Source organism: Molossus molossus, unplaced genomic scaffold (genome assembly GCF_014108415.1).
Source record: "Molossus molossus isolate mMolMol1 unplaced genomic scaffold, mMolMol1.p scaffold_m16_p_10, whole genome shotgun sequence".
NCBI classification, from domain to species: domain Eukaryota; kingdom Metazoa; phylum Chordata; class Mammalia; order Chiroptera; family Molossidae; genus Molossus; species Molossus molossus.
In genome coordinates this window covers 21,751,930-21,824,018 of record NW_023425345.1, presented here as the reverse complement: position 1 = coordinate 21,824,018, position 72,089 = coordinate 21,751,930, and the positions used below count along the sequence as shown (strand labels likewise).

The window sequence follows — 72,089 nt, the reverse complement described above, 5'->3', positions numbered from 1 at the left end:
TTGCATGTAGCTGTCCAATTTTCTCAACACCATTTATTAAAGAAGCTGTCTTTACTCCACTGTATGCGTCTTGCCACCTTTGTCAAATATTGATTGAGCATATTGCTTTGGGTCCATTTTTGGGTTCTCTATTCTGTTCCACTGGTCTATATACCTTTTCTTGTGCCAGTACCAGGCTGTTTTGATTGCAGTGGCTTTGTAGTATAACCTGAAATGTGGTATTGTGATCCCTCCAACTTTGTTCTTCCTTTTCAAGATTGCTGTGGCTATTCAAGGCCTTTTCTGGTTCCATATGAACTTTTGAAGTAATTGTTCTAATTCTGTGAAGTATGCCGCTTGTATTTTGATGGGGATTGCGTTGAATCTATATACTGCTTTGGGTAATATGGACATTTTAATGATGTTAATTCTCCCAATCCATGAACAGGGTATGTGCTTCCACGTTTTTATATCTTGTCTATTTCTTTTTTCAATGACCTGTAGTTTTCTGCGAATAGGTCCTTTATTTCTTTGGTTAAGTTTATTCCTAGGTATCTTAATTTTTTTTGCCACAATGGTAAATGGGATTGTTTGCTTAGTTTCTCTTTATGTGAGTTCATCATTGGTGTATAAGAATGCCATCGATTTCTTGACGTTAATTTTGTATCCTGCTACTTTGCCAAATTCATTTATTAAATCTAGTAAACTTTTGGTGGAGTCTTTGGGGTTTTCTATGTACAGTATCATGTCATCTGTGAATAATGGCAATTTCACTTCCTCCTTTCCAATTTGGATCCCTTTTATTTTTTCTTCCTGTCTGACTGCTGTGGCTAAGATTTCCAGTACTATGTTAAATAGGAGTGGTGAAAGTGGGCATCCTTGCCTTGTTCCGGTTCTTAAGGGAAATGCTTTTAGTTTTTGCCCATTGAGTATGATGTTGGCTATAGGTCTTTCATATATGGCCTTTATTATGTCTAGATATGATCCCTCTATTCCCACACTGCTGAGCGTTTTTATCAGAAATGGATGCTGGATTTTGTCAAAGGCTTTTTCAGCATCTATTGATATGATCATGTGGTTTTTATTTTTCATTTTATTTATGTGGTGTATCACATTTATGGATTTGCGAATATTGTACCAGCCTTGCATCCCTGGGATGAATCCCACTTGGTCATGGTGGATAATTTTTTTGGTGTATTGCTGGATTCGATATGCTAGTATTTTGTTCAGGATTTTGGCATCTATGTTCATCAGGGATATTGGCCTGTAGTTTTCTTTCTTTGTTGTATCTTTTTCTGGTTTTTGAATTAGAATTATGCTGGCTTCATAAAATGAGTTTGGAAGTCTTCCTTCTTCTTGAATTTTTTGAAATAGTTTGAGGAGAATGGGTGTTAGTTCTTCTTTGAATGTTCGGTAAAACTCCCCCGTGAAGCCATCCGGGCCTGGGCTTTTGTTTGCTGGGAGAGTCTTGATTACATCTTCAATTTCTTCTGTTGTTATTGGTTTGTTCAAGTTTTCTATCTCTTCCTGATCCAGTTTTGGGAGACTATGTGTTTCTAGAAATTTGTCCATTTCGCTTAGATTGTCGAATTTGTTGCCATATAATTGTTCATAGTAGTTGTTAACAATCTTTTGTATTTCTGTGGTGTCAGTTGTTATCTCTCCTCTTTCATTTGTGATTATATGTATTTGGGTTCTCTCTCTTTGTTTCTTGGTGAGTCTAGCTAAGGGTCTATCAATCTTGTTTATCTTTTCAAAAAACCAGCTCTTTGTTTTATTGATCCTCTGAATTGTTTTTTTGGTCTCTATGTCATTTATTTCTGCTCTGATCCTTATTATTTCCTTCCTTCTACTTGCTCTGGGGTTTTCTTTTTATTTGCTCTCTAGTTCTTTAAGTTGTGAGGTTAGATAGTCTATTAGAGATTTTTCTTCTTTTTTGAGGTAGGCCTGTAGTGCTATGAACTTCCCTCTCTGAACTGCTTTCGCTGCATCCCATAGATTTTGTGTTGTTGTGTCTTCATTTTCTTTGTTTTCCAGGAAGTTTTTGATTTCTTCCTTGATCTCCTCAGTGACCCATTCATTTTTAATAACATGCTATTTAGCTTCCATGTGTTCAAATGTCTTTGTATGTTCTTCTTGGAATTGATTTTTAGTTTCATGCCATTGTGGTCTGAGAAGATGCTTGATATAATTTCAATCTTCTTGAACTTGCAGAGACTTAGTTTGTGCCCTAACATGTGGTCTATCTTTGAGAATGTTCCATGTGCACTTGAGAAGAATGTGAATTCTGTAGTTTTGGGGTGTAGTTCTCTGTAGATATCTATTAAATCCATATAGTCTAGTGCTTCATTTAGAGTCTCTGTTTTCTTGCTAATTTTTTGTCTAGAGTATCTATCCAGTGATGTGAGCGGGGTGTTGAAGTCCCCTGCTATGATTGTATTGCTATCGATTTCTCCTTTGTTTTTGTTTTTTGTTGTTGTTGTTGTTGTTGTTGTTGTTTGTACAGACAGAGTGGGAGGGAGAGAGAGGAAGAGAGAGAGAGGGAAACATCGATGTGGCTGCCACCCGCACGACCAACCAGGGCCGGGGAGAAACTGCAACCGAGGTACACGCCCTTAGCGGGAACCGAACCTGGGTCTCTCCGGACCGCAGGCGGACGCTCTAACTGCTGAGCCAAACCAGCCAGGGCTCCTAAGGGAATTATTGAGGCCAATAGTAAACCATAATGTTGTGATATTAGGTAACTTAGCATTTCAATGACCACCAGGTGGGGTTGAATCTCTGAGGGAGGGGCCGCCGCCTCTCCCCAGGGCCCTGAGAAGAAGTAAAATGACCACAGTCCTGCGTGGCTGCACTCAGCAAAAGCTCTTAGCACCCTCCAAAACCCGAGTGTCCCCACACAGTTCCAGTCCAGTCTGCCTTCCCTCTTCCTTCTTCTTGAATTTTTTGAAATAGTTTGAGGAGAATGGGTATTAGTTCTTTTTTGAATGTTTGGTAAAACTTCCCCTGAAGCCATCAGGGAGAGATTATGTCAGATTATTAATAAATACTAATGAGCTCATATGTTATTATTCTATGATATAATATTTGCATTTTTATCTCAAAATCAGCTCAAGTTTATTTTCCTATAATATTTTCTACTTTAGATATAGTTTTTTTCAAGGTCAAGTTGCTTTCTACACATATACATATTTTACTCTTATGTATGAAAAGGTAAATTTGACATATATTTCAAAAATAATTTAATCCAGATAGTTAAATTTTATAAATATCTTCTTACCCACTGGTGAAGTTTTTAATATTAGAGAGTAAGTCTAGTAAAAACTGTTGAAATTTGTTTTTACATAGACAAAAAAAAAATGAGTAGTAGGAAATGCCTTCACAAAAAGTGACTGAAGCCTGGCCAGTGTTGCTCAGTGGTTGAGCATCAGCCCATGCACCAAGAGGTTGCTGGTTCAATTCCCAATCAGGGCATATGCCCAGTCTGTGGGCCTGATTCCTGGTGGGGGGCCTGAAGGAGGTGGCCAGTCGATGTTCTCTCTCATCAATGTTTTTATCTCACTCTCCCTCTCCCTTTCTCCCTCTCTAAAACCAACAAAGAAAAAGATTTTTTAAGTGACTGAAGGTGAAAGTCACATTTCATTTGACAATTTTTGAAAGATCACATAAGATAAAAGGCAAATAAAATATTGCAGAACTATATTTCTAAATTAAAAATAAAAGTGAACAGGCAAAAGATTCTAAAATATAATGTTTTTACATACTGAGAATTAAGATTTAGAGTGATGTAGAGCTGACTATGAATCTCAAATAAGCACATAGATTTAAAGTGTATTGGTTTCTATTAGGATGCAAGTAAATCAATCTTTCAAGTACTATAGCAAAAAAGGAGAACTCAGACTTCTTCCTTCTATTATCTATTTAGACTAGCAGGTCCAAAATTCAAACTTGTGTTGATAATGACTCTACTTACTTCTCATAAAAGTGTACTGTACTTATTAAATCTGTAAATTCTTTTTTGTTTCTAGACAGTGCCATTGGAGCTATATATGCATGCCTTATGGTGATAGAAGACTGAAATCAACCCAACTATGTAGAGGCTTTCATCTGCTCTGTGTTACTATTTTTTTCTTATTTGTCTGATGATAAATTGAGTTAAAAATTATCTTGTCTCTGATTTCTAAGATGACACAAGTTGAACTTGTTAATTCCTTTAAGACACACTTCTGAAATGACAAACCTTTGATTTTCCTTTCAGCCAAAGTTTTACTGTATCTGTTTCTGGAAACTGTAGTGGCCATTTAAGAGTAAGAGAAGAACTTGCCATCTATAGCATTTCTTCAGAATGTCTTCAGGACTACAAGTCATTTACACAATGGTGTGGTTTTAAAAAAAAGGTGGGATAGAAAATATGGGAAGTAGTCTTTTCTTGGTAGGCTTGCAGTGTGATTGCGTCTAGAATTAGTAAAAATGATGAATTCTTAACAAATAATGAGGAAGTGCTCAGTGAGTGACTCAAGGACATATTGTAGCTGGATTTTGCTTACCTCCTGTTTCTCATCTAGTTTGTCTGGCTATAATCACTGCTGGGAAAAGAGTGACAAAACTGAGCAGATAGACCATTTTGAGAATTGTCTCAATCCTCACCCAGACCCTCAGTTCTGTCATTAAGCTCACTCTACAATTATTGCTATGTCACTTACTGATATTTCACAGGAAAAAAATCACTTCACTGAAACTCTTCTCATCAAATTCATTATAAAAAATCCAAAATCCAGTCCTCATCTTATTTGATATGTAAACATCCTTTGACACATAGACTAGTCTCTGTTTTGGTTTCTATTTTCTTTTTGTGACTATAAAGCCTCTCTGTTTCTTTTGAAAACATTTTCCCTATCTCTAACCATTCCATGTTAGAGTTTCTTAAATTCATCATTATCCATGTTCTTGTGCTAATAGACCTCTTTGATTTTTATGTATTCAATTGCATCTTCATACTCTCAAACGTATATCCCCAGACCAGATTTCTAATTGCTTATTGTTTACATATTGCCTCCTTTTAAATGTCTCAAAGAGACTTAAAACTCACTGCCTTTTATTACAATACTGCCCTTCTTCCAGTGTTCCTTGGCATAGTAATTGTTAACCTAATCAGTGGTTCAATCCATAATCTTAAATTCTCTCACCCCTCGTCATCAATCATAAAAGTCTATCTTTTAGACTACCAAAGTATATTTTGACAATACCCATTTGCTTTCTTCTTCCTCTATTCTTGAAGCTCAAGTAGACATAATTGAATAAATGATATTTTGGTACTTCTTGGACTATGATACATTGTCATGATAGATAGATAGATGATAGATAGATAGATAGATAGATAGATAGATAGATAGATAGATAGATAGATACACACCTTATTTATCCATTTAACTAGTTAGTCATTTATTGTTAGTAATAATTAAACACTGATGAACCCTCCACTACATTCTATCATTTTTATATTACATAGGACACTTTATTCACTTATGTTGATGTCTATCATTCCTTCTAGACTATGTTTAATGAGACTAGAAGTTTTGAATAAACTAATTCCTAATGTATTTCAAGAAACTAACAGAGTACTTGATTTTAGTAAACATTTCAATATATTTGTTTATTAAATGCAAAAATATAAAATATGGAATAGAAAAAATATTGTATTGAGTTTATTTGAGTAAAAGGAAAAGCAAATTATGAATATAAACTGCTTTCTTACAAGATCTCTTAGGGAAAAAGCTGGAGTTGCAAGTCTATGCCAAAGAACTTTGGAAAACTCAAATTAATGCTGAGGATGTCAAGAACTAACATGAAATCTAATCTACAAGGGATAAAATCAGAGTCCAGATTTAGAGTAAAGAGTTTACCTTACAGGAGATGTAGAGAAAGAGCAAAAGAAGATTGAGAATAATAAGAAAGCAGTGTGGCCCTGGACAGTTTGGCTCAGCAGTTAGAGCATCGGCCTGTGGTCCAGAGAGACCTGGGTTTGGTTCCCACTAAGGGCGCGTGCCTCTGTTGTGGTCTGTCCCCAGCCTTGGTTGGTTGTACAGGTGGCAGCCACTCGATGTGTCCCTTTCACGTCGATGTCTCTCTCTCTCTCTCTCTCTCTCTCTCTCCCTCTCCCTCTCTCTCCCTCCCACTCTATCTGAAAAAAAAAAGAAAGAAAGAAAAATGTACTTGGGTGAGAATTTAAAAAAAGATAAAGAAGAAAGAAGTGTGGCATTATCCATAACATATATTCAATAGCTGTTGTGTACATAGAGTATGGTTGTGTTTGATCAGCTTGAGAGTAAATAAAAATCTGGGCCAATGATAATTTTCAGGGGTATCATAAATGCGTGGGGAAATTTTTATGTTACTTGGTGTAGAAGAACAACTTATATTCAATAAGGGAATTATTTTTTTTTTTATCCTCACCCGAGGACATTTTTCCATTTTTTGTTTAGATAGAGTGGGAGGGAGAGAGAGGAAGAGAAAGAGAGAGAGAAAAACATCGATGTGAAAGGGATACATCGAGTGGCTGCCACCCACACGATCAACCAGGGCCAGGGACAAACTGCAACCAAGGTACATGCCCTTAGCAGGAACCAAACCCCGGGTCTCTCTGGACCACAGGCTGCCTCTCTAACCGCTGAGCCAAACCGGCCAGGGCTCATAAGGGAATTATTGAAGCCAATAGTAAACCATAATGTTGTGATATTAGGTAACTTAGCCATAGCAATTGTTGGAACAAAGGGAAAGATATCCAGTCTCTGGTTGGTGGTAAAACAGTATGGAGACAATGTCTTGCTCTGTCTCATAAATATCTGTTGGAAGGCAGGACCCCCAATCTTAAAGTACTCACTGATTTGGAGAGATAATCAAGATAGTAAGTGAAGCATAAGTAGATCATAGGGGACAAATTACTGGAAAGGTTACATGTCAAAGGTTGTCTGTCACAAGGCATGAACAAAGCAGAAGTCCAATTACTAGAATTGAGAAAAAAAGATCAGAGTATGTTGGAATCAAAGCCCACTATTAGTCAATAAGCAGTTTGCAGTGAACTATTTGTACACAACCATTATGTACCATACAATGCCACATCAACACTTTGTATGTTCAGCACAAATGATGAGTTTGCAAATGTGTAGCTCAAATCTAAACTCAGGATGCCAGAATATTAGGTGAAAACACTCTGAGAAAAGGGATAATTGAGCATATAGGAATCAGAAGACCTTGCACTTAGGGGATTTAAAAAAATTAGATACAAGGGATGAAGAATTTTTGAGAAAGGCTAAAAAAAAAATAGTTGAAGAATCTGAAACCAAGAGAGGCCTGGTAGTGTATTGCCAAGGAAAATTAAGTCTTATTGGCCATTCTCCATGAACTGTAACAAAAGATTGGACAATTGATGTGACTATTTATTTAGTGATTGGTGGAGAATAAAAAAGGGAAAAGTTGAATTTAAGCTTGCTAAGTATTACAAAGAGACTATATTTTAGGTAAATTAAGAATAAAATACAGATATTGTCTATGATTGGGCAGTAGAAGACTAAGTAAGGAAAAGGTATGAGTTTGTTCCATGATTTATAAAATAATACTATAACCCTGTAATTTATATGTAGAGATTTTAAACACAGCAATAGAGAAACGCATTTTATTTTAAAAACACTAGCTGATTCTGCCAAAGTTCACAACTTCATTTAGAGAAGGAATACAATGTGAATATGGGCACACCCGAGAATATTTTTTCACTTATCTTCAGATAGAGTGGGAGGGAGAGAGAGAAAAACACTGATATGAGAGAGCCTGGTTGCCTTCCACTCAACCCTGACCAGGGCTGGGGATGAACTGCAACCGAGTTAGGTGCCCTTGACTGGAATCAAACTTGTGACTCTTTGGTCCGCTGGCTGAGGCACCAACACTGAGTCAAACTATCAAGGGCCCAAATTATCTTCTAACTTCCATGTCCCCTCAAATTTTCCACATCTTCAGTTTCCCCAAACCTAGCTTTCAGTTTTCATCTACTTACTGTAAACTTGAAAGATGGGGCTTATGTAGACTTCTCTTTTTCCTGCACTTACCACCAATAATTGCTCAAGATTTTTAAAACCATTTTATTAAAGTATAATTGATAGACACTAAACTGTACACAAATTTTTTTAATTTTTAATTTTTGATATATGTGTATATTTGTTAAATCAATGAACATATCAATTGCCTGCCAAAAGTTTCATCCTAATTTCCCCTATTGTAATCCCTCCTATCCACCTCTCCCAATCTATCCCTAGACAGCCACTGCTTCCAGTCACAATAAATTAGTTTGCATTTTCGAGAATTCTACATAAGGTGAATCACAAATTATAAGATTTATTCTTGTTGTACCATGTACCAACAATTCATTTTAAAAAATTTTTATTTATTAATTTGTTTTTGTTACAGATGTTTCTCATTTTCCCCCATTGACACCCTCCTTCCCTTCCCTCCCACCCCATTCCCAGCTTTGTTGTCTATGTTCATTGGTCATGCATGCATGTAAGTTCTATGGTTTATCTCTTCCCCCACAAAACCCCCCCTCCTCTGAGGCTTGTAAGCCTGTACTCCACCTCCATGTCTCTAGGTTAATTTTTTTTATCCTCACCTGAGGACATTTTTCCATTTTTTTGTTCAGATAGAGTTGGGAGGGAGAGAGAGAGAGAGAAACATCGACGTGAAAGGGACACGAGTGGTGGCCACCCACACAACTCATTCAGGGCCGGGGACAAACTGCAACTGAGATAAGTGCCCTTAGCGGGAACTGAACCTGGGTCTCTCTGGACCACAGGCCAACACTCTAACTGCTGAACCAAACTGGCCAGGGCTCTAGGTTAATTTTGTTCAGCAGTTTGTTTAGTTCATTATATACCACAAATAAGTGAGATCATGTGGTATTTGTCTTTCTCTGCTAGGCTTATTTTGCTTAGCATAATACTCTCCAGGTCCTTTCATGCCATTTCAAAGGATAAGAGATCTTTCTTTCTTACAGCTGCATAGTACTCCATTGTGTATATGTACCGCAGCTTTTTAATCCAGTCTTCTACTGATGGACACTTGGGTTGTTTCCAGATCTTGGCTATTGTAAATAGTCCTGCTATGAATCCAGGGGTACATATATTCTTTGATTGGTGTTTCAGGTTTCTCAGGATATATTCCTAGAAGTGGGATCACTGGGTCAAATAGCAGTTCGATTTTTAACATTTTGGAGTACAACAATAGTGTTTTCCAAAGTGGCTGCACCAGTTTGCATTCCCACCAGCAGTGTACTAGAGTTCCCTTTTCTCCACACCCTTAATACTAGTATTCTAATGTTAGTACTATTCCATTGCTTGATTTCCCATTCACCTGTTGAAAGACATTTGGTTTGTTTCTAGTTTTTATTTATTACAAATTAAACTAGAATAAATACTCATTTACAAGTCATTAAATGGACATATGTTATCATTTCTCTTAAGTAAAAACTGAAAGTTAAATGTTTTTATAAAAACTGCAAAACTGTTAATGAAAATGGTTAATCATTCAAATCCCCATGAAAACTGTTTAGAGTTTCAATATTGAGAGTTCCTCAACATTCTCAAAATTTGGTGTAGGCAGTCTTTTATACATTCTAATAGCTATGAAGTTGCATATCACTGTGAATTTAATTTTCACTTCTTTATAGACAAATGATGTTAAGAATGTTTCTGTGTGCTTATTTGCAATTCTGTACATTATTTGGTGAAGCATTTGTACAAATTTCTTGGTTTTATTTTGAATAAGGTTGATTATTTTATTGTTATTGAGTTTTGAGAATTCTTTATACATTTTAAATACCAGTCCTTTATCAGATACATGATTTGCAAGTATTTTCTCCCAGTCTGTGGCTTATCTTTTATTCTTTTATGACTTTCAATGAGTAGAACTTTTAAATTTTGATTATGTCCATTTATTCAATTTGTTGTTTTATGACTCAGCTTTTGGTACTGTATCTAGGAAATCTTTGCCTAACTTAAGGGTCACAAAGATTTTTCCTCTGTTTTCTTTTAAAAGTTTTGTAGTTTTAGGTTTATGTCTATGATTCATTTTAAGTAATATGATGTAAGGACTGAAAGTCAACTTAGTGCATATGAATAGCCAATTGTTTTAGTGCCATTTAGTGAAAATATTTTACCCTTTGTCAAAAATTAGTCATTCATATATGTGTTGATTATGCTAATACAACACTATCTTCATTATGGTAGGTTTATTAAAAAATCTTGAAATAGGATAGTGTTAATATTTCCACTTGTTCATTGTTTTCAAATTTGTTTTGTTTTTATATTTATTTGCATTTCCAAATAAATTTTAAAGTAAATTTTCCAATTTTTATTAAAATCTTCATTGAGATACTGATTTTGGTTTCATTGAATTTATTAATCAATTTGGAAAGTATTGACATCTTAACAATAATGTCTTCTAACCTAAGAACACAGAATATTTCTTCAAATTTTAAGTCCTCTTTAATTTCTCTCAGCAATATTGTATAGAGTACATAGAACTTTCACATTTTTGGTCAGATTTATCCCTAAGTATTTTGGATAATTTTGATACTATTATGAATAGATTTTATGCTTTAAATTTAAATTTCTAATTTCTTGTTGCTTACATTTTGTACATTGATCTTGTTTTCTGCAAACTTGATAAACTCAATTATTAGTTCTAATAGATTTTTTTGAATAGCCCAACAGATATCCTATAAAGACAATAATGTCATTTTCAGATAAAGACTGTTTTATTTCTTTCTGCTTAATATGGATGCATTTTATTTATTTTTCTTGCCTGATCGCACTGAATAGTATCTCCAGTACAATATTTAACAGAAATGGTGAAAGTGGACATTCATGACTTGCTTTTCATCTTAAAGAGAAAGTATTGTCTTTCATAATTAAGTATGATTTTACCTATAGGTGCCCTTTACATACCTAGTTACTAAGAGTTTTTACTGGGAATTGGCATTACATTTTGTAAAAGGCCATTACATCAAATTGATTGAATTAATTTTTCTAAGTATCTTAATATAATGAGTTTATTAATTGATTTTAGAACATTAAACTAAACATATATTACTGGGATCAACTCAACTTGCTGTATTTCATTGGCTAACATTTTCAGATTTTTTACACAAGCATTTGTGAGAGATAGTCATTGTAATTTGTTTTTCTTGTAATGTGTTTTTCTGATTTTGATTTCAAGGTATATTGGCCTTACAGTACACAATTAACAAGTAGTCACTGCTTTTTATTTTATGAAAATGTTTATTAATTTTTTTCTTAAGAATTTGTTAGAATTTACATGTAGCTGTCCAATTTTCCCAACATCATTTATTAAAGAGGTTGTCTTTACTCCATTGTATGTTCTTGCCACCTTTGTCAAATGTTAATTGAGCATAATGTCTTGGGTCAGTTTCTGGGTTCTCTGTTCCATGGATCTATATGCCTATTCTTCTGCCAGTACTAGGCTGTTTTGATTACTATGGCTTTGTGGTATAACCTGATATCCAGTATTATGATCCCTCATACTTTGTTGTTTTTCAAGATTGTTGTGACTATTTGGAGTCTTTTTTTCATTCAATATAAACTTTTGGAGTATTTGTTCTAGTTCCATGAAAAATGTCATTGCTGCCCTGGCCGGTTTGGCTCAACGGTTAGAGCATCGGCCTGTGGACCACAGAGTCCCAGGTTTGATTCCAGCCAAGGGCACGTACCTCCATTGCAGTTTCTCTCCACCCTGGTTGGGGGTCATGTGGGTGGCAACCAGTAGATGTGTCTCTCTCATATCAATGTTTCTCTCTCTCTCTCTCTCTCTCTCTCTCTCTCTCTCTCTCTCTCTCTTCTCCCTTCTCTCCCTCCTGCTCTATCTAAAGATAAATGCAAAAATGTCCTCGGGTAAGGATAAAAAATATGTCATTGCTATTTTAATGGGTATGCATTGAATCTATATATTGCTTTGGGCAGTATGGACATTTTAATAATGTTAATTCTTCCCATCCATGAACAAGGTATATACTTTCACTTTTTTTATATCTTCCTCTTTTTTATTTTTTTCAATATTTTGTAGTTTTCTGAGAAGAGGTCCTTTACTTTTTTGGTTAAGTTTATTTTTAAGTATCTTAAATTCTTTTGCTGCAGTGGTAAATGAGATTGTTTTTTTTAAATTTCTCTTTCTGTGAGTTCATTATTGATGTATAAGAATGCTGTCGATTTCATGACATTAATTTTATATCCTACTACTTTGCCAAATTCATTTAGTAAATCTAGTAGATTTTTTATAGAGTCTTTAGGGTTTTCAATATCATGTCATTTGACAATGACAATTTCATTTCCTCCTTTCTAATTTGAATCCCTTTTATTTATTTATTTTATTTATTTATTTTCATGTCTAATTGCTGTGGCTAAAACTTCCAGAACTACATTAAATAAGAGTGGTACAAGTGGACATCCTTGACTTGTTTCTGTTCTTAAGAGAAATGCTTTTAGTTTTTGCCCATTGAGTATGATGTTAGCTGTAGGTTTTTCATATATGGCCTTTATTATGTTGAGACATGATCCCTCTATTCTCACACTGCTGAGCATTTTTATCAGAAATGAATGCTGGATTTTGTCAAATGCTTTTTTGGCATCTATTGATACGATTATATGATTTTTATCTTTCATTTTATGTGGTGTATCACACTTACTGATTTGCAAATATTGTATCAGCCTTGTATCCCTGAAAGGAATCCCACTTGGTTATGGTGAATAATTTTTTTACTGTATTGCTGGATCTAATTTGCTAGTATTTTGTTAAGGATTTTGGCATCTATGTTCATCAGGAATATTGGCCTGTAGTTTTCTTTCTTTGTTGTGTCTTTATCTGGTTTTGGAATGAGAATTATGCTGGCCTTATAAAACAAATTTGGGAGTCTTCCTTCTTCTTGAATTTTTTGAAATAGTTTGAGGAGAATGGGTGTTAGTTCTTTGAATGTTCAGTAATACCCCCCTGAAGCCATCCAGGCCCAAGCTTTTGTTTGTTTCAGGAGTTACTTCATTACATCTTCAGTTTTCTTAGTTGTTATTGGTCTGTTTAAGTTTTCTATCTCTTTCCGGTTCAGTGTTGGGAGACTGTGTGATTCTAGAAATTTGTCCATTTCCTCTAGATTGTCCAATTTGTTGGCATATAATTCATATAATTATTTATAGTATTTTGTAACGATTCTTTGTATTTCTGTGGTGTCAGTTGTTACTTCTCTTTCACTTCTGATTTTGTTTATTTGGGTCCTCTCTCTTTGTTTCTTGGTGAAGTTGGCTAAGGCTCCATCAATCTTGTTTATCTTTTCAAAGAACTAGCTCTTTGTTTCATTAATCTTTTAAATTGTTGTGGTTTTTTTTTAATCTATGTCATTTATTTCTGCTCTGATGTTTGCTATTTCTTTCCTTCCTCTTGTTCTGGAATTTTCTTTTTTGTTTACTTTCTAGGTCTTTAAGTTGTATGGTTAGAAAGTCAATTAGAAAATTTTCTTATGACTTGGAGTAGGCCTATAGTATTATGAAATTTTTTCTCAGGACTGCTTTTGTTGAATCCCATAGATTTTGTGTTGTTGTGTGTTCATTTTAATTGGTTTTCAGGAATTTTTTAACTTCTTCCTTGACCTCCTTGGTAACCCATTCATTTTTTAATAACATGCTATTTAGCCTCCATGTGTTTGAATGTTTTTGCATGGTTTTGTTGTAATTGATTTCTAGTTGCATGCCATTGTGATCTGAGAAGATGCTTGATATGATTTCAGTCTTCTTGAACTTGTAGAGATTTATTTTGTGTCCTAACATATGGTCTATCTTTGAGAATATCCCATGTGTGCTTGATAAGAGTATGAATTCTGCAGTTTTGGGGTGTAATTCTCTGTAGATATCTATGAAATTCATTTGATCTCATGTATCATTTAGAGTCCTGGTTTCCTTGCTAATTTTCTGTTTAGAGGATAGATCTAGTGATGTCAGCAGGATGTTGAAATCCCCTGCCATGATTGTATTGCTGTTGATTTCTCCTTTGAAGACCTCCAGAAGTTTTTTAATGTGTTTTGGTGCTCCTATGTTGGGTGCATATATGTTTACCATGGTTATATCCTCCTGTTGGATAGATTTTGTCTATATTGTGTAATGGCCTTCTTTGTCTCTAGTTATGGCCTTCATTTTTTTGTTGTTGTTGCTGGGTTTTTTTTTTGGCATTTTCATTTTTCAATTTTATTTGTCAATTACAGTGGATATTCAGTATTATTTTATATTAGTTTCAGGTGCACAGCATAGAGATTAGATAATTATATAGTTTATGAAGTGATCTCCCTGATAATTTTAGTACCTGATAAGTCTGACACCATACATAGTTATTACAATACTATTTACTTTATTCCCTATTCTGTATCTTACATCTCCATGACTATTTTGTAACTACCAATTTGTATTTTCTTTTTTTTAAATATTATTTTTATCAATTTATTTTTGTTACAGAAGTTTCTCCTTTTTCTCACATCCCTCCTCCCCACCCCCTGCACTGTCACCAGCTTGGTTGTCTATGCTCATTGGTTATACATGCATGCATATAAGTTCTGTGGTTTATCTCTCTCCCCCCCACCCTTCCCTCTTCCGAGGTTTGTCAGTCTGTATCCTACCTCTTTGTCTCTGGGTCAACTTTGTTCATCAGTTTGTTTAGTTCATCAGTTTGTTTATTATATTCCACAAATAAGTGAGATCATGTGATATTTGTCTTTCTCTGCTTGGCTTGTTTTGTTTAGCATAATACTCTCCAGGTTCCTCCATTTTGTTTAAAAGGATAAGAGATCTTTCTTTCTTACCACTGCATAGTATTCTATTGTGTATGTGTACCACAGCTTTTTTATTCACTCATCTACTGATGGACACTTGGGCTGATTCCAGATCTTAGCTATTGTAAATAGTGCTGCTACAAACATGGGGGTACATATATTCTTTCTGATTGGTTTTTCAGGCTTCTTAGGGTATATTCCTAGAAGTGGGATCACTGGGTCAAATGGAAGTTCAATTTTTAATTTTTTGAGGTAACACCATATTGTTTTCCATAGTGGCTGCATCAGTCTGCATTCCCACCAGCAGTGTACTAGAGTCCCCTTTTCTCCACACCCTCACCAACACTTGTTGTTTGATAATTTGTTGATGGTGGCCATTATGAGAGGTGCAAGGTTATACCTCATAGTTTTTTAAATTTGCATATCTCTGATGATTAATGTTGTTGAGCATTTCTTCATATGTCTCTTAGCCATTTGTATGTCCTGTTTGGAGAGGTGTCTACTTAGTTCCTCTGCCCATTTTTTAACTGAGTTCTTTGTCTTCCTTTTGTTGAGCTGTATGAGTTCTGTACATATTTTGGAAATTAACCCTTATCTGATGTATCATTGGCAATTATTGTCTCCTATATAGTGGGTTCCCTTTTCATTTTGATGGTTGTTTCAAGACTTTCCTTTTTTAGTCCTTAGTCCTTTCCATTTGCTTGGAAAACTTTTTTCCATCCCTTCACTTTCAATCTATGTGAGTCTTTTGTTGTGAGGTAGGTCTCTTATTAAAAATATATATTTGAGTCATGCTTTCTTATCCATTCAACTATTCTGTGTCTTTTCATCAGATCATTTAATCCTTTTATGTTTAAGGTTACTATTGGTATGTAGTTATTTATTGCCATTTTTTTATTGTGATCATATTTTTCTTCCTATTTTTTCTGCTAATTACAGCAGTCCTTTTAACATTTCTTGGAGTGCTGGTTTGGTGCTAATATATTCCCTTAGCTTTTTTTCTTTTTCTTTTTTTTCTTTTATTTACTTATTTATTTATTTGCCAGGGTAGCTTTTTATTTGACCTATTTTGAATAATAGCCTTGCTGGATAGAGTAGTCTTGTGTTCAGATCCTCATTTGTCTAGAACTTGATTACTTCAAGCCATTCCCTTCTGTCCTGTAGGGTTTTTGTTGAGGAGTCAGCTCAAGCTTTATGGGGGTTCTTTTGTAGGTAACCTGTTGATTTTCTCTTGCTGCCTTTAGGATTCTCTCTTTGTCTTTAATATTTGGCATTTTAATCATGATGTATTTGGTGTGGGCCTCTTTGAGTTCTTCTTACTTGGGGCTCTCTGTGCTTCTTGAACTTGTATGCCTTTTTCCTTCACCAAGCTAAGAAAGTTTTTTTTCACTCTTTCTTCAAATATATTCTCTAACCCTTGCTCATGTTCTTCTTCTTCTGACACTCCTATGATGTGGATGTTGTTAATTTCATGTTGTACCTAAGTTCTCTGAAGCCATCTTTCTGTTTTTTAATTGTTTTTTTTTTCTTTTTGGTTCTCTGATTGGGTGATTTTTTTCTACCCTGTCTTCTAATTCACTGATCTGACCTTCAGCCTCCTCTACTCTGCTGGTTATTTCTTCCAATTTGTTTTTTTATTTCTGCTATGTCATTTTCATTTCCAATTAATTGTTTTTTGATGCTTCTATATATTTACTCATGCTGTTGAGCTTCCTCATGAACTCTTACTCTGAACTCTCCCTCTGATATCTTGCTCAATTCCACTTTATTTATTTCTTCTCCTGTCAAATTATCTTGTTCTTTTGTTTGGGATTTGTTTTTTTGTTTTACTATTTTGGCTGTCTCAGTGGGTTTTGGAGCCTGCCAAATTTTTCCTGTGGGTGTTGGTGTTTTGCTGGTTGTGGCTCCCTCTATTTTGTTTGGCTGAGTGTGAGCACTGTGAAGTCTTACTTTTCTGTCTAGATTTGCAAGCCAAGGAAAGGTTCAGTTACCCTCTAACTTTTTGCCTGGAAACCATTAGTCTCAGTTACTTGATAAACCTCAATTTGTAGTCCTCAGCTGAATGAAAAATTCTTCAGTTGTAAGAGGATTTCCAGTGGGTGGGACACTTGCTTGCTGTCAGTCTCTAGATGTTAATATGCTTCAATTTGCATTTATCTGGCCTTGCCTGGTGGTATTGAATTCCTGAGGGAGGGTTACTGCTTCTCCTCAAGGCTCTGGGAAGGGGCTCTTTGAGTAATATGATTACTGTCCTGTGAGGGAGTGATTCAGCACAAAACTCCTGGTGTCCACTTCTCCAGCTCTCTCCTGAGCCAGGAGCCCTGGACTTTCTCCACAAAGTTTCAGTCCAGTCCACTTTTCCTCTACCAGAGCCCAAGGTGAGTGGCTGTAGCTGATTTGGTGCATTTTAAAACTCTGCTTTCTCAGTGGGGAGTGTTCTCAACTAATACAGCCCTCTGCTATTGTCCATGGGCTCCCAGCCCACCCTCATGTGCCTCCACAGTTTCTACCAGGCTTGATTTAGCATCCTCTTTCTGTCCCTGGTTATACAGGTTCTTTCCAGCTGCTTTTCAATTAGTTTTTTCTGATGATTTGCCTTTATTTTAGTTGTAATTCCATTTTGGTGCTGGGGTATGGTTTGTGTAGCTTCTATTCATTCTGCTGCCTTTTTTTTTTTTTTTTTTGAATGGGGGACCTAATTCAGTTGTAGCCATTTGATTTGAATTCTTCAAGAACCAGGTTTTGGTTACATCTATTTTCTCTATTTTTCTGTTCTTTATGTCATTGATTTCTGTTTTGGTCTTTATTATTTCTTATTTTCTATTTACATTTGGGTTGAATTTTTCTCCTTTTTCTAGTTTCCTAAGGTGAAAATTGATGTCATTTATTTGAGAATTTTCTTCCTTTCTTTTTAAATATTTTATTTCTGTATTGATTTTAGAGATGGAAGGAGAGAGAAAGACAGAAACATTGATGAGAGAGAACATCAACTGGCCACCTCCTGCATGCCAGTGGGGATCAGGCCCACAACTTGGGCATGTGCCTTGACCAGGAATCAAACTGGTGACCTCTTGATGCTCAACCACTGTGCCACACCAGCTGGGCTCTTTTTTTCTAACATAAGTATTTGGTACTATAAAATTCCCTTAAGAACTATTTTAGTGACAACCCACAAATTTTGATGTGTTGCATTTTTATTTTCATTTATTTCTAAATATTTTCTAATTTTTTATTCCTTCCCTGATCATTGGATTATTAAAAGTGAGCTATTTAGTTTCAAAATATTTTAGGTTTCCCAGAGATATTTCAGTTATTTATTTCTAATTTTATTCCATTGTAACTAGAAAAGATATTTTGTATGATTTGAATTATTTTAAATTTGCTGAGAATTTTTATATGTCCAAAAATATTACCTATCTTAGGAAATGTTTTATATGCTCTTGAATGTGTGTTCTGTTGTTACTGGATAAAATGTTCTGTAAATGTTGATCAGGTTAAATTTATTGATAGTGTTGTTCAATTTTACTATACAGTGATACCTCGGTTCTCGAACATAATTCGTTCCAGGAGGACGGTCGAGAACCAAATTGTTCGAGAACCGAAGCAATGAAACCCAATAGGAAATAATGGAAACTGGATTAATTCGTTCCAAGCCCCAGAAAATGCCTATTTACTGGCCTAATTTGTATATAATATGTAGAAAAACATAAGTCTCAACAAGAAATAAAAGTGTACAGTATGTCTAAGGGTTAAATTCAGTGTAAAGCGTGACTCTCTCCACAAAGCGTGACTCTCTCCACAAAGCGTGACTCTCTCTCTGCACTCACACTGATGACGCAAGCAAGGCGCGCTGGGCCGAATGAACGCCATTCGGCTCAACTCGGCTCATCTCGGAAGTTCGAGTTCCAAATATTTGTTCGGATTCCAAGACAAAAGTTTCTCGAATCTCCTGGTCGAATACCGATTTGGTCGAAAGTCAAGGCGTTCGAGAACCGAGGTATCACTGTATTCTTACTAATTTTCTGCCTATTCTATAAATTATTGAGAGATTAAAATCTACTATAATTATGGATTCGCTATTTCTACTTGCAGTTGTATAAGTTTTTGTTTCATGGATTTTAAAGCTCTGGTGTTAATTTTACAAACTTTTAGAATTGATGTGCATGCTTGATAAATGGACCCATTTGACATTAAAAATTGTTTTCTCTTTCCCCGGAAATATTTTTTGCTCTGAAATCCACTTTTGTAGATTTTAGTATAGCCACCCTGGCTTTATTTTAATTGGTGCTAGCATGGCATATTTTTTTCATCTTTTTACTTTTAGCCTATTTTTGTCCTTATACAAGGGATGCCAAAAAGAGGTTTCTAGATGTTCATAAGGAAAATAATACAATTAATAAATAATAGTACAAAAATAAATTCATAGCTGTCAAACTACTTTTGCCAACCTCTGTATTGTATAGGCATTAGATAAATGACTTTTACTTTGTAATCCAGTCTGTCGATTTCTACCACCTAATTGGATGTTCCTAGACTATTTATATTTAATGTGATTATAAATATAGTTGGGTCTAAATCTATTATCTTGCTTTTTGTTTTCTATAGTCTCATCTGTTTTTTTTTCCCCCCTCTTTATAGATTATTTTACATTAATTAAATATCTTTTATGATTCCACTTTACCTACTTTGTTGGCTTATTAGCTATAATTGTTATTTTAGTGGTTGATTTAGGTTTATATTATATAATTTTAGCTCATCGTCTACTTTCAAGAGATATGTTACCACTTTACATATAGTACATAAACTTTACAGTAATATTCTTCCATTTGTCTATTCACCCTTTGTGTTATTGTTTTCATACACTATCCTTTTACAGATGTTTTAAAGTCCATACCACATAGCTATGTTCTTGTTTTAAAATGAATTATTTTTTAAAATGCTTAAAGAGATAAAAATCATATATTAACTCATGTAGTTACCATTTCTGGTGCTCTTCATTCCTTGTATTGAGCCATATTTCCTGCCTGAAAGAATTTCTCTAAACTTTATATTGTGTGGGTCTACTGGTAATGAATTATTTCTGATTTTAAAGGTGAAGAGTATCTTTATTTTTCCTTAGTTTTTAAATGATATTGTTGCTGGTTAAAGAAACTTAAGTTGAACAAGTCTTTTTCTTTCAGTAGTTAATAATGTTGTTCCACTAGCTTCTTGTTTGCATTATTGCTTTTTGCTTTTAAGAAATCTGTTGTCCCTTTTTGTTTCTCTGTACATATGCACCGCCCCCATCCCCCCGGCAGCTTTTGAATTTTCATTTTATCATCAGATTGGGGAAATTGTGATGTGTGTTATATTGCTATTCATGTTTCTTGTGCTTGAGATTTATTGATTTTCTTGGATCTGTGGGTTTATAATTTTTGCCAAGTTTGGATAATTTTGAATCATTAATTCTTCAAATGTCCCCCTGTGTTTTATAATTACACATATATAAGACTACTTGAAGCTGTCCCTCAGCTCACTGATGCTCTTTTCATTTCTTTAATTTTGTTTTTTCTCTGTCTGTTTTATTTTGGGTAGTTTCGATTGCTATGTCTTCAAATTCACTAATCTTTTGCCTGCAATGTTTAATCTGCTATTAATCTCATTAATATTTTTAAATATTACTTTATGTAGTGTTCATCTCTAGAAGTCCAATTTTGATGTTTTAAAAATATTTTTTATCTCTACATAACTTTTGAACATATAGAAAATATTTATCACCCCTGCTTTAATGTCCTTGTCTGAAAATTCTAATAGCTTTATTGGTTTGGGTTCAGTTTCAATTTCATTTATCTCCTTGTTATGAGTTATATTTTCCTGCCTTTTTTTCCATACTAGGTAGTATTTTATTTAATTGCATACATTCTGAATTGGACCATTCTTGGTTATATATTTTTTAAATTTCTTGAAACATTTTTAAGCTTTAGACTAAGATACTGTTGTGTTACTAGTTAACAATTTGATAGTTTGGGTCTTGCCTTTAAGATTTGCTAAATAAGATCAAAACAGCATTTAGTTCAGGGCTAATTATTCCCCACCCCTGTAACAAGACTGTTTTCTGTACTGTACCCAATGCCCCATGAATTGTGTGTTTTTCACGATGGACGAAGGAAATAGTTACTCTTCCTGGCCCTGCCTGTACCAGCCATGCTTGAATGCTGGACAGTATTAACTCTAGTCTTTTCATCATTCTTTCCCCAGGCTCAGTATGCAACTTAATACTCAAAGGGGCCCTTTTACAGAGCTACAGAGTGCTCCTTTCTTGCGATTCTTCTCCCTCCTTCTTTCTCTGTCCTTCCTCCTCCCTCCTCTCTCCTCAGAAATCTATTGTCACTTTCATCTCCTAAATTCCTTGATTTTTCTTTTTTACAAATATATTTTTATTGATTTTTAGAGGGAGAGGGTAAAAGACATAGAAACTTGGATGTGAGAGAGAACCATTGATCAGCTGCCTACTGCATGCCCCCTACTGGGGCTCCAGCCCACAACCCCAGCAGGTGCCCTGACCAAAAATAGAATAGATGTCCTCTTGGTGCATAGGTCCACACTCAACCACTGAGCCACACTAGCTGGGCAATTCCCAGCTTTTTCTTTCCAACACAGAACTCTTCTGATTACTGTCTGAGTTCCCTACTTTATGTCCTCTCGGGGTTGTAAACTAAAGCAGTTATGGGACTCAACTTGTTAGTTTCTCACCTGTCACAGATCACTATTCTTTGTTGCCTGATATGCAGTGTCTTGAAATCATTATTTCACATATTTTGTCTGTTTTTCAGTTGTTTTAGGTGGGAGAGTATATACACATTTTTTCTTCATTTTTAATGGAAGCAGAAATTTTTGCTCCCTAAAATTTTTATCTTTGCACCCCCTACTATTTTTTTATTAAGCTCTTCTTATATTTCTAGTAGATTTTTGAAATAACATTCTACTTTTATTGCATTTACTCTTGCTTTCATTTTTATTTCCACCCTTGCCTACAGTCATCCTCAATATTGTCACCAAGGTAAGATAGGTAAAACACAAAACATCTTAATACTCTTATTTTTAAAGTCACTTAATGTCATTATTTGTTTAAATTCTTTAGCATGGAGCATAATGTCCTTCTTGTTATAGCTCTTGTTTACCTCTGCCACAATAACAACATTATCAACAACATTTATTACAATAATGATAAAATACAATAACAAAAAATTGAGTATCTACCATTTGGTAAGGACTGGTGGATATCTTATTGAAAAAGAAGACACACTTCCTATCCTTGGTATATTAAGACTAGCAAGTAAGATGAAAAATAAATAATCATAAGAAGTATGAGTTACAATTTTCAAAGCACAGGTTGGCATACTGCATATTTTCTGGAATAATTACAAGTTAGAGTTATTTTTCCTAATAAAGTGGTGTTTAACAGAATATGTGTGTGTGTATGGAGAGAGAGAGAGAGTTATGTCAGTGAAAAATAGTGGTGGGGATACAGTACACACAGAAGGAAGAATGTACGTAAGAGATTTGGCATGCCCAAGAAATGGAAAGAAGCCAGTGTACCCTTGTTGAACAGATTATAACTTATGTTTCATTGGAAGCCTGGAGATGCTTCTTTAATTCCCCAGTTCTGGACCATCACTAATACCTAACAACATTTATGCTATAATGAGCTATCATATTTCCATGTTTTTATATGCCTGTATTTTTTGTGCTATTCTTTTGCCTTAAATCCTTAATTTTTTTGGCAAAGTGCTTCTCATAATTTAGAATACTATTTAAGCATCTTCTCAGAAAAAGATTTTTCTGGCTGTTCATAGCTGTCTCCCAGTTAACATGACCACTTCTTTCTTTCTTTTCCACACTGTGCTTTGAACCTATGTGCACTATTGTTGCCATATTTGATTCTCTTACTTGAATTTGAGTTATTTAAAGCTAAAATAATTTCTTGTAAATTTTTATCTTACCATTTTTAGAATCTATAATAGTCGTGGATAATTTGGTTGCTGTTCTCCAACCCATTAGATAAGAAAAGCAAGTGCTGTCTATAGACAATCTATACAAAACTATTCACTAGACACATTTAATTAGGAAAATCATATTAAAATGTATATATGAGCCCAGCCAGTGTGGCTCAGTGGATTGAGCATTGTCCCATGGACTGAAAGTCCCCAGCTGGATTATTGGTCAGGGCACATACCCAGGTTGTGGCTTCATCTCTAATGGGGGGCATGCAGGAGGCAGCCAATCAATGTTTCTCTCTCATATCAATGTTTCTATCTCTCTCTCTCTAAAAAAAATCAATAAAAACATATTTTTTTAAAGGGGGTATATGATAAAACATTAATTATTTAATAATATTTTCTTGTTTTATTTTAGTCTTTTGACATAATCTAACTACCTCATAATTGCTATTTTTGTTTCTAATATATTAGTTAAAACAGCGATTTTCAACCAGAGTACTGCAAGAATATTTAAAACATGCAATACCTGTTTATTTAGTCAGGGGCACTACCTCTTTTTTTTTTCATTTGCCTTGTATGTTTCAGCTGTTCCTCCTGTCTGAGACTGAAATGACAGTAATAAACTTTGTGTTTATGCCTAACACCTCCATAGTGGTAGAATTAAAAGGAGTCTACATGGAGACCAGGGACTCACAGGTATTCACGGCTTTTCTCCAGTGTGGCAACACGCTTCTGAAGAGGCAGCCTGGTTCTCATTTCTCCCTTGAGACTTTGTCTCACTTTCTGAAGGTGCCATCCCCATGCCTCCAGGGTCAGGGGCATTGGCGTCTTGCCCTTACATTGTGAAATTAAAAAGTGACAACAGTCAACACAATAGCCATCTGGTGTGAATAAATCAAAATTATACCTATTTTGTGTGTGTGTCAGATTGGGAAAAAAAAATTTTTTTTTTTTTGGTGTACCATGGAATTTTAGTAATTAGTTTATGTGCACCATGAGATTAAAAAAAAAAAAGTTGAAAATTGTTGGTCTAAAACAAAGTGCAGAAATTTGAAATACTCAATTCAACAATAATATATGTTTATATTTCCCTTTAATTTTTGTAAATCTATTGTGAACTTTTCTCAATTTCCTAATTGCTTTATGCCTCATGTTAAAGAAAACATGAATATAAAAGGGAACCTTACCCTTTTAATGACTTCACTTTTTTGGTTGACTCCACCTCTGTTATGCAGCCTTCCGGTTTTTTGGTTTTTGGTTTTTTGTTTTTTTGTGGAAGTGAAATGATTTTTAGAATTATTAGTGGTCCTCTTCTGTGGGAGAACATTCTTAGGGGATAATACAAGAAGATTTAGAAATCATAAGACTTTGGAATGGACAAACTCAGAATGGTACCACATGAAAACTCTGGATCTTCTGGTAAAAGCTTCTAGTTTATTCTACATTTTTTCTTTAATGATATATAACATTATTCTGACAGTCAATAGATCTGATTCAATAGTCATTGGCATTAGGAGAGTAAGGAATGGGCATTAATTTCATATGGTAGAACTTCTTACCTGCCATAGATTCTAAATTAAAGATATGCAATAAGGATTAGATTTGCCATCAGTTTTGTAAAACTGCTGAGGTAAAATTAAGTAAATAACTGAAATCAACTGAACTGCATTGAGTATGAAAGTAGTAGTTGTTAGTAAAGATAGAACACGTAGGAATGAATATTAATTGAAAGTTGATTACATAGAAGAAATTTAAAACAACAACCTGAGTGTCGAAATCCACTTTATGATTTAAATGGATGTGTTAAACTCATTTATAATTTTTACTTTTTAGACTTTTTTACTGAAGTATGTCACATGAAAGCTCAGATCCTAAGTGCAAAGTTCAGTGACTTATCACTAAGTGAGTGCTCCTGTGTGGTTATGACAGCATTTTTACTTTTAAATTAGTGTTAGGTTAATGTAGAAAGAACAAAATTGTGAACAGCTTTAAAGAGCATTGTATGCCAAATCTGGAGATAAGACCCAATATTGTGGTTTTCCAATATAAAAATTGTTACTTTATTCCATCGATGTATTGTTCGGCTACTACTTAGCAGGCACTGTGCCGGGTACCAGTGAAATTATGGTAAACTTGATAGAAATATTCTCTTTCCTCATGGAACTTACCATATAACAATGTGGATCAGTTAGGCTTGGAGAGGGAAACGTTCGTTGAATAGTGCTCTGTGCATTCAGGGAGAATTGCCCACTTTTAAATTTCATTATGCCTTGTCAGTGTCCCAGGTTTTAAGGCTGCTCTTGAGACTTTTTCCATCCCCAATTTTCTTATACTTACTCATCCCTAGGTTGATAATAAATGTGATCATTTTCAAAGCAATTTTACTGAGACTATATGATCCTGGGTATGATTTTTTTCTGTCTGCCTTGTCATTTAGAAGAAAGGGTTTTCTGCTTGGTGTGGCCCTTGTTAATCTCAGATCTCTGAAACAATCTGCCTTCTCCAAAGTCTTTTTGAGGGAAGACTATACTTTTGCCTTCTTTCTTTTTTTTTTCCTCAGACTTTAGAAGATGTTTCGTCCACTTGAGTCCCTTTATTATTGCTGTGGTCTCAGTTCTTAGTGCCTGTTTGATCACTGGTTCTCTTGGTAAGTACTTTGTCAAATCTACTTGCAGCCTTAGCCCACTCTGACAAGAATCATTGGAAAGCAAATGATTCTCCCAAAGGCCAAATAGCATCTAAAACATACTTCATGCCCTGGCCGGTTTGGCTCAGCAGTTAGAGCGTCAGCCTGCGGTCCGGAGAGACCTAGGTTCAGTCCCCACTAAGGGCACATACCTTGGTTGCAGTTTGCCCCCAGCCCTGGTTGGGTCGTGCCAGTGGCAACCACTCGATGTGTCCCTTTCATGTCGATGTTTCTCTGTCTCTCTCTCCTTCCCACTCTATCTGAACAAAATATCGAAAAATGTCCTGGGGTGAGGATAAAAAAAAGAACAAAAAACCATACTTCATGGTTTCAAAGGATCAGATATTAAATGCACAAAATAAGAACTTAGTCATGTGACACACACAAAAATGAACAAAATAATAGTTCCCTCCAAAATAAACTCTTACAGGAAAAAAATGCATTTTATTTAAAGATTTGAAGTAATGTCTAACTAAAAAATAGGGAACAATATAGAGGAGAAGAAACCTCAGAACTATTGGGGAAAAATTTTTGTAACACTTTAATAAATTCAAATGCTAAAACTGTATTAATGGAGGTGAGATGTATATACCACAAGTTTCTCTGTTAGCTAAAGTAATCATTAGGTGGTAGCAGAGACATTTGGAAGGTGTGTATGGAAGAGGGGATTTATTTTATAGTAGAAGATAATAGGACAGTATCTCCATCTCAACTTCCATTTAAGTAGATACATTTCTGTCAGATTTCAACTAGTATTTTAAAATTTTGTAGTATTTTACATATATATGAGATAGGTGTAAAATTCCTGGCCTTTTTATCCTCACCATCAACCTTCTTTCTATTGATCTTGGGTTTTTGAAGAAACTTATGTAGCTCATCTTTTAAATTATTGTACTACCTTATTTAAGTAGTAAACTCTCCAGGAAGATTATATAGGTAGACATTATAAAGAATAGCAGCTATAAAATAAAGATACTATATAGTATTGTGTTACTTAGCTTTACTGGTTCATGCCATTGTTCAATTTGAAGCCGGTGATACTGATATTTGTATTTGAATTGCTGTGAAATTATATTCTCCTATTGTACCATGGACAGGTCCAGGAATGTTTCTCAAACCTGGATTTGGAAAACAAATAGGTAATCTAAAGAATAATAATTTTCTTCTTGCTCTTTGAACCTTGACCATTCCTGCCTTTACCCATTGTTGCAGGAGGAACAGACAAGGAGCTGAGGCTAACAGCTGGTCAAAACAAGTGCACTGGGAGAGTGGAGGTGAAAGTCCAGGAGGAGTGGGGAACTGTGTGTAGTAATGACTGGGACATGGAGGAAGTTTCCGTGGTTTGTAGGCAGCTAGGATGCCCAACTGTTATCAAAGCCACTGGATGGACTAATTTCAGTGCAGGCTCTGGACGCATTTGGATGGATCATGTCTCTTGCCGAGGGAATGAATCAGCTCTCTGGGACTGCAAACATGATGGATGGGGAAAACATAATAACTGCACTCACCTACAGGATGCTGGAGTAACCTGCTCAAGTAAGACCTTTATGGGGGGAAAATATGAGATAACTTAAAAACAAAAAGGAGCCAGTTTTCTGTAAGTAATCAAATCCACATATAAAATTATCTAATCCATTGCTAAAAGACCAGCAGAAAACACATGAGAAAGCCCATATTAAAAAATAAATCAAAAGAGACTGTGAACATTTCTCTCAGTGAGGAAGTGACTAGCTTCAATTTTATATTCAGCATTCCTACTATAACCTCCTACTTCTACATAAAAAAATCATGATATGTAAGTTAATTCTGTGTTCCTTTCCAGTGACATGATGCTTTCATTCGTTGACCCATAAATTGCTACCTTTTTGTCCACTAACTGATAATCAACTTACTGAATCAAGAAATAAATATTCTTAGTACTAATCCTTCTTTATGGAGGAAGGATGTATCACAAAGTACAATTGCTTTTCCCCGTGTACAATGTTATTCATTTTATTTACGTGATGGTTTTATTTATTTATTTTTAAATATGTTTTTATTGATATTTTAGAGAGAGAGATAGAAACATCGATGTGAGAGAGAAACATCAATTGACTGCCTCCTGCATGCCACCCACTGAAGATTGAGCCACAACCTGGGCATGTGACCTGACCGGGAATCCAACTGGGACGACTCCCAATCCACTGAGCCACACCAGCTGGGCATGTGATGGTTTTTAGAAACATTTTATAAGTTTTGTCTCAGTTGACCTTACAATAACTCAGAAAATTATGTGTCAGACTTTTCTGCTGACAAGTTCAAAGGTCAAGTTTCTGTCTCAGTTCAGATTCCTAGGTTTCTATTTCTCCTTGCTCACTTCATTAACCTTTATGCAGCCCTCTCACCAGGCATTGTGGTGTAATGGGAGCCACACAGGTTAGTATCTAGCAAAATGCTGGAATAATTCGAGCTCAGCCTCTCTTTAATGCTATTATTTTGAGCAAGTTGTTAAATCGTTCCAAACTTTGGTTCCTGAGGACTCAATGATAGAATAAATAAAAAGCCACTGACACAGTATGATATATAATAGGGTTAAAAATTAAAGTTAGTTTCCTCATAGCTCACTGCTTCTCATTACATTGATAACTCAATTCCCTTCACCTCTTTCTTCCTCCTCCCCTCCTCTCTCTCTACTTCCTCCTCTTCTTCCTTCCCTTTCCTCCCCTCCTCCTCCTCCTCCTTCTTCTTCTTGTATTTTATGTTAATCATTATTCAGTGAAAAGCAGTAGTAATATGTACATCAAACATCTACAGCAAAGTTAAAAGTCATAATAATAAATCTTGCCAGGCTCTCACCATAGTTATTACTGTCTCTAGAGCTGAGTGTTTAAGAAACAGCAGGTAGTACTTTTAACTCTTGTTTTCTATTTTTTTAATGCCTCGGGATGTAGTTATTTAAACTTGCTTTTACAAGTTTAGACATCTAATGCTCCAACTGGTGAATAATAATAGGAATGCATAGACACTCAATTTACTAGTTTCATGAGGTATCAGAGTCTGCATTTCTGAGATTCTCTACCCTGATTAACATGCAATCCTCAGAGCCTCTGTCTCTTGGGAGATTTTATTATTATCACATGCACAGGGGCAACACAGCATAACAGTAAGAAGAGGCTCTGGTGCTACACTGCCTTTTTCCCCCCACCCTAGGTATTTGATCTGTGCCAATTATTTAACCTCAGTTTGCTTATCTGTAAAGTAGGGATAGGGGTAATAACATATGGTGCTTAAAGTTGTGAAGGTTAAACATATCTGATAAACTTGAAACAGCATATGCATATTTTGATTGTGAGCAATTACTAATATTATTGTTCATAATAAGAGATCTTGTTAAGTGAAGGTCTTTGCCTGGAATTTAGAGCTTTTAAATTGGATTACTTTTTCAAAAAGTGGTTTCTAAACATTTTGTTCAGAAACAGTGTTTGTTTTTCATGTGTCACAAAATTTTATCCCAAGTCTCCTTTCCTTGGATATTTTAGTCCTCAAAAATAATCTTATGGAAAGTATATAGAGAAAATTTTCTTAATAAGAAAAGCTGTGGGGTTTTTGTTGTTGTTTTTTTGTGTGTGTTTTGTTTTGTTTGCCAAAAATGGTACCAGATGCTTTGGGGATGGGGAAAACAAAACAAAACAAAAACACCTTTGGTTTAAACAGGAAATTGATAGAAAATTAATTATTTTAGTTGATTTTTTCATCAATTTTTAATAATTTGGTGTACCACAGGGTGTTCTTGTAAACTATTATGCAACCTTATGCATTTCATTTTTGCTTTTACCTGTTTTCTAATTTCAAGTTCAACTTCAGTTATTCATGCTCTGAATTGTTTGTAATAAAAGTGAAAATAAAAATTTTAAATGTTCAGCAAATTACCAGTTTATCATTTTTACTGTTTTGTTGTATGACCCAATTATTTGTTTCTTATTTTTTAAAATAAATACTTTGAGTCAGTTTTATTTATTTCTACATAAAAGACTATTTACTCTGTCCTAGTAAAGAAAGGAAACAAAACAAAATGGAAAATAAATTTAATTTGTAAAACATTTTCCTTGGTAAGTAGAGGTAGATAAAAGTCCCCATTGTTAGTTTGCTTTTAAAAGATTAAAATTCTGCCTGGCCAGTGTGTGTCAGTGGGTTGAGCATCCTCCCGTGAACTGAAAGGGGCAGGTTTGATTCCCAGTCAGGGTACATGCCCAGGTTTCTGGCTCGATCCCAATGGGGGGTGTGCGGGAGGCAGCCAATTGCATCAATAGTTCTATTTCTCTCTTCAAAAAATAATAACAGATTAAAATTCTCCCATATGTGAAGATGGGTAGCATCCAAAACGAGGGACTATTTTAAGGAATCCATGAAATCTTAAGTGTCCTGAGGAATCTTACTCTCTAAAATTACTTCTGAATGAATATTACCTTGAACTCAGTCTTTGCTTTGCTCTAGATGGATCCGATTTGGAGATAAGGTTGATGAATGGAGGAAACCGGTGTTCAGGAAGAATAGAGGTCAAATTCCAAGGACAATGGGGAACAGTGTGTGATGATAACTTCAACAGAGATCATGCTACTGTGGTTTGTAAACAACTTGAATGTGGAAGTGCTGTCAGTTTCTCTGGTTCAGCTAATTTTGGAGAAGGTTCTGGACCAATCTGGTTTGATGATCTTGTATGCAATGGAAATGAGTCAGCTCTCTGGAACTGCAGGCACCAAGGATGGGGAAAGCATAATTGCGATCATGCTGAGGATGCTGGAGTGATTTGCTTAGGTAAGGACTGATCTGGGTTTGTCCTGTTCTCCAAGAGAGGACAAAAAAAAAACCTTATTTATGCTACTATGGTATGAGTATGATGAGCAGGTGCTGTGTCTGTCTTCAGACTTTTATGTTTCATACTTGATCAGGGTAAATGGATTTGTATGTGCAAGGATGACATTCTCCTTTTTTCACCTGAGTTCTTAGTTTGAAGAAGATCTAGTATGTCTTAAACCCCATGGAACGTGTAGAAAAATAGAGTAAAAATGTCCCTGTATTCACTAGCTTTTTTTTTTTTTTTTTTTTTGGAGGAAGGAGTAGAGATAAAGAAAACTCAATTCAAACTCATTTTAAAATAAGAAAACACTGACTCAGAAAACTGGAAAATTCAGGAAGTACATGACTGAATTCAAGCACTTAAGCAATGCCATCAGGGTTCTGGTTCTTTTTTTTATTATTATTTCTTGAATTGGTTATTTTTTTAATTAATTTATTTATTTATTTTTGTCACAGATGTTTCTCCTTTTTCCCCCACTATTCCCCCCTTACCCCCTCCCCGCCCTGTCCCCAGCTTTGTGGTCCATGTCCATTGTTCATGCATACATGCATATAAGTTCTGTATTTTATTTCTCCCCCACCACCCCCTCTTCTGGGGATTGTCAGTCTGTAGCCCACTTCTACATCTCTGGGACTACCCCATTCCTCAGACTGTTATGTTCATTATATTCCACAAGTAAGTGAGATCATATGATACTTGTTTTTCTCTGTTTGGCTTGTTTCGCTTAGGATAACACTTACCAGGTCCGTCCATGTTGTCTCAAAGGATAAGAGATCTTTCTTTCTTACAGCCGCATAGTACTCCACTGTGTATATGTACCACAGCTTTTTTATCCATTCATCTACTGATGGACACTTGGGCTGTTTCCAGTGCTGCTACGAACATGAGAGTACATATATTCTTTCTGATTGGTGTTTCAGGCTTCTTGGGGTATATTCCTAGAAGTGGGATCACTGGGTCAAATGGAAGTTCAATTTTTAATTTTTTGAGGTAACACCATATTGTTTTCCATAGTGGCTGCACCAGTCTGCATTCCCACCAGACAGTCTAGTTTCATTTTTTTGCATGCAAGTGTCCAATTTTCCCACCATTTATTAAAGAGGCTCTCTTTACTCCATTGTATGCTCTTGCCATCTTTGTCAAATATTGATTGAGCATATTGCCTTGGGTCCATTTCTGGGTTCTCTGTTCTGTTCCACTGGACTATATGCCAGTTCTTGTGCCAGTTCTTGATTACAGTGGCTTTGTAGTATAACCTGAAATCTGGTAATGTGATCCCTCCAACTTTGTTCTTCTTTTTTAAGATTGCTGTGGCTAATCATCGTCTTTTTTGGTTCTATGTGAACTTTTGAAGTATTCGTTCTAGTTCTGTGAAGTATGTCACTGTTATTTTGATGGGGATTGCATTGAATCTATAGATTGCTTTGCATAGTATGGACATTTTAATGATGTTAATTCTTCCAATCCATGAACAAGGTATGTGCTTCCACCTTTTTATATCTTCCTCTATTTCCTTTTTCAGTGACCTGTAGTTTTCTGCAAATAGGTCCTTTATTTCTTTGGTTAAGTTTATTTTTAGGTATCTTAGTTTTTTTTGTTTTTTTTGTTTTGCCGCAATGGTAAATGGGACTATTTTCTTAGTTTCTCTTTCTGTGAATTCATCATTGGTGTATAAGAATGCCATCGATATCTTGATGTTAATTTTGTATCCTACTACTTTGCCAAATTCATTTATTAAGTCTACTAAATTTTTGATGGAGTTTTTGGGGTTTTCTACATATAGTATCATGTCATCTGCAAATAATGACCGTTTCACTTCCTCCTTTCCAATTTGGATCCCTTTTATTTTTAATTTTTTTTATTTATCCTCACCTGAGGACATTTTTCCATTTTTTGTTCAGACAGAGTGGGAGGGAGAGAGAGGAAGAGAGAGAGAGAGAAACATCAACGTGAAAGGGACACATCGAGGGGCTGCCACCCGCATGACCAACCAGGGCCGGGGACAAACTGCAACCAAGGTACATGCCCTTAGTGGGAACCAAACTCAGGTCTCTCTGGACCACAGGCCGATGCTCCAACCACTGAGCCAAACCAGCCAGGGCTGGATCCCTTTTATTTTTTCTTCATGTCTTATTGCTGTGGCTAAGACTTTCAGTACTATATTAAATAAGAGTGGTGAAATGGGTATCCTTGTCTTGTTCCTGTTCTTAAGGGAAATGCTTTTAGTTTTTGCCCACTGAGTATGATGTTGGCTGTAGGTCTTTCATATATGGCCTTTATTATGTCGTGATACGATCCCTCTATTCCCAGATTGCTGAGCATTTCTATCAGAAATTGGTGCTGGATTTTGTCGAATGCTTTTCAGTATCTATTGATATGATCATATGATTTTTACCTTTCATTTTATTTATGTGGTGTATCACATTTATTGATTTGCAAATATTGTACCAGCCTTGCATCCCTGGGATGAATCCCACTTGGTCATGGTGAGTTACGTTTTTTGATATATTGCTGGATTCAATTTGCTACTATTTTGGCATCTATGTTCATTAAGGATATTGGCCTATAGTTTTTTTCTTTGTAGTGTCTTTTTCTGATTTTGGAATTAGAATTATGCTGGCCTTATAAAACAAGTTTGGAAGTCTTCCTTCTTCTTGGATTTTCTAAAATAGTTTGAGGACAATGGTTATTAGTTCTTCTTTGAATGTTTGGTAAAATTCCCCGGTGAAGCGGTCCGGGCCTGGGCTTTTGTTTGCTGCGGGAGTCTTGATTACATCTTCAATTTCTTTTGTTGTTATTGGTCTGTTCAAGTGTTCTATCTCTTCCCGGTCCAGTTTTGGGAGACTATTTGTTCTAGATATTTGTCCATTTTGCTTAGATTACTGAATTTGTTGCTGTATAATTGTTCATAATATTTGTTCACAATCCTTTGTATTTCTGTGGTGTCAGTTATTATTTCTCTTCTTTCATTTCTGATTTTGTGTATTTTGATTCTCTTTCTTTGTTTCTTGGTGAGTCTAGCTAAGGGTCCATCAATCTTGTTTATCTTTTCGAAAAACCTCTTTGTTTCATTGATCCTTTGAATTGTTTTTTTGGTATCCATGTCATTTATTTCTGCTCTGATCTTTACTATTTCCTTCCTTCTATTTGCTCTGTGTTTTCTTTTTGTTTGCTCTCCAGTTCTTTAAATTATGAGGTTAGATAGTCTATTAGATATTTTTCTTATTTCTTGAGGTAGGCCTGTAGTGCTATGAACATCCCTCTCTGAACTGCTTTCGCTGTATCCCATAGATTTTGTGTTGCTGTGTGTTCATTTTCATTGGTTTCCAGGAAGTTTTTAATTTTTTCCTTGATCTCCATGGTAACCCATTCATTGTTCAATAACATGCTATTTAGCCTCCATGTTTTCAAATATCTTTGCATGTTCTTGTTGCAATTGATTTCTAGTTGCATGCCATGGTGATCTGAGAAGATGCTTGATATGATTTCAGTCTTCTTGAACTAGTAGAGACTTAGTTTGTGCCGTAATATGTGGTCTACCTTTGAGAATGTCCCGTGAACACTTGAGAAGAATGTGAATTCTGCAGTTTTGGAGTGTAATTCTCTGTAGATATCTATTAAATCCATTTGATCTAGCACTTCATTTAGAGTCTGTGTTTCCTTGTTAATTGTTGTCTAGAAGATCTATCCAGTGATGTCAGCACGGTATTGAAGTCCCCTGCTATGAGTGTATTGCTATGATTTCTCCTTTGAAGTACTCCAAAACAGTTTTAATATATATGTTGGTGCTCTTCTATTGGGTGCATATATGTTTATCAAGGTTCATATATTCCCTTAGCCTTTTTTTGTCTGGGAAGCTCTTTATTTGACCTTCTATTTTGAATGATAGCCTTGCTGAATAGAGTAGTCGTGAATTCAGAACCTTGTTTTTCATGACCTTGTTTACTCATGCCATTCCCTTTTGGCTTGTAGTGTTTCTGTTGAGAAGTCAGCCAACACCCTTATGGGGTTTCCTTTGTAGGTAACCTGTGTCTTATCTCTTGCTGCTTTTAGGATTCTCTCTTTGTCTTTAATTTTTGGCATTTTAATTACTATGTGTCTCGGTGTGGGCCTATTTGGGTTCTTCTTACTTGGGGTTCTCTGTGCTTCTTGAACTTGAATGCCTTTTTCCTTCACCAAGTTAGGAAAGTTTTCTGTCACTATTTCTTCAAATATATTCTCTTAGCCTTACCCATTTTCTTCCTCTTCGGGGACTCCTATGATGCGCATGTTATTACATTTTTACATTTTAAGTTGTCCCACAGTTCTCTTAAGCTGTCTTCGTGGTTTTAATTGTTTTTTCCTTTTGGTTTTCTGATTGGTTGATTTTTTTCTACCCTGCCTTCTAATTCACTAATTCGGTCCTCCGCTTCCTCTACTCTGCTGGTTAGTCCTTCCAATGTGTTCTTAATTTCTGTTATGACATTGTTCATTTCCACTTTGTTGGTTTTCAGTGTTTCTATATCTTTACTCATGGTGCTGATGTCCTTACTCATGCTGTTGAGCTTCCCCAAGATCATGGCTCTGAACTCTACCTCTGATTATTTGCTTAGCTGCACTTCATTTATCTCATCTTCTATAGAGTTCTCTTGTTCTTTCATTTGGAGTTTGTTTCTTTGTTTGACCATTTTGGCTATCTCAGTGGGTTTTGGAGTCTGCCAAATTTTCTCTATGGGTGTTGGTGTTCTGCTGTTTGTGATTCCCTCTACTGGGTTTGGATGAGCCTGGGTGGGCCCACGTTAAACATCACTGTCAAGTCTCACTTTCCTGGGTAGATTTGCAAGCCGAGGAAAGGTTAGTTATCCTCTAGCTTTTCCTGGTGGCTAGTAGTCTCAGTTACTCAGTGCCTTGGAATATAGCCCTGGTGTTCTGCATAAGAGGATTTTCAGAGGGTGGGATAGATGCTGGTTGTTAATGAGCCTCAATTTGCACTTCTTTGCATCACCTGGGGAAGGCTGAATCTCTGAGTTGGGGGAGGGGGGCGGGTGCTGCTGCTTTTCACCACAGCTAAGTGATGGAGCACACTTGCCATGGTCCTTTGTAGCCACAACTCAGCAAAAACTCTGAGTGTCCTCCATGTCCCGGGTGTCCCCACAGAGTTCCAGCTCAGTCTGCCCTCCCTCTGCTGTAGCCCCCAGGTGGGTGGCTGTGCCTATTTTAGTGCTATGTCCTGGCTCTCTGGGTTATGGAGCAGGCTTGGTCTGTATTCCCCAAGGGGACTGCTCACAGCTAAGATTGCTGTGGTCTGTGGGCTCCCAGCCTGCCACCCTCTCACGCCTCCACAGATCTTACCAGTGTCGCTGGTTATATGTTCCTGTCCTGCTGCTTTTCTGTTGCTTTTTTTTTAATGATTTGTCGTTATTTTAGTTGTAATTTCCGTTTGGTCCTGGGAGATTGTTTGCGTAGCTTCTATTTACTCCGCCTCCATTTTCACTTCCTCTAAGCCTATCTTGTGTGCAGTGGGTCGCACAGGCCTTTCTGGTGCCCCAGCACCCTACATGTCTTGGGGGGTAACTGGTTCGCACAGTCCCTTTGGGGGCCCGGCTCTATGCTTATGTTATGGGCTGCTGGGTCGCACAGGCCTCTTTGGTGCTTCAGCAACCCACAGGCCCCATGGGTAACTGGATGGCACTGTTCCTACTGAGTCGTACAGTTCTCTCTGGTTCTTCAGCACCCAGCACATCCTGTGAGTAACTAGATCGCAAAGTCCCTGCTGGGTCGCACAGGTCTCTCTGGTGCTTCAGCACCTCACAGGTCCCGTGGGTAACTGGATCGCACAGTCCCTTCTGGGTCACACAGGCCTCTCTGGTGCCCTTGCACCCTGCAGTTCCCAAGGGCAGGCAGGGGGATCGCACCAGTCTCTCTGGGGCTTGGGCTTCCCACTGTTCTTGTGGGTTACTTGACTGCATAGGCCTCTGTGGAGTCCCAGGTCCCACAGCTGGTGGCTGGGGAGTGCTGCTGCCCTGTGGGGTTCAACTCCTGCTCTGCTTTTGCTGTAGTTTTGGGGGATAGATCTCAGCTGCTGGTTTCTGCTTCTGTTGCCTGGGGATGGATGTCTGCTCTTCAGCTTCTGTTGCTGGGGGTATATCTCAACTCTGATCGGGCCGCTACTATGGGGGATGGTGCTGGGCTCCTGGCAGCTGCAGCTTCCAGGACAGGCACCTTGGGAGCTCCACTACTGTGCACAGGTCTGTGTTGACACAGAGTGTCCACTGGTCCAATGGTGCCAAGTGTGCTGATGGGCTCAGGTTCCTGGGCCCTAGCTGCTCCCACTGCCTCCTCCCAGGGAAGACCTGGGATCTTCAAAAATGGTGGGACCTCCCTTTGGAGCAGGGAGAAGTGCCCTGAAGGGCCGCTTACCACTGTAGCTGGCTGCTCTGTCCACAGCACAGGAACCTTCTGTTCCACGTCTCTGTACTGCTCGGGTTTGATCATCCACCTTCATGTCCACTCACTCTCTCACACACTCGCTCACTCTCTCACACACTCACCCTCCCTCCAGTCCTGTCCACCGCCATTTTCCTGGCTTTTTTTTTCTTGTGGAACAATGGACCATGTATTGTCTGAACCACAAAGAATGGAATTCTTACAGAAAAATGTGGATTTGGTTAGCAGAAGAAAATAAAAGGAATTTAGGGTAAGAAACAAATACATTCCATACCTTCCATTTTCCTTTATCCATAAAAATGTTTCTAGGTCCCTAATCTGCACATTTCTTCTTAATAGCTTTTATACATGCTGTGGAATCTCAGTTAAACAGTGTTGTGGCAACAGAAACTAACAGTGTCAGAGGAAAAACCCAATTTATTTTTTATTGAATATTGTTCAGAATCAAGTTCTGTTCTTTGAGGAAGATTGATTGGGAGAAGGTGAAAACAGTAAATGTTGGGTCACTTTTCTCTTTGTTTTGCTTTTCAACTGAGGAAGTGGTCACAAAAGGGCCAGGCATATACCAACCAGGTAGTGTGGTTAGGTAATTCAGTCAGAGGCAAAAGTGAGTGTTGAGACAAACTAGAGTGTGTGGGTACCACCTAAACACATGCAAATGTATATTTAACAGGAAAAACAAACAATTTCAGCAAAAACTCTGGTGGTCAAATAAATATATCACTAGAGAAAATTCAGCCCCTGGACCTTCTGTTAGGAACTCTTCCTCTAATACGTGCTTTCTATACTGAAAAGTCCTGTCTTCTTGCCTGATCCATTCCTTTATCCATCTTTATAATTTTTTTCTTAATATTTATTTTGTGTGCATTCATGTATTATTTTATTTTATTTTTAAATACAATTTATGTTCAAATTATTTTGTATTAGTTTCAAGTCATCTTTAATAATTTTGAATAGTAGTATATCATTGTTTTCTTTATCTTTATTTATATCTCCCCTTTTCCTTAACTCATTTCAGACACAGCTATTTACATAACCAATGGACATAGACAACAACAAATGTAAATCGCCTCATACTTGTCATCAACAAATATGCAAACAAATGTTGGCGAAGATGTGGGGAAAAGAGAACCCTTGTGCATTGTTGGTGGGAGGAGTAGGATGGGGAGGATAGTGTCTATGGGGGGGAAAGGAGAAACATCTATAACAGAAATAAATGAATTAAAAATTGGAAAAAAAATAAAATAAAATTTGTTTTTCAACTATAATTGACATATAATATTATGTTAGTTTCAGGTGTACAAAGTAGTGATTAGACATTTAAATAATATATGAAGAAATCACCTCAATAAGCCTGGTACCCATCTGACACCCTACACAGTTATTACAATGTGATTGACTATATATATTCCCTATTCTGTACTATATATTCTATGACTATTTTTATAACTTCTTATTTGTATTTCTTAGACCCTTTTACCTAGCCCTAATCTAGCAACTATCAATTTTTTCTCTGTATTTATGAGTTTGTTTCTGTTTTGTCATTTGTTTTTTAGATTCCACATATAAATGAAATAATATGGTATTTGTCTTTCTATGTCTGCTTATTTCGTTTAGCATATACCCTTTAGGACAATCCATGTTGTTGCAAATGGTAAGATTTTATTCTTTTAATACGGTTGAGTATTATTCCATTGTACATATGTACATCATCTCCTTTATATATTCACCTAATCAATGGACACCAAGGTTTCTTCCATGCCTTGGCTATTGCAAGCAATGCTGCAGTGAACATAGGGGTGTATATCTTTTCAAATAATTGTTTTGAATTTCTCTGGGTAAACAGCCAGAAGTGGAATTGCTTGGTCATATGGTAATTTCATATTTAATTTTTAGTGGTTGTACCAATTTACAATCCTACCAACAATGCACAAGGGTTCTCTTTTCCCCACATCTTCACCAACATTTGTTTGCATATTTGTTGATGACAAGTATGAGGCGATTGACATTTTTTTAATGATTAGTGATGTTGAGCATCTTTTGCATTTGGATGCCTTTGTTTAGCCTCACATGTTTGTGTGTTTTCCAGTTTTCTTCTTGTAATTGATTTCCAGTTTCATACCATTGTGGTCAGAGAAGATGCTTGATATGATTTCAGTCTTCTTAAATTTATTAAGACTTGTTTTGTGACCTAACATGTGGTATACCCTGGATAAGGTTCCATGTACACTTGAGAAGAGTATTTTCTGCTGTTTTGGAGGGAAATTTCCTTAAAATATCAATTAAGTTTATCTGGTATAATGTGTCATTTAAGGCCATTGTTTTCTTGTTGATTTTCTGTCTAGAACATCTATCTATTGATGTCAATGTGGTGTTAAATCTCCTACTATTATTGAATTACTGTAGATATCATCCCTATATGTCTGTCAGTATTTGGTTTATGTATTTAAGTGCTCCTACATTGAATGCATAGGTGTTTACAAGAGATATTATCTTCTTGTTGGACTGATTCCTTTATCATTATGAAATTCCCTTCTTTGTCTGTTGTCATACCCTTTGTTTTTAAATCTATTGGGTCTGATATAAGTATTGCTATCCCAGATATTTTTTTGTTTCCATTTGCATGAGATATCTTTTTCCATGCCTTTACTTTCAGTCTGTGTATGTCTTTCAATCTGAAGTGGGTCTCTTGTAGATAGCATATGTATGGGTCTTGTTTTTCTATTTATTCACCACCCTTTGTCTTTTAGTCCATATACATTTAAAGTAATTATAGGTAAGTATGTAGTTACTGTCATTTTATTAATGGTTTTCTTATTGTTTTTGTAGTTCTCAGCTTCTTTCTTATTCTTTTGCTTGCTTCACTTTTATGTTAATGACTTTCCTATAGTGTTATGTTTGGATTTCTTTATCTTCATTTTCTGTACATTTCTTATAGGTTTTTGGGCTTGGGTTGTCATTTGCTTCATATATACTAGTCAATGATTGTAGCAGTCTATTTTAAGTTAATGTTTGCTTAAGTTTGAGCATATTCTAAAATCACTACAATTTTCACTCACCCCTTCACATTTTTGTTTTTGTCATTATTTTTTACTCCTTTAATGTGTATGTGTTTGAGTGTCACCATTTTTGTTTTTATTGTTGTAATTAAAATGGGTGTGTTACTTCTAGAGCCTTTTGGTTGAGGCGTCTATGTAGGCCAAGGACATCTGCCACTTGTTCTTTTCTCGAGACTTCTTGGTAGAACCTACATAGTGGTCTGTTTATTGGTTGCCACTTGTGCTGGGCTCAGAGGTGCTTGAAAGGGGCTATGTTGCAAACTGAGGCCAGCTGCCCTTGTGCCAGGCTTGTGGCCTCTTAGTTGAAGTTACATTATAGGCCAAGACTGGCCACCACTTATGCCAAACTTGGGGACACCTGACAGGAGTTACCATGCAAGTTTAGACCAGTCATCACTTGTGCTGGGCTTGAGGCCACTTAGCAAGCTGAGTCAGGCTGCTGCTTATTTGGGGTTTGTGGACCTTTAAGAGATTTAGAGAAAGTGCAACAAAGGCAGGCCACTTATGTGGAGGAGCCACTTGAAGAGGCTAAGGCAAGAGGAGCAAGATGGGTGGGGCAGAGTCTCAGGGAATCACCAGGGCTCAGATTGGCATTAGCCAGATTAATAGAGAGCACAGATTTGATGCCTCCGGGGGCAGGGTGGGAAGAGAATTCAACAAAGAAATGTCCATTCCCAGAGAGAATTGTCCCAACCCCTGCCCCTCCAGCTCTCACCCTAAAGTTAGTCCATTTAGTTTCTCTCTGTACATCCCTGGAATATTTCAAGATGCTTCCCCTGCACTAGAGCTAAGAGAAAGTGTGATTGTGAGTGAGTAAAATGGTGAGCGAGTGAGTCTGTGCACAGGCCCTTTATGACCTGCAGTGCCTCTGTCTCTAGCAGCTCATAGTCTTTCTTAAACACAATTTCCACTGGTTTCATAGCCAGATGCTAGGGGACTCTTCTTCCCAGCACTGATGCCCTGGGTTGGGGAGTACAAAGTTGGGCTGGGACCCTCTGCTCCTCAGGGGGACCTCTGTAGACAAAATATCCCTCCAGATTTTTACTTGCCACACTGTGAGTATGGGACCTGCCTATTCCACATCTTTTTGCCTCTTATCTGTCTTCACATAACTTCTTCTTTACATCCTATGTAATAGGACATCTGTTCAGCTAGTCATCAGGTATTTCTCAATGATGGTTGTTCTCTAATTTAATTGTAATTTTGATGTGGTCATGGGAGAAGGCGAGCACAGAGTTTATCTATGCCGCCATCTAGACCAGAAGTCTCTTATTGGTGTTTTTTTTTAACTGACTTATTTTGTGTCCCTCTTACAGAAGGAGCAGATCTGAGCCTAAGACTGGTCGATGGAGTCACTAAATGTTCAGGAAGATTAGAAGTGAAATTCCAAGGAGAATGGGGAACAGTGTGTGATGATGGCTGGGATAGTGATGATGCTGCTGTAGCCTGTAGGCAACTTGGATGCCCAACTGCCATCACTGGCATTGGTCGAGTTAATGCCAGTGAGGGAACTGGACACATTTGGCTTGACAGTGTTTCCTGCCATGGACACGAAACTGCTATTTGGCAGTGCAGACACCATGAATGGGGAAAGCATTATTGCAATCATAATGAAGATGCTGGTGTTACATGTTCTGGTAAGTTAAAACAAAATAAAAACAGAGAATGGAGGAGTAAGAATAGGTATGAGGTGTGAGCGACAGCAATAACTAATGATTTCTTTGTTGGGAATTCTTTTACAGTTGTGATTAATCTTTATTTGACTAACTTGGAGGGTTGGCTAACTCAGTTTTTGTAATAATTATGCTTACTGCTATTAGGTTCTAAATCTACCTGGAGCTCTGGGACAGAAAATGGTACAGCTCCTTTTTAAAATATCTGTCTTGTTCATAATTTTCTGCCATTGACCGTTTTTATTAACTCAAAACTACCATCCCATTTCTAACCTAATTTATGATCTATACTAGTTGAGATAAAACTCATAAGATGGGTAAGCCATCATTTTCCGTCTCAGTATATGGGAAGGAGCAAGATTTTAAAAACTTCTTTGGGAGTTAACCTCCATATGTATCTATAGCCTAAGTTTATGTTCCTTTTGCAGATGGATCAGATCTGGAACTGAGACTTACAGGAGGAGGCAGTCGCTGTGCTGGGACAGTGGAAGTGGAAATTCAGAAACTAGTAGGGAAAGTGTGTGACAGGAACTGGGGACTGAAAGAAGCTGATGTGGTTTGCAGGCAGCTGGGATGTGGATCTGCACTCAAAACAACCTATCAAAGTTATTCCAAAATTAAGCCAACAAACACATGGCTGTTTTTAAGCAGCTGTATTGGAAATGAAACTTCACTTTGGGACTGCAAGAATTGGCAATGGGGTGGACTTTCCTGTGATCACTATGAAGAAGCCAAAGTTACTTGTGCAGGTAAGACTTTTGATCAGTGTGTTAAGAAGTTTGATTTGAAGTTGAGAAATGCATTACAAATAGAGAAAAAGGTTTCTGCAAATACACAGACGTATGAAAAAACTTGGTATACCCAAGTATACCATGAGGCATCAGGTATGATTGATAGAGTAATAGATATTAAGGTTTTTAAGGTAATATCATACAGTATTTTAAAGTATTCTAACTTATTAGTGTTTATCATTTCTCCTTAGTTTTAATAAATGTGTGATTTTGGGGAATCTACCAAAGCTCTCTGTACTGCAATTTCCTCAAAAGAAAATGGTGGTAACAAAAACACCTACTTAGCCTAGCTGGTGTGGCTTAGTGGATTGAGCATCATCCCATGGACTGAGCAGTCTTGGTTTGATTCCAGGTCAGAACACACACGGGGCTGCAGGCTGGATCCCCAGTGGGGAGTGTGCAAGAAGCAGTGGATCGATGTTTCTCTCTCACATCAATGTTTCTCTCTCTCTCTCCCTTACTCTCTCTCTAAAATATCAATAAAATAACAAAAACCACCAACCTCACAGGAATTACACATCAAGTGATCGATAAGTGGCTGTGATAATTCTTAGAAGCATTAGTATTATCTGTCTTCACTGATAGACTAAACTCTATGATAGACTTTTAAACCCACTCAAATGCCTAAGACATTGCAAATGCTTAATAATATTTGTTGAAAAGATAAATTATTATGTAAATAGTAAGAAAATATTGAATTATCTTGAAGGCAAAAAAAACATGTAAAAATATTGGTAAAAATATTTGAAATGTAATTAATGGATTTGTAATCATGTCATAGATTTTTTTAGAAAGAGACCTTTGAAGCAGGGAAACCACTTAGGAAGCTATTGCAAAGGACTGCATGATATATGATGACAAATTACATTAAAGCAATAACAAAAAAATATGAAAACTAAATATGCTGGAAGACCTTGCACATGTGTAGTGTATTGTGAGGGTCAAGGTTCTAGGTTCTCGAATATACTGCCTATCTTCAAATCCCAGCCCTTCGCTAACCCATTATATGAATTTAGCAAGTTATTACACCTCTCTCTGTTTCAGTTTTTTTATCTGTAAAATTAGAATGATATTAATAACTTCTCCTAAGGCAATTGTAAGGATAAAATAATGTTTGTTAAATACTTAGTAAAATGCCTTATATAATAGGTGCTCACTTAATGTTCACTATTATTAGTAGTATTACATTTATGGTAGATAAAGAAGTGGTTCAATTTCAGGTCATTCTAATTTGGTCTAGATATCATTAATTGAGTAAAGAATGCAGTGGGGTTGTCAATACATAATCCATTCAATTTTGAACACTCAGATGTCCAAGTAGATATGTTTATAAATATAAATTTAAAGAGAAAAGTATAAATGAAAACATGTATTTGCAGTTAAGAAAAGATGTCCATTGATTAGATGGGTCATCTGGGGATAGAACCTTCAGTCAGGGAATTCCTGAAAGGTTCTTTCAGGCAGGAAGGAGGAGAAAACAGGAGAAAGAAGTGTCTCATGTATCAAGTGCAACATATCAAAGGGAAAAAGAGGTCTTATGTTCATTTTTAAAATAAGAAGTATATTGAAAAACTTTCCATAAAACCATTTGACCAGGGTGGGGCAGACCCCAGATTGTAGTAGGTGGAGAACTGGGTACAGGGCTAAAAGATAGATTGACTGCATGTTGCCTATGGTTCCCAACGTTATGAACGACATAAGGAAAATACAGAAAGGAAAACATTATCATGCCTCCAAGAGTGGCTGGCTCCAGGAGGAAACGTTTCAGGATTCTCTCAGGTGAATCTATCTAATGAGGAATGGAGAGGTCTAGAATTTGCTATGCCCAATTTTAGGCAGAGAAACCAAGAAGAACAAGTGTGGAAAATCACTAAACACCCTGGCCTCCCTTTCTCACTCTTCACTCCCTTCCTCACTTCCATCATGAAAGTAAATCTTGGAATTATGTTATCTCTCACTGAAATATTATTTTTCAGCCCACAGGGAACCCAGACTGGTTGGAGGGGACATTCCCTGCTCTGGTCGTGTTGAAGTAAAACATGGCAATATGTGGGGCACTGTCTGTGACTCTGACTTCTCTCTGGAAGCTGCCACTGTGCTGTGCAAGGAATTACAATGTGGCACAGTCATCTCTATCTTGGGGGGAGCTTACTTTGGAGAAGGAAATGGACAGATCTGGGCTGAAGAATTCCTGTGTGAGGGGCATGAGTCCCATCTTTCACTTTGCCCAGTAGCACCCCGCCCAGATGGGATTTGCAGTCACAAAAGAGACGTTGGAGTAGTCTGCTCAAGTAAGACCCAGAGAACATGTTCAAATTGTTCCCTTACTCTTGAAGAGAGTGGGGTTAAATAATCACAGACATCTTTTTAAAGCCCTGTTTCCTTCCAGGATACACAGAAATGCGCTTGGTGAATGGCAAGTCCTCATGTGAAGGAATAGTGGAACTCAAGGTTCAAGGGACCTGGGGATCCCTCTGCAACTCTCACTGGGACATGGAAGATGCCCATGTTTTGTGCCAGCAGCTTAAATGTGGAATTGCCCTTTCTACCCCAGAAAGAGCACATTTTGGGGGAGGAAAAGGTCAGGTATGGAGGCATGTGTTTCACTGCACTGGAATTGAGCAACACATGGGAGATTGTCCTGTCACTGCTCTGGGTGCATCGCTATGTTCTACAGGTCAAGTAGCCTCTGTAATCTGCTCAGGTAAGAGAATCAAGGGCAGCCAATGATGATCCTCTCCCATGGTGTTGTGCCTTAAGAGCAGGTGTACCTATAGGGATGAAGAGAAAAAGTAAAAGGGAAAGATCCACTGTGAGGGATCAAGAGACATGTACCAGAATATTAACCTCATTTGTCTTTTTAGAAAAAGTGTAAACTTAGTTTTCATGGACCTAATAGTTATCTAGTGCTTACCATGCACCAGCCCTTCGCAAAGCAGCTGGTCAATTCCCTCCGTTTGACCCATCCCCAGTTTTTTCTCTCTAAAGCTATGTTTGTCCTCAGTTCATCTATCTAATACTTCATGTGGTTTGCCTTCCTCACCTTACCTTTTGAATATTGTGTGACAGCAGTTTGGTGTTTGCAGGAAACCAGAGTCAGACACTATCTCTGTGCAATTCATCATCTTTGAGCCCAACACCCTCTACCATTTCAAAAGAAAGTGCTGTTGTCTGCATAGGTGAGAATCTGTGACCAGTACATAAAAATGATCTCAATCCTTAGGAATGCATTTTATTAATATTTTACTTTCTCTTTCCAGAGAGTGGTCAACTTCGCCTGGCAAATGGAAGCAGTCGCTGTGCTGGGAGAGTAGAAATCTATCATGAGGGCTCCTGGGGCACCATCTGTGATGACAGCTGGGACCTGAACGATGCCCAGGTGGTGTGCAGACAGCTGGGCTGTGGAGTGGCCATTAATGCCACTGGTTCCGCTCACTTCGGGGAAGGAACAGGGTCCATCTTGCTAGATGAGATAAACTGTAATGGAAAAGAAGCTCGTATTTGGCAGTGCCCTTCACATGGCTGGGGGCGGCACAATTGCAGGCATAAGGAGGATGCAGGAGTTATCTGCTCAGGTAAGTTCTGCACATAACCTCTGGTCACAATTACATAAGAAAGGACTGAGGTAAGGTAAAGGGTAGTGGGGGGTATTAATCTGAGAGTTTCCTGAAAAGTAGGTACAGAGGAAACTATTGCAAGAGTCAGGATTCCAGAAGTATAGATGTGATGAGTTAGTGTTACCTCCTGTGCAAGGTAGTATAAAGTCAGAAGGAGAAAAATTCAGAAATGAGCTTTATTATCATAAAAATGAAAACAAAACTAATAATGAGAAGTACTTTTATAAATAGATGTGGCACTGGATACTGGGTAAAGATTCGGGGCACCACTTGATAATCACTGTATTAATAAAGAAGTAGATTTAAAGGACAAGAAGAAATACATCAGTGTTTCAATCTACAGAAAAAAAGGTAATTACCATGCCCAAGTAAATTTGCATGACGAACAAATGAGACTTATTTGTCACAGGAGCAAAAATTACCGTAAGAGGCCACTGATCTTGGTTTGTAATCATTTCAAGCTTTAGAAACTATTGTGAAATAGAAAAATGTACTCAGTTGTAATATATTGGGAACAAACAGTACTATGACTCAGTAGCTTAGGGAAGTGAAAAATTCTAGATGCCAGGAGTGATTTGGATATCATTCGCATATGATGACACAAATTTGATAAAGAACATATGCAACAAAACTCTGATGTGTCAGAAAGGAAACTATTTCGTTTTAAGGTAATGTACACAAAACCTTGGTTTTAGTGTCTGAATATCTCACTAAAATTTAACTGTCAATGACAATTGCAAAGTAAATGAGTAAAATACTATTCTTGAAGATAAAATACAGAAACAGGAAGAAAATCCAAACTATGTAGTTAATAAAGGGCTTTGAGCCTTTTATTGAGATCTAGAAATCAACTTAAAATCATTGGTGGCATTCTAAAGAGGTTCCTGAATACAAGATCCACGGCTAAAAAAGCAAAAGATATAGGGGGAAAAAATACTACGTTACTAAAATCTACCAAATCATCCAGAAGTTACCAAAAAAAGTACTACTGATTGATATAGTGTACTTATTTTTGAAGTCATTCTCACATCAGAGTAAAGGAAAGGAGTCTTATGAATTTTCAGAGAAGACGTGAAACTACTAACTCTGTATTTCACCCCAGAGTTCCTGTCTCTGAGACTAATCAGTGAAACCAGCAGGGAGACCTGTGCAGGACGCCTGGAACTTTTTTACAATGGAGTTTGGGGCAGCATTGGCAAGACCAACATGTCTACAACCACTGTGGGAGTGGTATGCAGGCAGCTGGGCTGTGCAGACCAAGGGAACATCATCCCTGCATCTGAAACCAAGACAATGTCCAGGTACATGTGGGTGGACAATGTTCAGTGTCCAAAAGGACCTGACACGTTATGGAAGTGCCCATCATCTCCATGGAAGCGAAGACTGGCAAGCCCCTCAGAGGAGGCCTGGATCACATGTGCCAGTGAGTATTGGTTGGCCTATATGAAAATTCCATTCTGTGACTCCACTATGATCTTCTGATCTCATTAGGTAGGAATGAGTAAACTCTAGTTAATACCTATTCTACCTGGACGGTATAACTGGTTTATTTTCAGGATCAAAGATCATTTTTCCAGAGAATATTTATACTCCCCATGGTCTTCCTGAAAGTTTTATTTAATTGCTTTCTCTGTGAAGAAATGAGAACAGAGAATATGTGATTCAGTATTTGACTCTTAAATGATCTACCTTACCTTTCAGCTTTTCTTTCAAATATTATCTTGATGTACTAATATAAAGAAAGAAGCAGTAGTAATAAAGTTCGATCCTAAAGTATTTCCCCATTCTCCATCTTCTTAAACCGGAAGAAATTTTCTACATACCTGGCAATCTCCCGAGCTCTTTTCTATTTGAGAAAACTTAACATTATGCAATGTTAACATTATTTATTTGACATTTTTTGAGTCACACTAATGTTCTTATGTCCAGTATGAAATATTTTGCTGAAAGGACATGTATTTTCATATAAGATACATTTTGTTAAAATATATTTTAAAATGTGCATTAAATGAGCAATGTTTTAAAATAGAGTTTTAAAAGAGTTTCAAATGCCTTTTCCCCTGTGCTCTCTTGGGAGTTTTTATCTTCTCAGAAATGACATTGAGGTCTCTGATTTTTCAGACAAGATAAGACTTCAAGAAGGAAACACTACTTGCTCTGGACGTGTGGAGATCTGGCACGAAGGTTCCTGGGGGACAGTGTGTGATGACTCCTGGGACCTTGACAATGCTCAGGTGGTGTGTCGACAGCTGGGCTGTGGCTCTGCTTTGAAGGCACTCAAAGAGGCAACGTTTGGTCAGGGCACTGGGCCCATATGGCTTAATGAAGTGAAGTGCAAAGGAAATGAGTCTTCCTTGTGGGATTGTCCTGCCAAATCCTGGGGGCACAGTGACTGTGGGCACAAGGAAGATGCTGCTGTGATATGTTCAGGTGAGTGCCAGGATACTGAATTAAGTTTGGGATCTCTAGAAGCAAAGAGGGGGTGAGCAGTCAAGTGCATTGTATAAAGACTGGATATGACAATATAGGGATCTAATGTGTAGAAAATCATGATGTTTCAGTCTAATGATGAAAACATGTTGTTATACATTGGCCTTCACCAAGGAAAAGCATATTATGTATCTTCATCTCTGTCCAGAGGGAAGAAAGAGAAGAATACCATAGTTTTAGGTGGGAAGAAGTAGTTTGCTTGGTTGAGAGGTACTAAAGGCTCACGTAGAAATATTTAAAAAGTTTTTTAAATAAAATCTATATTCCTTAATCCAGGAAGTTTTTTTAAAAAAGTTTTTTCAATAAAATCTATATTCCTTAATCCAGGAAGTGGTACCACCATCCATCCTAATCTCTAGTTTGAATTTCTTCCTCTTCCTTTCATCTATCACCTCCCCTAGTCAGTCACCAGGTCCTATGTATTTTTTTATTAACTCAGTTGATTGGGATAAAATTGGTTAATAACATCATAAAAGTTTCAAGTGTACAGAAATAGAAATATTTATTCTATATATTACTCCTAGAATTGAGTCTCCTCTTTTTCTCCTACAGGCAGTGCAATCAAAGAACATCAAAATGCCAAAGGTATACCATGGGGTTTATGAGCATGGGACCAATCGCCTGCATTATTTAGAATCCCTCTTGCTTAGAAACTTTAGGTCAGAAAAAGTTGTGACGATTTGAAATTTACTTCAGCAGTCCTGTATCTGACCTAAGAGAGGGATATAATTAGGGACCCAGCTCTTTTAGCTAAGACATTCTCATGTCTTGTGATATTTACTTGTGTTTAGGTCACGCACTCCCTATCGTATTTGGAATCCTTGGGGTCATTGTGTTGGTTGGTCTCATCATGCTCCTCTTGTGGTCTCAGAAGCGAAGACAGCTACAGCAACTTACAGGTCTGAGCCAAATTATGGTCTCTCTAATGTTGTATGGGATAAGAAGTTTTGGGGGATAAAAAACAAAAAATATTATATTCAAGTATTAAATGGCCAGAAAGATAGAGCTTATAAGAGGTTTAAGCAGTGTCTCAGTAGAAGAGAACAAAATTTCAGGAAAGAAAAAAGGGCTTGGGTTGTATTGATGATTTCTCATCTCTATGTTTAATTGGGACACTATAGAATTGATTGCTTAGAATGAATATGCTTACATATTTCTTTTTTTTTTTTTTGCCCAAACATTTATTTGCTCTTACTGTATATCTATTACTGATTTTACTGTTCTGTCAAGCAATGTGCCTAGGATGAATACAGACATGGATAATCAGTGTTTTTGTCTTCATGGAATTCCAAGTGTAGTGGAAGAGATATATATGTAAACAAATAAATTGCAACGTGGTATTATACAATCATATGAATAAGAGGAAAGTGGCACAGAGAAAAGAATAATTAACTGAAAGAGAAAAGGGAGTATCAGAGGCTTCTAGGGGGCATTTGAGATAAATTTTGAAGATAAGAATTCAAAGAACTGGGTAAAGTGCATTATAGGGAAAGAGAAAACTACGTACAAGTGTAGAGAAGCTTAAAAGATGCCACATTTATTGTTTGGGGATGTGGGAAGTAAAAGTTGAGCTCAGGGAAAGAAGCTATTGATGAAGCTGAAGAAGAAGAAAGAAATTATGAAGTTCTATATTCCATGGTAAGAAGAAGACTGGTCATTAAAGAGTATTTTGTAAAGGAGTAAAATAAACAACCCTTTAGAAAGTTGTTTCGCAAGAGGATATATGAGGGGTTGAAGGAGGACCACATTATTGAGGAAGATAGCATTTTGAAATAGTTGGGATGAAAGAGGAAAAAAGACTTGATAGTGATAATGGAGGGGAGGTATATTCATTGAGATTTTAAGAAAAGCTCCAATGAATTCAGAGAAGCTGCTGACTGCCTTGGAGGAAGAAATTGGGCTTTTATGGTTATATAATTGGTCTTTATGGTTATATAATTCATGGGTTGTTCTATGATGGCACTAGCTTTAGCTTGGTAGTACAATTGGATGGAAACAAGACAAGGATGTGAATGAAGATTGGGTATGTTTGCACTGGTAGGGAAAAGCACGCAGAGGGAGTGAAAGGTTTTTTTTGTGTGTTTTTTTATCATTTTCTGCTGATTTCTAACATAGGACGTCTATTGTCAGTTTCTTCAAGAGGACAGACTTTTATCCACCAAGTTCAATACCGGGAGATGAATTCCTGCCTGAAAGCAGATGATCTGGACCTGCTAAACTCTTCAGGTCTGTGGGTTCTTTGAGGGTCTGTAACCCTGGGGTTCAGACCAGTAGCTGCAATTGAGGCTGAAGCATTCTACTTTGCATAGCAGTGGAAAGAAACCTCAAACATGTAATAACAAGAAGTTTATGCTGCATATAAGGAAAAAGGCAGGAAAGAACTGAAAATTATTCTTAGAGAAAATAAAATTGCAATTATGGGGAGACTTCTGGCTAAGAAGTCTGTATTTCTGACAGAGGTACAAAGAATCATATAGCAAAATATTATGACTTGGACCTTTTGTAGTTTCTTCCCTTCCCACTCTTGCTACTTACTATTTTCTAACTTTGTATTTATCATATTTTTCCTAAAAACCTAACAGCTTGCACTTTCTATATCTTTGTCCCATCAGAGGCCATTACTATTCACAGGACTAGCCTTATTTCCCATTACATAATTCTTCTTTCTTTGTCCTCCTACTTCTATTTAGCATCAGTGGACTAATTCTGCCTCTGGGAAGCATAATTCTGCTGGTTTGGAAAAAATATCCCAATACCTTTGTACTCCATGAAGGCTTGATGCCTTCTCAATAGTCCTTACCTTCTGACAAGGACCTGCCTCACTTCTTCAGTCCAAGGGATTTGGTATTTGCTGCAACAGTATCAGGAACATAGTATTTAAGACATAGGAAAGACTTTCTGTGCCCCCTAAATCACACTTGTTTCCTTCCTAATTGTAGATGTTGTTGTTGTTGTTGTTATTTTTAATGTGCAAAGAGCTTCTAAGGCATTTGAGGGGAGGTCTGATTTATTTCCCAGTAACTGTTTTCCTCCGTTCAGAAACACCCAGGGAGTCAGGTGGTTTTAATGCTGCTAGACTAATTTCTGTGTCCAAATCTCTTCCTAGGGGAACATTCTGAAATACACTGAAAAGGGAAATGAGAATTATAACCCAGTGAGGTGAGTGAGGAAAATTTATTCTTTATCATTCTAAATAAATCCATTTGGAAATTTGAGAACTCCTCTGGTATTAGAAAGAATATATATACACATATATTTTTATATGTATATATATATATGTTTATGTATGTATATTCCTATAGAGAATATATAACAGATTTTTATCACTATGAGTTGTTCACCTTTCAGTTACATGTATATTCTAAGCCATAACAATGGTATATCGTAGAGCTGAGGAGAAACTAGGTAAATAAATATGAATAAATCTTTTAAAGATATTATGGGGGTCATTTCAGGAAAGAAATGACATGTTTATGGTTATATAATTCATGCTATGGTAAGTAAAAGATACTATAGGAATATAGAAATTTTGCTTAAGAAATGTTAGAGAGATTGTGAAGAAGATATAATGTTTCAAGTTTCATGAAAGAGAGACCATTTTAGGGAAAGAGCATAGCATGTACAAAATATGGAGGCATAGAAGAAAAGCACACCTTTGAGAAACATACGTTTTTCATTCAGAAACATATATTAAACATATATTGAGCCAATGGTATCCTGAGCACTGATAATATAAAAATTAAAGATACTATTGACAAAGACAAGATTGTTTAATAAAATAGGTAGGAATGTGGAGAGGTTATGTGAAGAGAGGAGAAGTGATGTGAACCTAAGATTTTGAAAAGGCTACATAGAGCCCTATAATAAATGGTCTTATCTGCTACCATGTTTCTATTATATTTTAGGGATTCTTGAGGAGGTAGTGGGCTATGGAAGATTAAGCCAGGTCAAGATATGATCAGATTTGCATGTTATAATTTGCTTTCATGAGGAAAGAATAACAAAAAGAAAAAAGAATGAGGCAAGAAATTTGCTGTTATACATCAAAAAGAAAAGATGGTGAAATGAGTTAGTGGGTAAATTTTCTGCTATCTTGGGATAACTATATATTTAGAAATGACACATAACAAAAGTAAGGGTTTTTGTAGAAATATTATATATGATGTATAGGAAATATAGACTGAATCAAAAGATAAAAGTTGGAACTTTTAAAAGTATATAAATGTAACATGTTAATATCATATACAGACATATAAAGTACCTATAACTTGTATATTGCATGAAAAGCGTAAATATCTGTATGTAAATTTTATACATCTTATCAGTTATTAAGACAAAGACAATATCTAATGGATAATTTGGAAAGTTATGAAAAGACAATTCATAGAAAATGAATTTCAAATGACAAATATACATTTGAAAATGTTTAAATCACCAATATGTCTGGGCAATTCAAATTATGACTAACAATGATATGTCACATATAAATCAAACCAACAAATACTTAAAAGCACTAATATTTATTGCTTGTGGAAATATAGAGGAAAATGTAATTTTAAACATTGCTATCAGAAATAAGAAGTGTGGTAGCCTTTGGAGAAAGCAACCTGAAAACTACTATCTTAAAATTTTTTTAATTAAAAAAGATGGCAGCAGGCAGGACCGGAGCGAGGGTGAGTGTGTGAGTGTGAGGGAGTGTGAGAGAGAGTGTGAGTGGACGTGAGTGTAGATGAGCAACCTCAAGCAGTGCAGAAACATGGGGCAGAGGGTTCCTGTGCTGTGGGCAGGAGCAGCCAGCTACAGTGGTAAGCAGCTTGTCGGGGCACTTCTCCCTGTATGGCCATGAGGCCTCGCCATTTTGGAAGATCCCTGGTCTTCTCTGGGAGGTGGCAGTGGGAGCAGCTAGGGCCAAGTGACCTGAGTCCACCAGTGTGCCTTGCACCATTGGACCAGTGGACCCTGCTGTGTCAACACAGACCAGTGCACAGTACCAGCACTGTCAATGTGCCTTCTGTGGAAGCCGTGACTGTCCAATAGCCAAGCACCATCCACCACAGCAGCAATGACTGGGAAAGAGTGGAGCCCCACCCCGAGCAGCAGCTGAGGCTCAAGAGCAGGGCATCCTCAGTTCCCAACAGCAGCAGAGGATTCAGTGCTGAGAACACCACCTGGCAGCAACAGCAGCAGCAGTAGCAACACAAACTGGGAGCTGACACTTGCCTTCAGCAGCACTAACAGCAGCCGATCAGGAGCTGAGCCCCACAAGGCAGCAGCATGCCCCAGCAGTTCACCAATGGGACCCATGTGCCCCAGCAGAGCCCTGGCAGGGACTTTCACACCCCAGCAGCACCTACCACAACAGACCAGTACCAGCCACCAGTTGTCAATTCTCCAGGACCCACAGCAGGCAAGAGGTGCCACACACCAAAACAGCCTGGGAGACACAGCAGCCTTATTTGATACACACCAACCTGCCTACACATCCCAACATCTCTCACCAGGCTTAGAACTACCAGACTGCTAACATGGAGACAAAGAAACAACACCCAAATGAAAGAAAAGGAAGTATCACCAGAAAAGGAACTACATGAAATGGAAGAAAGCAATTTGTCAAATAAAGATTTCAAAGCAATGATTTTAAGGGTGCTCAAACAATTTAGTGAGAACTACAAGCAACTTAATGAGAATTATAAAGAGCTCAGTGGAAACTACAACAGCATAAAAAAAGAGGTAGAGCTATGAATAAAAATCAGGATGAAATAAAGAATGACACAGCTTATATGGAAAAATACCTTAGAAGGATTCAATAGTAGATTAGAAGAAGCTAAAGACCAAAACAGTGAGTTAGAAGACGAGGTAGAAAAAAACATGACCAAATAGAGCAGCAAATAGGGAAAAATAATTAAAAAGCAAGAAGAGAGTTTAAGGGAACTTTGGAAGAATACAAAAGGTAACAACATTCTCATCATAGGGGAACTACAAGGAGAAGAATCAGAGAAAGGGATAGAGAACCTGTTTGAAGAAATAATGGCAGAAAACTTTCCCAATTTGGTGAAGGAAAAAGTTACACAAGTCCAGGGAAAAAGTACAGAGTCCCAAGCAAAATGAACCCCAAGAGACCCACAGCTAGACACATCATAATTAAAATGGCAAACATTAAAGACAAAGAAAGAATCTTAAAGGAAGCAAGAGAAAGGCAGGAAGTTATCAACAAAGGAGCTCCCATTAGACTGACAGCTGATTTCTCAATAGAAACACTGCAGGCCAGAAGGGAGTGGCATGAAGTATACAAAGTAATAAAAGGTAAGGGTCTGAATCCAAGACTACTCTATCCAGCAAGGCTATCATTCAAAATTGAAGGTGAAATAAAGAGCTTCACATACAAAGAAGAAAAAAAAAAGCTAAAGGAATTTACCACCACCAAACAAGCACTGCAAGAAATGCCAAAGGGACTGCTGTAAGAAGAAGGGGAAATGAGAGAGAGAAAAAGAGAGTGAGAGAGTGTGGAATGCAGGCATAAAATAAAAATGGCAATTAATAAGTATCTCTCAATAATAACCTGAAATGTAAGTGACTTAAATGCCCCAATCAAAAGACATAAGATAGCTGACTAGATAAGAAAACACAATCCATATATATGTTGCTTACAAGAGACCCACCTCACAACAAAGGACTCGCACAGGATGAAAGTGAAGGAATGGAAAACAGTTTTCCAGGCAAATGGAAATGAAAAAAAAAAAATGCTGGTGCAGCAATACTCATATCTGATGAGATAGATTTCAAAATGAGGGCCATAAAAAGACACAAAGAAGGTCACTACATAATATTAAAAGGATCAATCAGCCCTGGCCGGTTTGGCTCAGCGGTTAGAGCGTCGGCCTGCGGTCCGGAGAGACCCGGGTTCGGTTCCCGCTAAGGGCACGTACTTCGGTTGCAGTTTGTCCCCGGCCCTGGTTGGTCGTGCGGGTGGCAGCCACTCGATGTGTCCCTTCACGTCGATGTTTCTCTCTCTCTCTCTCTTCCCCTCTCTCCCTCCCTCTCTATCTGTACAAAAAATGGAAAAATATCTTCGGGTGAGGATAAAAAAAATAATAATAAAATAAAATAAAAAAATAAAAGGATCAATCAAACAAGAGGATATAACCCTGGTAAACATATATGCACCAAATACAAGAACACCAAAATATATCAAAAAATTTCTGGAGGATTTCAAGGGAGAGATCAATAGCAAGACAATTATAGTGGGTGACTTTAACACCCCACTGACATCACTGTATAAGTCGTCTAGACAAAAAAATATATAAGGACACGGAGTCCTTAAATGATTAACTAGATCAATTGGACTTAATTGATACATACTGAACAATTCACCCCAAAACTGCAGAATATACATTCTCAAGTGCACATGAAACATTCTCTAAGATAGACCACATGTTAGGACACAAAGTAAGTCTCTATAAATCCGAGAAGACTGAAATCATATCAAGCATCTTCTCAGATCACAATGGCATGAAACTACAATTACAACAAAAACATTCAAATACATGAAGGCTAAATAGCATGTTATTAAACAATGAATGGGTTACCATGGAGACCAAGAAAATTAAAATATTCTTGGAAACCAATGAAAATGAATGCAAAACAACACAAAGTCTATGGGACGCAGCAAAAGCAGTCCTGGGAGGGAATTTTATAGGACTACAAGCCTACCTCAAAAAAAAAAAAAAAAAAAAAACAAGAAAAATTCCTAATTGACTTTCTAACTCTATAACATAAAGAAGTAGAAAACAAAATAAAAAACTGAGAGCAAGTAGAAGGAAAGAAAATGTAAAGGTCAAAGTGGAAATAAATAACATAGAAACTAAAAAAAAATTTAAAAGATCAATGAAACAAAAAGCTGGTTCTTTGGAAAGATAAACAAGATTGATGGACCCTTATCCAGACTCACCAATAAACAAAAAGAAAGGACTCAAATAAACAAAATCAGAAAAGAAAAGAGGAGAAGTAACAGTTGACAGCACAGAAATACAAAGGATCATTAAAACATACTATAAACAGTATACGCCAACAAATTAAATAACCTGCTCACAATGAACAAATTACTAGAAACACACAGTCTCCCAAAACTAAACCAGGAAGAAAGAGAAAACTTGAACAGACCAATAACAACTACAGAAATTGAAAATGTAATCAATAAATGCCCAGCAAAATATACTCCAGGCCTGGCAGGCTTCATCAGGAGTTTTACCAAATATTCAAAGAAGGTCTAACACCCATTCTCCTCAAACTATTCCAAAACATCCAACAAGATGGAAGACTTTCAAACTCATTTTATGAGGCCAGCATAATTCCAATTCTAAAACCAGATAAAGACACTACAAACAAAGAAAACTACAGGCCAATATCCCTAATGATCATGGATCCAGCAATACATCAAAAGAATTATTCATCATTACCAGTGGGATTCATCCCAGGGATGCAAGGATTGTACAATATTCACAAATCAATAAATGTGATACACCATGTAAATAAAATGAAAGATAAAATCCATATGATCATATCAATAGATGCTGAAAAAGCATTTGACAAAATCCAGCACCCATTTCTGATAAAAATGCTCAGCAATGTGGGAATAGAAGGATCATATCTTGACATAATAAAGGCCATATATAAAAAACTTATAGCCAACATCATATTCAGTGGGCAAAAACTAAAAGCATTTCCTTTAAGAACAGAAACAAGACAGGGATGCCCACTTTTGAAACTCTTATTTAACATAGTACTGGAAGTCTTAGCCACAGCAATTAGACATGAAGAAAACATGTTTTTGAAATGAAATCCAAATTGGAAAGGAGGAAGTAAAACTGTCATTATTTACAGATGACATAATACTCTACGTAGAAAACTTTCAAGACTCCATCAAAAATCCGTTAGATTTAAATGAATTTGGCAAAGTAGCAGTATACAAAATTAACATCAAGAAATTGACGGCATTCTTATACACCAACAACAAACTCAATGAAAGAGAAACTAAATAAGCAAATCTATTTACCATTGCAGCAAAAAATTTAAGATACCTAGGAATAAACTTAACCAAAGAAGTAAAAAACCTATTCACAGAAAACTACAGATCAGTGAAAAAAGAAATAGAGGAAGATATAACAAAGTGGAAGCATATACCTTGTTCATGGATGGGAAGAATTAACATCATTAAAATGTCCATACTACCCAAAGCAATCTATAAATTCAATGTAATTTCCATCAAAATACCAACAACATATTTCAGAGAACTAGAATAAATACTCTAAAAGTTTATATGGAACCTAAAAAGACCCTGAATAGCTACTGCATTCTTGAAAAAGAACAAAGTAGGAGGGATCACAATACCGGATATCAGATTATACTACAAAGCCATAATAGTCAAAACAGCCTGATACTGGCACAAGTTCAGGCATATAGATCAATGGCACAGAACAGAAATTGATCCATCACATTATGCTCAATATTTGACAGAGGTGGCAAGAGCATACAGTGGAGTAAGACAGCCTCTTCAATAAATAGTGCTGGGAAAATCAGACAGCTACATGCAAAAAAATGAAGCTAGACCATCAACTTACACCATACACAAGAATAAACTCAAAATGGATAAAATACTTACATGTGGTTCATAAATCCAGGAAAATGTAGGCAACAAAATTTCAGACATCACACACAGCAGAATTTTTACTGATACAATGCCTAAGGCAACAGAAACAAAGGAAAAAATGAACACATGGGACTACATCAAACTAAAAAGCTTCTGCACAGCAAAAGAAACATGCATCAAAATGGAAAGGGAATCCACTATATGGGAGAGCACAGTTGTCAATGATACATCAGATAAGGGGCTAATTTCCAAAAAATATAGAGTACTCATACAGCTCAACAAAAGGAAGACAGAGAACCCAATTAAAAAATGGGCAGAGGACCTAAGAGACACCTTTTCAAACAGGACATACAAATGGCTGAGAGACATATGACAAAATGCTCAACATCACTAATCATCAGAGAGATGCAAATTAAAACAACCATGAGTTATCACCTCACACCTGCCAAAATGGCTGCCATCAACAAATCATCCAACAACAAATGCTGGTGAGGTTGTGGAGAAAATGGGACTCTAGTACACTGCTGGTGGGAATGCAAACTGGAGCCCCACATGGAAAATCAAAATATTAAAAATTGAACTGCCATTTGACCCAGTGATCCCACTTCTAGAAATATACCCTAAGAAGCCTGAAACACCAATCAGAAAGAATATATGTACCCCTATGTTCATAGCAGCACTATTTACAATTGCTAAGATCTGGAAACAGCCCAAGTGTCTATCAATAGATGAGTGGCTAAAAAAGCAATAGAATACACAATGGGATACTATGCAGCAGTAAGAAAGATCTCTTATCTTTTGGGATGATATGGAGGGACTTGGAGAGTATCATCCTAAGCGAAACAAGAGAAAGCAAATATCACATGATCTCACTTATTTGTGGAATATAATGAACAAAACAAGCTGAGGAACAAAATCGACCCAGAGACATGAAAATGGCGTGCAGACTGACAAACCTCAGAAGAGGTGGGGGTGGGGAGGAAGAGATAAATAACAGAACTTATATGCATGTATGCATAAACAAAGACATAGACAATAATGCTGGGGGAGGGGTGTGGGATTGGGGGGAGTGTGTCAATGGGGGGAAAAGGAGAAACATCTGTAACTAAAGTAAATAAATAAACATTAATAAAATAAAAATAAAAAAATTTAATGCTTCACAGATCCTTTAAGTCAAGAATTCTACCACTGAGAATGTTTTCCATACAAGTAAAGACAATAGTATGTAAGAACATATGTAAAGGATTCTTTTTTGCAGTGTTGTTAGTAGTGGCAAAAGCTGGAAACAAAGTGAATGGCGATCAGTGAAGTAGTGACTGGAAAATTATGGTGCAGACAACTAAGAAAGGAAAAACAATTCATGAAAATGCAATAATATACCATTTAGGTGCTCATGTTATTGAATATAATTAAATATAATGTTTACATTTATAAAATTATATACATGTATATGTATAAAGAAACATTTTAAAATTCTAACACTATTGTAAACTGAAGACCATGAATGACTTTTTATTTATAATCTCAAACACATGAATATTATTATGACATAATAAATAATGTTTAAACTACTTTTTCCATAAAAAGTAATCACTGCTGAATAACAGCTTCAGAATCATGTGGGGTGCCTTTAAAAATAGCATTTCTGAAAAAAAAAAAAAAAAAAAAGCTCTGGACAGTTTTGCTCAGCAGTTAGAGCGTTGGCCTGTGGTCCAGAGAAACACGGGTTCGGTTCACGCTACGGGCACATACCTCGGTTGCAGTTTCTCCCCAGCCCTGGTTGGTCATGCGGGTGGCAGCCACTTGATGTTTCCTTTCACGTTGATGTTTCTCTCTCTCTCTCTCTTTCTCTCTCTCCCTCCCACTCTATCTGAACAAAAAATGGAAAAATGTCCTCGGGTGAGGATTAAAAACAATAGCATTTCTGGGCACTACTGTAGTTCTATGGAATAGAAATAATTTTTATGTACACTAAAGTTTGAAAATTGTTTCATTTAAGTTTTCTGTTCAGGAAAGTAGTGTGCTTTTTAATGTGTGTGTGTTAATAAATTACATTACATTGTAATGTAATTCTTCAAAGCATGTACTTGTGAAGAAGAATATAATAGTTTTTCTATTTTTGGCTTTAATTCAGCCTTTAAGATATCTGAAGACTTGACTATTGAATGGAGCAAGAATTTACCTGGTTCACTGAAGATCACAATACAGTCCTTTTTCTCCTAGTATTCCAAAGACTGCTGCTGAATTTATAAAAATTAAATTGATGAATGTGACTACCAAAAGTTGTATATAAGACTATTGGGGAGGGAATAAAAGTGAATGTTGCTGATTTAAACTTGTCTATAATTTTCTGAGTGGGCTTTCTGACTTTTTTAGAGTTTTATAAATATAATAGGATGTCTTTTTATTTGATAATGTATTTATTATCATATAATCCTATTTTTATAGTTTGGTTTAAATAACACTTTTCTTATTACTAAATCAAAACAAATTCTTTTTTTTTTTTTTTTGGAAGGGAAAGTCAGTAATTATTGAAGGGCTTGTTAATAATATATGATTGCCTCTGCAAGGCACAACTCTTACTGGTTCTTTAATTGCTTTTTGTCACTGTAATTCTGGTCACTGACAACAATGCACAGCAATAGCTGGTAAGGGAACAAAGATGCAATGGCTCCCTTCCTCTTTCCTTAGAACAGTAACACTAAATCTGAAATAAATGCATAAATTACACCTTTTCTATATAACTATTAGAGTGAAAGTTCATATTTTACTAAAAATCACTTGTCCATGTTTCATATAAACATAAATAAGAGTTACAGTAATTAAAATATGAGTTATAGTAATAAAAGTTATAGTAATTCAACACTAATCTTAGATTTTATTAATTTGTTCACATTTTGCATCAGTGTTAGAAGCAAATTGACTTTTAATTCTTTCTCAGAGTTCAGGTATTGCATACAACCTTTTCTGACATTTAGGGCTTCAAAGCAACTATCTTGTGGAAACATACTTGTCTCACTTCCCACTTCTTTTGCACCATTTGTCAATTCAACAGATACCTACTGCTTGCCACGTATTATACATTAAATACTCAATTATATGCCATGTTCTATGTAACTAGTGTCAGGTACTTTATACCTATGTGTGTAAGTATATATATCCAATTTTACATAATTGGATCCCAACATATATAATAATTAACATAAATCTTTAAATCTTTATGTATATATTTTAAAGTAATATGTAATATAGAGTCTTTATCTATATTTATATTTATTTTACCAAAATTGTGTATGAGACACCCACTGTTAAATTATTTCCTTATTAATGCACTAGTAGGTGGTAAATGAAAACTGACGGTACTTTCCACATTTTCACCATTGTTTGAGGGTGTTAGTAGTAATGCCCACCACCTTCCTTCTCTTATTGTTCAATATTCCTCCTAGATAGTGAAACTCTACTCCATGTTTTAATAGTTAACATGTGTTACTTACTATGCATAGATACTGCTTTAAACATTTTTCATGAGTTAACTATCCTCACAATAACCTGATAAAATACATACATTTTTATACCCATTCTACATTTGCAAAAACTAAAATACAGAGACGTTTAATGGCTTGCCTTAAAGGCAGGCAACTAGTAAGTGACAGAGCTGGAATTTGAAGCCACATACTCTTCTCTAGAGGCCATGCTCTTAACTATCATGTAATATATAGTATCTTTCAAAATGAAATACAGTTTATATGAGCCCAAGATTCCCAACAGCCATTGTCTTAAAACCAGTATAAGTTGTGATATTGTTACTATTGGTAGACAACCTGTTTACTTTGATACAAGGCACAAATAGAGTGTGGGCCACCTCAACAAAAGAAAGGACTAAATTTGTATTACTAAAATTGTCCTCTCAAATTTGCCTGTGTCTCTTGCTCCAAGTCTATGTCTAATTTAAAATGTCTTCTTTCATGTCTGCATCACTTGGCCACTTAAATCACCTAGTGAAAAAATAATGTTTTTTGGAAGAGGGTATATTTTAAAAATAGAAATATTTACCTTTTTCCTCTTAAGTCTTAGATTACTTTCTTTCATTGTCTCCTTTATAGAACTCTCTCTGTGTCAACCAGTAAAAACGTAATACTTTCATTCATTCATTCATTCACTCACTTATTCATTCATTAATCTCTCTATCTCTATCTATCATCTATCTCTCCTCCTTCTCCTAGCCTGTTCCTCCTCTTTCTTTTCTTCTCACTCCGTCTTTCTCAAATTGTCACATAACAATCCTAATATTTCTTGTTAATGTATTCCTAAATAGTTTTTGTTTTTACCACTATAAATACCTTTTTTTCTTTAAATTTTTAACTGGGTTATTGCTATAATCTAAATTTCTGATTCTCTTGAAAAATCAGAAGATTCTGAAACATTGGACCACCATTCCAAAATGACAACAGTGAACTGGAGTTAAGTAGCATCTTTTTTCTTTCAATAGAATATGCACTTGCCATTTCACCACATTTCATTCTCAACCATTCCAAAGATTTACATTACCTACCTGGCCATTACAGACAAATGAATTTATTTAGAATTGGAGTAATCATAAATACAGATGTTGACATTACTTGGGTGAAATGGGACTATGCCTTTTGCTTGGTGTTACTTTTGACTCTATGACCTCACTAACTTGGTAAGTAAATATAACCTCTCCTGAATAACATGTAGAATTTTCTAGGTCCTTCTAGATCCTTCATCTCTTCTTCAGTCTGTACTCAGCCTCCCAGTTCAGAAACAAATGCCATAACTTCCCACCTAACCATATCTTCCAGTCTTTTCCTTCTTACTACCCAGTTACATGATAGATACTAAATACATATGTGTGCAAATATATGTGTGTGTATGCAAATACACATTCAATTATAGTGGTACCATTGGTAGCCCAAAGGGGTTGTAAATATTCCAATCATTCACAACCTTATTTGTATATCTATTCTACTTTCTCCTAAAGATCTGTCAGTTAGAAGAAAAAGTTTTAAAATCCAAAAACATTTTTATATCTCTGGCATTTTGTATCTCTTCCTTGCTTCTTCTCACCATAATGTAGTTTACCCTAAATTTCTGCAGCACTATACATGACAGTGCTACATAAATTATAAGGAAGGAAAAGAGACTTCTCATCTACTCTGAATAAATCTTGACTAGTGACCACACTGGACTGTAAAAATTTCAGATAAAGATTCCATAAAAAGAAGAGAGGAAAATGGCGGTAGAGTGAATGGAAGCCACACAGACCATCTCCAGAACCAAACTGGAATTACAAGTAAAATACAGACAAGTCACCTAAAAAAAAAAACATCTGAAGAGCAGCTGGATAGAACCCTTATATCCAGGGACATAAAAAGGACCTAAAGCAAGACTGGTAGGATCTGTGGAGGTGCAAAAGGGCTGGCTGGGTGCCCATGGGCAGCAGCTGAGGGCTTTCTTAGCTGTGAGCCATTCCCTCTGAGAAATCGTGGTTAAAACCCCAAGCCAGATCCTCAGCACAAAGTAGCAGAACAGGTAAAAGGGCCCATATAACACCTGGCTTTGAAAATCACCAGCTCACAGGTTTTGTCCAGCAGGGAATGGTGCAGGGAACAATAGCACTCCCCTGAAGGGCCAGTGCACTAAATTACAGCTATAGCCACTCATCTTGGGGTCCAGCAGAGGGAGAGTGGAATGGACTGGAATGATGTGAGGAGAGTCAGGGGCTCATGGCACTGGGGAGAGAGCCCACTAGAAGCTCTATGCTGAGTCACTCCTCCACAACACAGTAGCTATCTTCCTCAAGAAGCCTCTTCCCAGAGCAACATTAGCCTGGGGGAGAATCAATGGCACCTCCCTCAGAATTTAACACCACCCACCTGGAGAAGTGCAACCTTAAGCTCAATAACAGCCAGAGATGACCAGCCAAGCAGAAGGCAGAGAAGAACCTCTGAAAGCTTTTCACCTGGCTGTCAGTGTTGGGGTTGGTGGCTCTGGGGACTGAGCTGAGAAGGCTGAGGCCTGGGCCCCTGCACTAAGCCATTAACTTACACTACAGAAACCATTTTCTTCTCAAAGCAACTTTATCCCAGAAAAAGAAATTGCCCCACTCACTGGAAATCCTCTTACCCTGACACCTGTAGGATTTTTCACTCAGCTGAGGGATGCAGCCTGAGGCTCATTAAGTAACTGAGACTAAATGTCAAACTGCAGGAAAAAGCTCTAGGATAATTGAATCTTTGCTTGGTCTACAATTCTACCCAGGAAAGTAAGACTAGACATTAGTGTTTTGCATGGTCCCTTTCATACTCATTCAACCCAGTAGAAGGAGCCACAATCAGTGGAACACCAACACTCACAGGGAAAATTTGGCAAGCTCCAAACCTTTCTAAGACAGCCAAAATGGTGAAATAAAGAAACAAATCCCAAATGAAAGAAAAATCTAATTTTACAGAGGAAGAGCTAAATGAAATGGAGTTACGCAAGTTATCAGAAGTAGAGGTCAGAGTAAGGATTATGAGGAAGCTCAAAGCATAAGTAATATAGAAAAAGGAAAATCAACCAACTGGAAATAAAAAAAAACCACCAAGCAGAAATGAAGAAAGACATAGCAGAAATAAAGAACACATTGGAAGGAATAACCACCAGATTAGAGGAAGCCGAGCATCAGATCAGTAAATTAAAAGACAGGGTGGGGGAAAAAAATCACTCAATCAGAAAACCAAAAGGAAAAAACAATTAAAATACAAGAGGATAGTTCCAGAGAGCTGTGGGACAACATGAAACATAACAATATATACATCATAGGAGTTCCAGGTGAAGAAGAAAATGAACAAGGGTTAGAGAATATATTTGAAGAAATAGTGGCAGAAAGCATCCCTAACGTGATGAAAGAAAAAGTCATATAAGTTCAGGAAGCACAGAGAGCCCCAAATAAGAAGAACACAAAGAGGCCCACACCAAGACATATCATGATTAAAATGCAAAAACTTAAAGACAAAGAGAGACTCTTAAAAACTGAAAGAGAAAAGTTACCTAGAAAGGAACCCCAGTACAGCTATCAGCTGATTTCCCAACAAAAACACTACAGGCCACAAGGTAATGGCATGAAGTATTCAAGGTAATGAAAAAGAAGGATCTGAATCCAAGATTACTCTACTCTATCCAACAAGGCTATCATTCAAAATAGAAGGTGAAATAAAGAGCTTCCCAACCAACCAAACAAACAAACAAACAAAAAAGGCTAAGGGAATATATTAGCACCAAACCAGCCCTGCAAGAAATGTTAAAAGAACTGCTCTAATAAGCAGAAGAAACAGAAAGAGAAACATAGCCATAATAAATAAAAATGGCAATGAATAAGTACATATCAATAATAAGCTTAGCCCTGACAAGTTTGACTCAGCGGTTGAGCGTCGGCCTGTGGACCAGAGAGTCCCAGTTTGGTTCCTGCTAGGGACACGTACCACCAAAAAAATAAAATAAAATAAAAACAATAATAATAATAATAATAATAACCTTAAATATAAGTGGCTTAAATGCTCCAATTAAAAGACAGAGTAGCAGAATGAGTAAGAAAATGTGACTCATATATGTTGTTTACAAGAGACTCACCTCACAACAAAACACCCACGCAGGTTGAAAGCGAAGGGATGAAAAAAATTTTTCTGAGCAAATAGAAATGTGAAAAAAGGTGAGTAGCACTACTCATGTCTGATAAAATACACTTCAAAATGAAGGCTATAACTAGAGACAAAAAAGGCCACTACATAATATTGAAAGGATCCATCCAACAGGAGTATATAACCTTGGTAAACATATATGCACCCAATATAAGAGCACCAAAATATGCTGAAAAACTTCTGAAGGACTTCAGAGGAGAAATCAACAATAATAGAATCACAGCAAAAGACTTCAACACTCCGCTGACATCACTGAATAGATCCTCTAGACAAAAAATTGACAAAGATACCAAGACTCTAAATAATGCACTGGATCAAATAGATTTAATAGATATTTACAGAGAATTACAACCCAAAACTGCAGAATTCACATTTTTCTCAAGTGTACGAGGGACATTCTCAAAGATAGACCACAGGTTAGAGCACAAACTAAGTCTTTACAAGTTCAAGAAAATTGAAATTATATCAAACATCTTCTCAGATCACAATGACAAGAAACTAGAAATTAATTACAATAAAAACACTCAAAAATATTGAAACATATAGAGGCTAAATAGCATATTGTTAAATAATAAATTGGGTACCAAGGAGATCAAAGAAGAAATAAAAAACTTCCTGGAGATATAAAGATGGGGGCAGGGACAGAAGATGGCAGCTGGCAGGACCTGAGGGAGGGTGAGTGTGTGAGAGAGTGAGTGAGTGTATGAAAGAGTGAGTGGACACGAAGGTGAACAACCAAACCCAAGCAGTGCAGAGACGCTGAGCAGAAAGTTCCTGTGCTGTGGACTGGAGCAGCCAGCTACCATGGTAAGTGGCCCTTCAGGGCACTTCTCCCTGCACCACAGAGACACCCCGCCATTTTGGAAGATCCTGGGTCTTCCCTGGGAGGAAGCAGTGGGAGCAGCTAGGGCGCAGCAACCTGAGCCCACCAGTGCACCTGGCACCACTGGTCCAGTGGACACTGTGTCAACACAGACCAGTGCACACTAGTGGAGCCCAAAGGTGCCTGTCGCGGAAGCCACAAACAGCCAGGAGCCCAGCACCATCCCCTATAGTAGCAGCCCCATCAGAGTTGAGATATACCCCCAGCAACAGAGGCTGGAGAGCAGACATCCATCCCCAGGCAACAGAAGCACAGACCAGCAGCTGAGACCCATCCCAAAAAACTACAACAAAAGCTGGACAGGAGTTGAGCCCCACTGGGCAGCAGCACTCCCCAGCCACCAGTGGCAGGACCTGGGGCTCCACAGAGGCCTATCCAGTCTAGTAGCTCACAAGAGCAGTGGGAAGCCAGAGCCCCAGAGAGACTGGTGGGATCCAGCTGCCCACCCATGGGACCTGTAGGGCGTGGAGGCACCAGAGAGGCCTCTGTGATCCAGTTACCTGTGGGACCTGCAGGGTACTGAAAAACCAGAGAGGCCAGTGTGACCCAGCAGCTCATAACATATGCATAGAGCCAGGTCCCCAAAGGGACTGTGCGATCCAGTTACCCGTGGGACCTGCATGGTGCAGGGGCATGACGAAGGCCTGTGCAACCCAGCTGCTTACAAGATAGGCATAGAGGATGTGAAAAATGGAGATGGAGTGAATAGAAGCTATGCAGACAGTCTTCCAGGACTAAATGGAAATTACAACTAAAATAAAGACAAATCCTTGGGGAAAAGCAACAGAAAAGCAGCAGGACAGGAGCATATAACCAAGGACACTGGTAGGATCTACAAAGGCAGGAGAGGGTGGCGGACTGGGAGCCCACGGACAGCAGCAGTCTTAGCTGTGAGCAGCGCCCTTGGGAAATAAATGCCAAGCCCACTCCACAGTGCAGGATGCCAGAACAGAGTGCTAAAATAGCCACAGGCACTTGCCTGGGAGCTACAGCAGAGGGAGGGCAGACTGGGCTGGAACTCTGTGGAGACACCAAGGATTTGGAGGGCACTCAGAGTTTTTGCTGGGGTGCAGCCACAAAGGATGGTGGCCAGTGTGCTCCTTCCCCGAGCTGTGGGGGAAAGCAGCCCTCTCCCCCCGAGATTCAGCCTTTCCCAGGTGAGGCAAAGAAATGCAAATTGAGGCTTATTAACAACCAGCATTTATCCCACCCTCTGGAAATCCTCTCATGCAGAACACCAGGGCTACATTCCAAGGCACTGAGTAACTGAGACTACTAGCCACCAGGAAAAGGCCAGAGGATAACTGAACCTTTCCTGGGCTTGCAAATCTACCCAGGAAAGTGAGATTTGACAGTGGTGTTTAACGTGGGCCCACCCAGGTTCATCCAAACCCAGCAGAGGGAGCCACAAACAGCAGAACACCAACACCCACAGGGAAAATTTGGCAGGCTTTAAAACCCACTGAGATAGTCAAAATGGTGAAACAAAGAAACATATCCCAAAATGAAAGAACAAGAGAACTCTATAGAAGATGAGATAAATGAAATGCAGCTAAGTAAATTATCAGAGGTAGAGTTCAGAGCCATGATCTTGAGGATGCTCAACAGCATGAGTAAGGACATCAGCACCATGAGTGAAGATATAGAAACATTGAAAACCAACCAAGTTGAAATGAAGAATGACATAGCAGAAATTAAGAACACATTGGAAGGACTAACCAGCAGAGTAGAGGAAGCTGAAGACTGGATCAGTGAATTAGAAGACAGGGTAGAAAAAATCAACCAATCAGAAAACACACACAAAAAAACCCAAACAATTAAAACCACGAAGACAGCTTAAGAGAACTGTGGGACAACTGGAAACATAATAACATGTGCATCATAGGGGTCCCCAAAGAGGAAGAAAATGGGCAAGGCTTAGAGAATATATTTGAAGAAATAGTGACAGAAAACTTTTCTAACTTGGTGAAGGAAGAAGGCATTCAAGTTCAAGAAGCACAGAGAACCCCAAGTAAGAAGAACCCAAATAGGCCCACACCAAGACACATAGTAATTAAAATACCAAAAATTAAAGACAAAGAGAGACGAGTTGGGAAAAATGGTGGCGGAGTGAATGGAGCGACACAGACCATCTCCCAAGACCAAACTGGATTTACAACGAAAATAAAGGCAAATCGTCAGGAAAGGGCAGCTGAAAGACATCTTGGAGGACCACTTAACCAGAAACACCCACTCAATCCTGGTAGGCTTGCGAGGACGCGAGAGGGGACCGGGAGCCCAAGGTCCACACCAGCCTGGGCAGGGGCCAGGGAACTCGGCTGGAAGTTACTGCTACCGCATCCCTTGCCACCTTGCATGGGCCCTGGGAACTCTGTAGCCTGCTAAGCTCTCGGCTGGAGCCGCACAGACTCGCGGGCACCAGGGGACTCAGCGGGATTCTGCTACCAAGGCTGAGTCCCGCGAACTCTGCGTGCTAAGCCCTCAGCGGGTGCCGCAGGAACTCGCAGGGACCAGGGGACTGTGCTGGATGCTACTGCCACCTCTGCAGTGTCCCACTACTGCGGCTCAGTCCTGGGGCTTCTGCTGAGTGCAACCCCCTCAGCTGGTGCCACAACCGGGGCTGCCCTTGACTGGAAGCAGCACCCCACCTGGTGACCATTGAAATGCAAATTGAGGCCCATTAACAAGGAACACCTGCCTCACTCTCAGGAAATCCTCATACACTGAGCACCTGAGGGAGTTTTCCAGGCAACTCAGAAACCAAGGGTCTGCAGGTGACCTCTACTAATAGCCTCCAGGCAAAAAAAAGCTAGAGGATAACTACCATTCCCTGGGCCTGAAACACTAACCAGAAAAGCTAAGACTTGATGGTGGTGTTTAAAGTGGGTCCTCCCTGGCGCATCCAAACCCAGGAGAGGGAGCCACAAACAGCAGAACATCAACACCCACTGGGAAAACTTGGCAGACTCCAAAGCCCACTGTGATAGCCAAAATGGTGAGAAACAGAAACAAAAGCCAAATAAAAGAACAAGAGACCTCTACAGAAGATTAAATAAATGAGGTGCAGTTAAGCAAGTTAACAGAACTAGAATTTAGAGCCATGATGTTGCGGAAGCTCAACAGCATGTGTAAGGACATGAGCAACATGTGTAAAGACATAGAAATGTTGAAAATAAACCAGCTGGAAATGAAAAACCAACAGGAAGAAATGAAGAATGACATATCAGAAATGAAAAACACACTGGAAGGTCTAAAAAGCAGAGTAGGGGAAGCTGAGGACCGGATCAGTGAATTAGAAGACAGGCTAGAAGAAATCAACCAATCAGAAAACCAAAAGGAAAAAACGATTAAAAAACAGGAAGACAGCTTAAGAGAACTGTGAGACAACGGGAAACGGAATAATATGTAGGAGTCCCTGAAGAAGAAGAAAGTAAGCGAGGGCTAGAGAATATATTCAAAGAAATAGTGACATAAAACTTCCCTAATTTGGTGAAGGAAGAAGGCATTCAAGTTCAAGAAGCTCAGAGAGCCCCAACTAAGAAGAACCCAAACAGGCCCACACCAAGACACATAGTAATCAAACTGCCAAAAATTAAAGACAAAGAGAGAATCCTAAAAGCAGCAAGAGATAAGCAACAGGTTACCTACAAAGGAAACCCCATAAGGCTCTCAGCTGACTTTTCACAAGAAACACTACAGGCTAGAAGGGAATGGCATGAAGTAATCAAGCTCATGAAAAACAAGGATCTGAATCCAAGACTACTCTACCCAGCAAGGCTATCATTCAAAATAGAAGGTCAAATAAAAAGCTTTTCAGACAAAAAAAGGCTAAGGGAATACATTAGCACCAAACCAGCACTACAAGAAATGTTAAAAGGACTGCTGTAATTACCAGGAGAAATGGGAAGGAAAATAGAACCACACTAAACAAAAATGGCAATAAATAAGTACATATCAATAACCACCTTAAATGTAAATGGACTGGATGCTCCCATAAAAAGACACAGTGTAGCTGATTGGATAAGAAAGCATGACTCATCTATATGTTATTTACAAGAGACCCACCTCACAACAAAAGACTCACATAGATTGAAAGTGAAGGGATGGAAAAAAATCTTTCAAGCAAACGGAAAAGAAAAAAAAGTTGGGGTAGCAATACTTATATCTGATAAAATAGACTTCACATTGAAGGCCATAACTAGAGACAAAGAAGGCCACTACGTAATATTGAAAGGATCTATCCAACAGGAAGATATAACCTTGATAAACATATATGCACCCAATATAGGAGCACCAAAATATATTAAAAAACTATTGGAGGACTTCAAAGGAGAAATCAGAGGACTTCAACACCCCGCTCACATCACTGATAGATCCTCTAGACAAAAAATTAGCAAGGAAACAGAGATTCTAAATGAAGCACTAGACCAAATGGATTTAATAGATATCTACAGAGAACTACACCCCAAAACTACAGAATTCACATTCTTCTCAAGTGCACATGGAACATTCTCAAAGATAGACCACATGTTAGGGCACAAACTAAGTCTCCACAAGTTCAAGAAGATTGAAGTTTTATCAAGCATCTTCTCAGACCACAATGGTATGAAACTAGAAATCAATTGCAAGAAGAACATAAAAAGACATTTGAACACATGGAAGCTAAATAGCATGTTATTAAACAATGACTGAGTCACCGAGGAGATCAAGGAAGAAATCAAAAACTTCATGGAAACCAATGAAAATGAAGACACAACAACACAAAATCTATGGGATGCAGCAAAAGCAGTTCTGAGAGGGAAGTTCATAGCACTACAGGCCTACCTCAAAAAAGAAGAAAAATCTCTAATAGAGTACCTAACCTCACAACTTAAAGAACTAGAAAGCAAACAAAAAGAAAACCCCAGAGCAAGTAGAAGGAAGGAAATAGTAAGGATTAGAGCAGAAATAAATGACATAGAGACCAACAAAACAATTCAGAGGATCAATAAAACAAAGAGCTGGTTTTTCGAAAAGATAAACAAGATTGATGGACCCTTAGCTAAACTCACCAAGAAACAAAGAGAGAGAATCCAAATGCATAAAATCAGAAATGAAAGAGGAGAGCTAACAACTGACACCACAGAAATACAAAAGATCGTTAACAACTACTATGAACAATTATACGGCAACAAATTCGAAAATCTAAGCGAAATGGACAAATTTCTAGAAACACATAGTTTCCCAAAACTGGATCAGGAAGAGATTGAAAACTTGAACAGACCAATAACAACAGAAGAAATTGAAGATGTAATCAAGACTTTTCCAGCAAACAAAAGCCCAGGCCCGGATGGCTTCACGGGGGAGTTTTACCAAACATTCAAAGAAGAACTAATACCCATTCTCCTCAAACTATTCCAAAAAATTCAAGAAGAAGGAAGACTTCCAAACTCATTTTATGAAGCCAGCATAATTCTA

At 37.3% G+C, this 72,089-nt stretch overlaps 1 protein-coding gene across 3 annotated transcripts; it reads left to right on the top strand.

The window, feature by feature from the left end:
- Window positions 1-24,116: 24,116 nt before the first annotated feature.
- CD163 (CD163 molecule) lies at window positions 24,117-60,369 on the top strand. Of its 3 annotated transcripts, none has more exons than XM_036253063.1 (17): window positions 24,117-24,243; window positions 25,385-25,471; window positions 26,723-27,046; window positions 29,984-30,304; window positions 41,149-41,469; window positions 41,934-42,254; window positions 44,273-44,587; window positions 44,686-45,000; window positions 45,383-45,475; window positions 45,557-45,871; window positions 47,016-47,336; window positions 48,035-48,343; window positions 48,956-48,988; window positions 49,195-49,302; window positions 50,519-50,629; window positions 51,510-51,562; window positions 60,184-60,369. In XM_036253063.1, exons 1-16 carry the CDS (start codon window positions 24,198-24,200, stop codon window positions 51,530-51,532), a joined length of 3,363 nt encoding a protein of 1,120 aa, XP_036108956.1. In that variant the 5' UTR covers window positions 24,117-24,197; the 3' UTR covers window positions 51,533-51,562; window positions 60,184-60,369. The 3 variants fall into 3 exon arrangements, with proteins under 3 accessions (XP_036108956.1, XP_036108955.1, XP_036108957.1); XM_036253062.1 differs by having other exon boundaries at window positions 24,135-24,243; window positions 50,534-50,629; XM_036253064.1 differs by lacking the exon at window positions 26,723-27,046 and having other exon boundaries at window positions 24,135-24,243.
- Window positions 60,370-72,089: the final 11,720 nt, after the last annotated feature.

What these genes read in the sequence shown, in the direction of transcription:
- CD163 (XM_036253063.1), top strand. Translation starts at nt 24,198, where the DNA reads ATGGACAAACTCAGAATGGTACCACATGAAAACTCTGGATCTTCTG. An exon ending in TGCTGGAGTGATTTGCTTAG is followed by an intron (nt 30,305 to 41,148) that starts GTAAGGACTGAT and finishes TCCCTCTTACAG; the next exon opens with AAGGAGCAGATCTGAGCCTA. An exon ending in AGCCAAAGTTACTTGTGCAG is followed by an intron (nt 42,255 to 44,272) that starts GTAAGACTTTTG and finishes ATTATTTTTCAG; the next exon opens with CCCACAGGGAACCCAGACTG.